Below are 72089 nucleotides of genomic sequence, written 5' to 3'. Positions count from 1 at the left end.
TACCAAAATGTACGGATGCAACATGTCGTAAATGAACATATATATATATATATCTATATATATATCTATATATATATATATATATATATATATAAGGTAATGCAATTATGGGCAAAAAGTGCTGCATTTTATTCGAGAAGAGCTGCTATGAGTGCGGAATGATACAAATAGTGCGGAAAGCAAGGGATTGGACGAATTAAAGGCGTCTCCCTCCAGGGGTAGGCCGCGGAATGGTGTATTTAACAAATTTAATGCTCATAATGGAGACCACCTGAGTGTTCGTCGCGGCCTTTGTCCCTCCTTGGCTGTTGCATCATGAGTTCGGCAGGTTCGCCGCCGGACAGAGTTCTGTATGAAAAAGAGAGAAATAAAAGATAAAAAGAGCGACACACTTGGGAGCCCCTGGTGTGGTTGAACCGCACTCTGGGTCTGTTGTGGTTGTGCCTCTCCCCCTATGCCCATGGTATCTCCAGGGCATAATTATGTACGCGGAGAGTTTGTCTTACAATTGTGCGAGGGCTGGGGTTGAGGCCGCATTGCTACGCGTGCTCGGAACGTGCCAGGTGGTCTTGGTTGATGTTGCTCCGGGCGCGTTTGGCCGTGTCCGGTCGTTTAACGGCCGGACTCGAAAATTGCCTTAAAAGGCTGCTCTGTACTTCTGCCACGAGAGCCGCTGTATGTTCCTCCGTTCGGAGGGAGAGTTCCGTGTTTCCATTGACCGTGATGACTCCACGAGGGCCTGGCATCTTGAGCTTAAGGTATGCATAATGTGGCACCGCGTTGAATTTTGCGAACGCGGTTCGTCCGAGCAGAGCGTGATAGCCACTGCGGAACGGGACTATGTCGAAGATTAACTCCTCGCTTTGGAAATTATCCGGGGATCCGAAGACCACTTCCAGTGTGACTGAGCCTGTACAACTGGCCTCGACACCTGGTATGACGCCTTTGAAGGTTGTCTTTGTAGATTTAATCCTTGAAGGGTCTATGCCCATCTTGCGCACTGTATCCTGATAAAGCAGGTTCAGGCTACTGCCGCCGTCCATCAAGACTCTCGTGAGGTGAAATCCATCGACGATTGGGTCTAAAACCAATGCGGCGAATCCGCCATGGCGGATACTGGTCGGATGGTCTCTTCGATCGAAAGTGATCGGGCAAGAGGACCATGGGTTGAATTTTGGGGCGACTGGCTCCATCGCGTATACGTCCCTTAGTGCACGCTTCCGCTCCCTCTTGGGGATATGCGTTGCGTATATCATGTTTACCGTCCGAACTTGAGGGGGGAATCCCTTTTGTCCTCTGTTGTTCGATGGCCGGGTCTCTTCCTCGTCATCGCTGTGTAGCCCCTTGTCATTGTTTTTGGCGATTAATTTGCCTGCCTGCTTGAATACCCAACAATCGCTGTTGGTGTGGTTAGCTCGCTTTTTGGGGGTTCCATGTATTTGACAGGAGCGGTCGAGTATTCGGTCCAAATGGGACGGGCCCGGAGTGGTTCTTTTGAATGGCTTCTTCCGTTGCCTGGGCTTGGAGCCTCGGAATCCGGTGTTGACTGCCGTATCCTCATTGCTGTCGCCGTTAATGCGGCGTTTGTTTTTGTTTTGACGCGACCTGCCATTGCGGTCCTTGGTATCCGGACTGCCAGCATTTTTGCTGAGGTTGTTGCTGCGAGCTAGCCAGCTATCCTCTCCCGCACAGAAGCGGGTCATGAGTGATGTGAGGGCTGCCATGGATTTTGGCTTTTCCTGTCCTAGGTGCCGGGCCAGCCACTCGTCACGGATGTTATGTTTGAAGGCAGCGAGGGCCTCTGCATCCGGACAGTCGATGATTTGATTTTTCTTTGTCAAGAACCGTGTCCAGAATTGCCTGGCCGATTCGTCTGGCTGCTGGATTATGTGGCTTAGGTCATCTGCGTCCGGTGGTCACACATACGTGCCCTGGAAGTTGTCGAGGAATGCGGCTTCCAGGTCTTCCCAGCATCCAATTGACTCTGTGGGCAGGCTGTTAAGCCAATGCCGAGCTGGTCCTTTAAGCTTGAGCGGGAGATATTTGATGGCGTGAAGATCGTCGCCGCGGGCCATATGTATATGGAGGAGATAATCCTCAATCCAAACCGCGGGGTCTGTTGTGCCATCGTAGGATTCGATATTAACGGGTTTAAACCCTTCAGGGATTTGATGATCCATTACTTCGTCAGTGAAGCATAGTGGGTGTGCGGCGCCTCTGTATTGAGCAATATCGCGACGTAGCTCGAGAGAGCATTGTCTGCTGTGTTCGGCCCGGCCGGAGTAGTTGTATCCGGCGCGACGGTATTCGTCGTGGGTCTTGGGGCGCCCACGTGATCCATAGATAGATCTGGATTGTCTTGCCTTGTCCTCCAATATATCCCGCAAGTCCGGCGCGTTCCCCCGTGGCTTCATGCTTTTTGAGCGATGCCGGGGTACGGTTTTGGTGGAGGGCTTGCATGCCTCTCTGTCGCGGCCATGAGGTGGTCGGTCTGCCGTATTGTGCGCTGGTGATGCCGGTTTGTACGCTTCCTCCTCTAGTCGGGGGAGCAACTTGCGTTTTGGGTAACTTTTGGAGGGGCGTTCGAGTTGATACTCTTCGGCCGTGAGGACCTTGGTCCATCTGTCGGCCAGTAGGTCTTGATCAGCTTGAAGCTGTTGCTGCTTTTTCGTTAGGCTGTTTGCCGTGGCCATTAGCCTACGTCTGAAACGCTCTTGTTCGACGGGATCCTCAGGAACGACGAATTCGTCGTCGTCGAGGCTTGCCTCGTCTCCGGAGGGAGGTAAGTAATTATCATCCTCGACCTCTTCGTCTGCCGCCCTCTCGTGAGGGATTGCTTCTGCTTCCTCCTACGCTGGATCGTGCTGTAGGGGGTTGTCTTCGGCACTTTCTGGGGTGTTATTATCTCCTGTGCCGGAATCTCTATTCTTGCCGTGGTGGGATTTAAAGCGGCGCCGCTGATGCCGGCGCTTGGGCTGTTTCTTTAAGGAATCGGCCTCCGTTGCTTCTTCGCCGTCCCCATCTTTTGGGGTGTCCACCATATATATATCGTATGACGAGGTGGTCTTCCAGTGTCCTATAGGCACTGGTTCTTGATAGTCTCCGGCATCGTCGTCCATACCGTCGATGTCTTCAGAGTCGTAGTCGAGTACGTCGGTTAGATCGTCGACGGTGGCTACGAAGTGGGTGGTGGGTGGGCCCTGAATTTCTTCGTCGTCCGCATCCCAACCATCCTGGCCGTAGTTCGGCCAGGGCTCTCCGGATAGCGAGAGATGCTTCAGCGAATTTAAGATATCGCCAAAGGGTGAGTGCTGAAAGATGTCCGCAGCGGTGAATTCCATGATCGGCGCCCAGTCGAATTCGACCGGCAGGGGCGCAGGAGGTTCGGAGTCCGGCAGAGAGTCCGGCACCTCGGAGTCATGAGCTTTATGCGGGACAAGGTAAGTGTTTGGCTCCATCGCCGTAGAAGTTGCAGCTCCCGAGGCGGTGTCCAGCCATCCGTCCTCGATCTGAGCGATCGGCTCCGGACTATGGGTCGGAGCGGATTCATGTGCGGCCTCCAAGGTGCTGTCCGGCGGCAGAGTTAGGTCGTGCCCATCGTGACAGCGCGGCACGCTCGGCTGTGGCTCAGATCCATCGAAGATTAAGTCCCCCCGGATATCGGCCGTGAAGTTTAGGCTTCCAAACCTGACCTGACGGCCAGGGGCGTAGCTTTCGATCTGCTCCAGATGGCCAAGTGAGTTGGCCCGCAGTGCGAAGCCGCCGAATACGAAGATCTGTCCGGGGAGAAAAGTCTCACCCAGGACTGCGTCGTTGTCGATTGAAGAGGCCATCAAGCCTATCGGTGACGACACAGAGGAACTCTCAATGAAAGCACCAATGTCGGTGTCAAAACCGGCGGATCTCGGGTAGGGGGTCCCGAACTGTGCGTCTAGGCGGATGGTAACAGGAGACAAGGGACACGATGTTTTACCCAGGTTCGGGCCCTCTTGATGGAGGTAAAACCCTACGTCCTGCTTGATTGATATTGATATTGTGGATGTTTACAAGAGTGGATCTACCACGAGATCAAGGAGGCTAAACCCTAGAAGCTAGCCTATGGTATGATTGTAATGGTTGTCGTTGTGTCCTGCGGACTAGAGCCATCCGGTTTATATAGACACCGGAGAGGGCTAGGGTTACATAGAGTTGGTTACAATGGTAGGAGATCTACGTATCCGTATCGCCAAGCTTGCCTTCCACGCCAAGGAAAGTCCCATCCGGACACGGGACGAAGTCTTCAATCTTGTATCTTCATAGTCTTGGAGCCCGGTCGATGATGATAGTCCGGCCGATGATTGTTCGGCTGATGATGATAGTCCGGCTATCCGGACACCCCCTAATCCAGGACTCCCTCAACTAGTTATGTCCGAATTCCCGATCCCTCCAAGCCCGATACCCGCGGAGGGGAGGACGTCACTCAAGCCCTGAACCTAAAGTCAAGCAATGGGCCAGATTCATTGGACAACATCCAAGAACCTAAGCTTCCGAGGTCGGAAACTCCTCGGCCCCTGAGCCTCAGATCGGGCGAGGTTCCGGATTTAACTCCACCCGCCCACCCAAATATAAGGGATCTATCCCAAATCTGGCAAGAGCCCACGGAAACAGTACACCATTACTGGGCCAGATTCCTACTGGTTATGAATAGGGTAGAGGACTGCCGCGAGGAGGATGCAATTTCATTCTTCTGCAATAATTGCATGGACATCGGAATCCTCAACAGCATAAGTCGCCGTGAGATTACACACTTCGCTGACTTGGCATCCATAGTACGAAAATACTGTGCGATGGAAAGTGTCCGGAAAACCAAAATAAAATTCTGGGACGATCCGGCCCTGAATACAACCCCAGTCCGAAATAAACCGATGCATTATCGCCAGGCACCGGGGTCAAACACCAAAAAACAAAAACCCTCTATAGGGCATGGAACCGTACTGGAGGGATGGCTCAATGGACCCTGTAAAATTCATAGTATAGAGGACGCCGCACCAACTCACAGCCTTAGAGCATGTTGGATACTCCGGCAGGTGGCCAAAAGTGGCGAGGAGCTTTTAAATCCAGAATTCACAGAGCACCACCCCAGGGATACCAGTACGGTATTAACAGTCTTCGAGACTTTCGCATCAAATAATATGCAGAAACAAACACTCCGCAGCCTTGCCGAAGTCTACCAAGTAGCAACAATAAACCCATGGAGTGACACGGCTATTACCTTTAATGCCAGTGATGAACCTAAATTCCGAACAGCCCAAGCACCAGCCGCATTGGTCCTCAGTTCGATAGTGGACGGCTTTCGACTTACCAAGGTACTCATGGACGGTGGCAGCGGATTGAACCTCATCTATGAGGAAACCCTTCGAAAAATGGAAATAGACTGGAGCCGCATTGAGAGAAGCAACACAACCTTCAGAGGAATAATCCCCAGTCGGGAAGCGTGCTGTACAGGAAAAATCACACTGGATGTGGTGTTCGGCACGCTGGATAATTACAGATCTGAGGAGGTCACGTTCCAAGTGGCCTCGTTCAGCAGCGGATACCACGCTCTATTAGGGCGAGAGGCATTCACAATTTTTCAAGCTATACCCCATTACGGGTACATGAAGCTCAAAATGCCCGGACCCAACAGGATCATCACTCTTGCTAGTGACCCGGACATAGCACTCCGCGCCGAAAATAAGACAGCCGCACTGGCCCTTGAGGCACTATCCGAAGCCCTAGCGGCCGAAGAACTGACTGCACTGCGCTCTTCGGTGAACAGGGACGACGTAATACTCGATAAAAGCTCCAAGTCCACCTCCTTTAAACCGGCGGACGAAATAGTCAAATTCCAAGTCCATCCAACGGACCCTACAAAAACGGCCTCCATCGGGGCTCAATTAAACCCTGATGTAGACGCTGCACTACAAGAATTCCTACGCGAAAATTGGGACATTTTCGCCTGGCACCCTTCAAACATGCCAGGAATCCCACGCAGGCTGGTCGAGCACAGCCTAAACATCCTAAAAGGATTCAAGCCTGTCAAGCAGGCTCTTTGGCATTTCTCTGAACCTAAGAGACAAGCCATGGGAGAGGAGCTAGCCAAACTACTGGAGGCCGGATTCATCAGAGATATAAAACATCTGGATTGGCTAGCAAACCTAGTGATGGTACCAAAGAAGGACAAATCCTCGCGCCTATGCGTCGATTTCAAGGACCTCAACAAGGCTTGCCCAAAGGATCCAATCCCCCTCCCCCGCATCGATCAAATTATCGACGCCACTGCAGGACATGATTCATTGTGTTTCCTCGACGCATACTCCGGCTACCATCAAATCAAGATGGCAGAGCCAGACCAAGCCGCAACGGCATTCATCACCCCATACGGCCCATTCTGTTTCAACACAATGCCCTTCGGGCTCAAAAACACCGGCGCAACATATCAGCGCATGATACAGACATGTCTGGCAAACCAGATCGGTGAAATAGTGGAGGCATACGTAGATGACGTGGTTGTCAAGACCAAGCATGTCGAAACTCTAGTGGACGACTTGAGGCTCACATTCGATAACCTCCGGACAAATGACATCAAGCTTAATCCAGAAAAATGCGTTTTCGGCATACGAGCCGGAAAGCTCTTGGGCTTCATTGTATCCGGTAGAGGAATTGAAACAAACCCATCCAAGATCCGAGCTCTGTCACAATTGGACATTCCAAAAGACCTCAAACAGATACAAAAATTGACTGGATGCATGGCGGCTCTAAGCCGCTTTATCTCCCGCTTGGGAGAAAAGGCATTACCCCTTTATCGCCTCCTCCGGTGCACCGAACACTTTGAGTGGATGGATGCCACCACGGCTGGACTCGAAGAAATAAAAGCCATATTGGCAACAAACCCGGTCCTGGCCGCACCTAATATCAGCGAACCAATGCTATTATACATTGCAGCAACTCATCAAGTTGTAAGCGCAGTACTCGTCATTGAACGAGAAACAGACAGACACAAATTCCCCCTTCAAAAGCCAGTCTACTACGTGTCCACTGTCCTCACTCCATGCAAGTCACAGTACCCACATTATCAAAAGATAGCGTACACAGTGTTTATGGCATCCCGTAAGCTGCAACACTACTTTCAAGAGTCTTCAATAACAGTAGCCTCCGAAGTACCTCTTAACAACATTATAAACAACCGCGACACGACGGGCCGGATTGCCAAATGGGACATTGAGCTCCTCCCGTTCGACATAACCTACAAGCCACGACGAGCTATCAAGTTGCAAGTTTTGGCCGACTTCGTCGCCGAATGGACTGAAGCCGAACTCCCTAAAGAGTACGACACATATTCCAATTGGATCATGCACTTCGACGGCTTGAAAATGCTAGCTGGTCTGGGGGCTGGCGTCATTTTGACGTCCCCAACAGGAGATACAGTTCAATACATACTCCAAATAATGTATACAGACTCCAATAACGCAGCCGAATACGAGGCCCTTCTACACGGTCTCCGGATGGCAGTCTCTATGGGCATTCAACGCCTAGAGGTGCGTGGGGACTCGAACCTCGCCATATCCCAAATAAATGGAGACTTTGATGCCAATGATCCAAAAATGGCAGCTTATCGCAACGCCGTCCTAATAATGTCAGCTCGGTTCGAAGGGCTTGAATTTCACCATATAGCCCGGGAAAACAATCAGGCAGCAGACGTGTTGGCACGCATTGGCGCAAAGCGTGATGCAGTCCCCCCCAACATTTTCTTGGAGAGGCTATTCAAGCCATCCGTATCATGGGAAGGGGAATCCGGAAATAACAGCCCGGACCCAACCACACCGCCTGACACCGAACATTCTGACATAACGGGAGGCTCTGCCAATGAAGTAACATCTTTAGCCCACGTAATAATGGCAGTCATTGCCCCGTGGACAGAACCATTCCTAGCCTACTTAACCAGGCAGGAACTTCCAGAGGACCAAAACGAGGCATGCTGCATAGTGCGACGATCTAAATCCTATAAAGTCCATGAGGGAGAGCTTTATAAGAAAAGCACCACCGGAGTCCTTCAAAGGTGTATCTCCGAAGAGGAAGGGCGAAATCTCCTGGCTGAGATTCATGCCGGACTCGGCAGGCACCATGCCACAGCCCGAGCCCTTGTAAGCAAGGCCTTCCGTACTGGATTCTATTGGTCGACGGCCCGGGCAGATGCTCAGGACTTAGTCCAACGATGCGTCGGTTGCCAATTATTTGCTAACCAAAGCCATATGCCACCCACCGCCCTCCAAACTATACCCATCACCTGGCCCTTTGTGGTCTGGGGGCTTGACATGGTTGGACCCCTTAAAGGGGGAACCCACAAGCAAAGATACTTACTGGTCATGGTGGACAAATTCACCAAATGGATAGAGGCCAAGCCTGTTAAGACGGCCGAATCCGAACCAGTGATAGACTTCATATCAGGGGTCGTACACCGTTATGGCGTCCCCCACAGCATCATCACTGATAACGGCACGAACTTTACGGCCGATGAGGTAAAAATCTGGTGCAAAAACATGGGCATCAAGCTCGACTACGCTTCAGTCTATCACCCACAAACTAACGGTCAAGTCGAGCGAGCAAATGGTCTAATCATGAGCGGCATCAAACCCAGACTAGTGCGGTCCCTCAAGGAATCTAACATGCACTGGGTAGAGGAGCTCGACTCCATACTCTGGGGGCTGTGGACCACGCCGAATCGCACTACCGGATTCACACCATTCTTTATGGTATACGGCGCAGAGGCAGTTCTGCCCTGTGACATAATTCATGACTCACCTCGCGTGCGCATGTACGAAGAAAGAGAAGCCGAACTCGATCGGCAGGACAGTTTGGACGCCTTGGAGGAGGAGCGCGACGTGGCAAAAGCCCATTCCGCATTCCATCAACAGCAGGCTCGAAGATATCAAAGCAGAGAAGTACGGGCCAAAACTTACAATGTTGGCGAATTAGTTCTATGATTGCCGGACAAGAAAAAGGACAAACTCAAGCCCAAATGGGAAGGCCCCTTCATAATCGACCAAGTCCTGATTGGCGGAGCGTATCGTCTGCGAAATTCATTGGATAACCGACTCGAGCCGAACCCATGGAACACAGCCCGTCTAAGAAGATTCTACGCATAAGCGCCGGACTCTGTGTTCGTCTCCTTCCTCTATCCATTTTTTACATATTAGTTGTCTTATATTTCTCTCCTTCTCCCTCCTTTTCTCTTACAGCCTTTGAGGGCTCGTTTGTGCCTTGTTTGCAAACAATCGACGCGCTATCCGCGCTCATTATACCTGGGGGCTTCTTTAATAGAAGCTTGATTCTACGGGCCTCATGCCCAACACATGTGTCACACTTCCGCATGTACATTTTATTCACCATTATATGCATCGATATGACTTAAGTTTTGGCCAAGCTGGGTTGCCTGGCTCCTGTGCTTACCCCTATGTTCCTGATTGTTCGGCTAGGTGGTAAAGGGAGCACCTCTGCGATTGTTACTGCCGGGTCAGCCGGATGTGTACCTCAGACTGGGTGAAGCCGAAAGCTAGCGTTCTTAAGTGAATATTCGGTGGGTGAACTAAAAGATGATTTTTACCTCGTTTATTTATCCGCCCCCAGATGCTTTTCTGCTTTTTTCGCAGTCCGGACATGCACTTTAGGGCATGCCTCCCAGGGAAAGGAACCCCTAACGGAACTATTCTTCCTGGAAGATGTTTCTTACTAGCCATGTAATATAACATAACTAGTTGGGCACTTGTCTGATAAAGCACTAATGACCCCTACGCCTGGTCTCCACGCATGCCCCGGTTCTTACATAACCGAGAGGGTATTAGGACACACTCCGGACTATCGAGTCCCGAGGTCGAAGCGAAAAGGTCCGCCATGACAAACAATCTACAATCCGGGTAGAAGGCATTTTACATGTCATTTTAAATTACACAGTCAATGTGACTGGGTATATTCCTCTTCAATACCATCCAATAGGCTGTCTAGTTTACAGTCCTGTTGGGAATATTTGGCGGCCAACTCTACCTGGCCGTACACTAAACTGACAGGGATCTCCTTCCCATCGGGCCCCACAGGTCCGACCTCGGCCATGTGGTTTGGGTCAGCCTTCGTGTACCGCGTCTTCACCATGGCCCAGGCCTCCCTGGTGCCTTGACGGCAGGCCGATATCTTCCATAATCGAAAGTGACGCCGCGCTCCCTTCAGCTTCTCTGCAAGCTCTCCAAGGCCTTCGGGCATGGAGACGGACGGCCACAAGGCCTAGGCGAGGCCTTGCATCACCTGCCGAACTCGTTCGTGCAGTTGTGAGAGCTCGGGAAGAAGGTCACCCATAGAACCGGGCATTTCCTTTGCAGGTCGACCTGTCATCATACCTACAGACATAACTCTGTCAATCGACTTCCTCGTCGAACTCTTCTTTTCGTACTTCGTTCAAGCACTTACTAAAAATGCCGCGTCGAAGCCGCTGATTCTCCTTCATGGAGTCCGACAGCTGAGCACAAACGTCCTTTAGCTCCTCGCCCAGCTGGGTGTTGGCATCTTGGAGCTTATTCTTCTCTTGCCTCACCCTCGTAAGGACGCTCTCACCGGCCTTTAACCGACATAAGAGTTGTTGTTTGTCCGGATCCACTCCGGCGCCATCTGCAATGTTATTGTCAGACTTGTACACGTGCCGCACTTTGCAACATACTTATCTTTTGAAGCATATATTACCAGAGGGGGTCTCCTTGGCCTCCCCCGCCGCGGCTAGTGCGGCCTCAAGTTGGGCTTTGCACTCTTCCAGTTCCTGGGACAGTTGGGTATTCTTTTCTGTAAGATCCTGCATAACAAATGATCCTTAAATTAGTTATTCTAACTGTTTCAAGTCTCGGGGGCTACTGATATATATATAACCATCAAATTTTATCACCCATATGTCTTTTACATACTGCTCTGTGGCTCTGGCTAGACCATTTTGAGCGGCACGGAGCTACGCATCTCCCGTATTGAAGGCATCTAACGCCTCTTGGGAGAAACAAGCGTCACGAGGAACTGTCCGGCGACGCCTGTGGTTCATGGCACTCTCCACCTCTGAATTGGTGGCAGACAGCCCGTCCGCATCCTTTGTCGGAGGAACGTCCGGTGCGCGCCTCGTGCTCGCCTCCGCTTCCGGACCCGGCCTTGGAGCCTGGTCGGTGGAGGCGCGATCGGCAACCTCTCCGGATATAGTCCGGCGAGCGCTCTTTTTCCTGAAAAGAGCATGAGCATTGGTACGCCTCGAGGGAATAAAACCCGAGGGACAAAATGGCACGACTTACCGTTGCGCCGGCGTCTCAATCCGGACCGCACTTCTTTTGAGCCCGCCGGACCTTGATGCCCCGTGTTGGCTAGCCACCGCAGGCTCGGCCCTCCGCCTCAAAGACTTCCCCTGCGAAGACGCCATCGGTATACGATGATCAAAAATAAGCACGGATGAATCATTTTAAGAGTGCTGGGACTTCGGTCTTGGTTACTTGTGGGGCGGGAAGTAGTCCGGGATAATTGGCCATAATGGCCACTAAGGTGTTGTCCTTGCTCAATTCATGAAACACCCCATCAATCAGCTCCACACATAAGTCCGGGTCCTCTTGGGAGTCCGGATCGAGGGACTGTTCTGGGTCCTCGGGTTGTGGAGGAGGGCTGTTTATCTCCTTTACAGTCTGGCGTAGCTCCTATGTTAAAATTGCTAGGCTAAGTACTTAACTATGGGAATATGAAAACGGATGGGCAAGTGAAAGTGTTCGCTTACCCAGCTTGGAGGGTTGTACATAGAAAATCCGCCCCGTGGGTTGACTCGGAGGAATTCCTCCTCTTCTCCCTTGTACAAAGAGGACAAGATCTTCATTAGAGTGGCAGCCAAATCTGGCCCCTTGCGGCCGCACCGGGTGGCGTCGTCCTCCCCGTTGAAATCCCACATGGGGTGGCCTCTGTACTGAAGCGGCTGCACCCCCCGCATAATGCATGTGGCCATGACCTCGATCATGGTTAGTCTGGAATGGGCTAACAACCTTATCCGGTTCATCAGGTAAAGGACGTCCTTGTCACTTTCCCTCTGAGGGCTCCATGGACGCCAGCTTAGGCGCTTCTTCAGAGGAGCATTGTCGAACTCGGGGAGGCCGATCCGAACAGGGTCCGGCAAGGGGATGTCTTCTATATAAAACCATTCTGAAGGCCAGTCTTCAGACGCCTTCTTTGGGGTTCCGAATAGGTATCCGGTCCCGGCGATGCGCCATAGTTTGGCTCCGCCCACTTGATATATCGACCCCTCATGAGAACGGGGCACGAGGCAGAACATCTTCTTCCACAGCGTGAAATGAGCCTCGACACCCAAAAACAGCTCGCAAAGGGCTACGGAGCCCGCAATATGCAATACGGAGGCAGGCATAAGGCTGTGCAACTGGAGGCCGTAGAACTCCAGGAGCCCCCGGAGAAACGGATGAAGTGAAAATCCGAGCACTCTTATCAAATAAGGGACAAGGCATACCCGCTCTCCTTTGGAGGGATTGGGGACGCTCTTCGCTTGCTCTCCACCATTATAGGTGGCGAGCCCGGCTCGAACCGGGACCATGTAGGCCGGGGGGAGTAACCCCTTGGCTTGGAGCGCCACTAGCTCCTGTGCGGGACGGAGCATCTCTCCCAATATCCAGGCTGAGGACTGGGAGGGCAAGAGGAGGAGCTGCGTCGATCGGCCATGATGGAATGGATCTCTGTCGAATGCGCTCCGATGAAAGCTCGCGAAGGAAGGATGGTGTGATTCGAATCTAAATCCCTGTCTCTTTTATAGGCAGCTCATTTGCACAGCTAGGGAGGTAAATGAAAAAACACCCTGGCTTTTCGCATTGGTTTGACATGTGGAAGACGGCCATTATTGGGCGCAGAAGCCAAGGAGCACAACATTCACCAGAAGCCGGACAGTATTCAACAGGTATATGGGATTTGGAGAAGAACCCGCCTTGCAATGCCGAAGACAAATTTGCGCGCCAGACTCGTCGTCTTTGAAGCCTGGTTCGGGGGCTACTGAGGGAGTCCCTGATTAGGGGGTGTCTGGATGGCCGGACTATAACCTTTGGCCAGACTCCCGGACTATGAAGATACAAGATTGAAGACTTCGTCCCGTGTCCGGATGGGACATTCCTTGGCGTGGAAGGCAAGCTTGGCGATACAGATATGAAGATCTCCTCCCATTGTAACTGACTCTGTGTAACCCTAGCCCTTTCCGGTGTCTATATAAACCGGGGGGTTTTAGTCCGTAGGACGAACAACAATCATACCATAGGCTAGCTTCTAGGGTTTAGCCTCTCTGATCTCGTGGTAGATCTACTCTTGTACTACCCATATCATCAATATTAATCAAGCAGGAGTAGGGTTTTACCTCCATCGAGAGTGCCCGAACCTGGGTAAAAATATCGTGTCCCCTGTCTCCTATTACCATCCGCCTAGACGCACAGTTCGGGACCCCCTACCCGAGATCCGCCGGTTTTGACACCGACAACCATGGTTGAAGATGGAGAGGACCAAAGCTCTTCTGACAAGATCAAGGTAACTCCACGATCAAACCCTCCTTTCTTCACTCCTTCTACTCCTAGTGATGAGTATCTTGATGCAGAGGATAGTTATGAGGATGATGATCTAGATGATCCTATAATTGCTAAACTTAATAAGTTCATGTGCTCGCTCAAAGTAAAGAAGCTCACTATGTTTCGTATGCTTATGGAGATGGTGAGTAAGCACACCATCACCATTAATGAACTCGAAACCCTCGTCATTGAGGAAAAGGAATGAAATCCTTGAGCGGAAAGTCCAATATGAAGAAGCACAAAATGATGAATTATGCTTAAAAATTGGTGCAAATATTGATGTTCACACTAATGATCTTGCCTCCTTGAAAAAGGCTATTGACTCTTGTGAAGAGTTAATGAATGATAAAAGTAAGCTTGTAAAGTCTCATGCTTCTATCTAAGGATTGTGTGCTTCTATCCGTGTCTCTCAAGACTAAGGAAGAAGAGCTCTCCGTTCTTACAAAGAGTTTTGAGACACTCAAACGTACTTAGCTTCAAACACTAGCCAAGGCTTACTCTTCTCCTATTATCAATGATGATGCTTGTACTACTAATTCTAGTAGTGATCTAGCATCTATTCTTGAGGAAAATCGTTTTCTAAAGGCTCAAATCGAGAAAGGTCTCATGACATGTGCTCAAGGGCAAAAGAATCTTGATGAGATATTGAGTCAACACAATGAGGTGTTTGCCAAACAGGGACTTGGGTTTGACCCAAGCACAAGCAAGAAGAAGACGTCCTCTCAAAAGTGCATAACTCCTCTAAAAGAAACATTTGTAAGAGAAGGGCAAAAGGATAAAGGTAAGGTTGCGAGTGGGAAGGCCACAAGGGGCATGCCCACTCTCAACAAGCCTAAAGAGTTCATGCCTCCATCCTATGTACTTCGTAAGACTAAGGATGGAGAAGTCTTTGCAAAATTTGTTGGTCCTCGAAACGCATTCCGGTTCTATGCTATTTGGGTCCCTAAGACCGTTTTGACTAACTTGAGAGGTCCCATTGCAAAATGGGTGCCTATAAACAAGTCCTAATTGTGTGTAGGTAAACTTCTCCGGTGGAGTGAAATGGGTGATTGATAGTGGATGTACAAATCATATGACCGGAGATAGAAAATTGCTCTACGATATCATGGAAGCTATTCAACCATTCATGAGCATTATGTTTGGTGGAGGTTCAAAAGGATAGGTACTCGGGTTGGGCAAGGTGGCTATCACAAATGACATGTCTCTTGCAAATGTCATGCTTGTCCAATCCCTTAAATACCACTTGCTTTCTGTTCGCCAATTGGCTTCTGTTGGTTATGATACACTCTTTGGACTAACGGATGTGAAAGTCTTTAAGAGAGATACTCTCGAAGTAGCCTTTGTTGGAGAGTTGGATGGCAACCTTTACACGGTTGATTTCTCGAAAGAGAGCACATTCCATGCAACTTGTCTAATGGCCAAGGCTGACAAGGGGTGGCTATGGCATCGCCGGCTAGCCCATGTCGGCATGAGAAATCTTCAAGATCTCTTAAAGGGGAATCACATCCTTGGACTAACCAATGTCACTTTTGAGAAAGATCGTGTGTGTAGTGCATGCATAGCCGAGAAGCAACATCAATCAAATCACCCACCCAAGAACATAGTATCCACTTCAAGGCCCCTGGAGCTCCTTCATGTGGATCTTTTTGGGCCTCCTTCATGGGATAGTCTTGGTGGGAAAAAGTATGGGATTGTCATTGTTGATGATTACTCAAGATATACATGGGTGTTCTTACTCAAGTCCAAGGACGAAACGAAGATCACCTTCATTGATTTTGCCAAGCAAGCCCAACGCAAGTTTCACAAAGAAATCCGGGCAACAAGAAGTGACAATGGCTCTGAGTTCAAGAACTATACCTTGGAAGAATTTCTTAGTGATGAAGGGATTGAGCATCAATATTCAGCTCCATACACTCCTCAGCAAAATGGTGTAGCCGAAAGGAAGAACCGTACACTTGTAGAGATGGCAAGGTCCATGTTGGATGAATACAAGTCACCACATAGTTTTTGGGCCGAAGCTGTCAACACCGCATGCCATGCATCAAACCAGCTCTTCCTCCGCACTAAATTGGAAAAGACTCCATATGAGCTTCTAACTGGAAACAAGCCAAATGTCAAGTACTTTCGTGTATTTGGGTGCAAATGTTTCATCCTCAACAAAAGAGAACGGTTAGGAAGATTTCAATCCAAACAATTGAGGGTATATTTGTTGGCTATGGATCAAACTCTCAAGCCTATAGAGTCTACAACAAATCCAATGGATGTGTTGTAGAAACTTGTGACGTGGTGTTTGATGAATTTAATGGCTCCCATGGGGAGCAAGTTCATCTAAGTGATGTAGGTGAAGAAGATTTTTCTCAAGACATTTTGACCATGGGTGTTGGTGCACTTCTTCCTATGGAACAAGAACCTCATGATGATGAATAAGAAGATGGAAGTCTCACACATCATCAAACTACTTCAACATCCATACCACCACAAGCTCCTATTGTTCAACCGATACCCTCAGCCCAAGTTGAAGAGGATGATCAAGTTCCTCTTCATGATAATCTTCAAGAACAAGAACAAGAAAGTCCAATCATTGATGATGAACCTCAACAAATGTAATATGAACAAGAAGATCTTCCTCCACACATTAATGATCCATATGTTGAGGATGTGGATGATGGACATGAAGTTGAACCTCGTGAAACCCTTACCTCCATTATGCCTCGAGTGGCCGGTCGTGTTGATGTTGACAAAGTTCTCACCGGCATATCGGAAGGTAGAGTCACTCGTGAACATTTGACAAACTTTTGTGCTCACTTCTCGTTTGCGTCTAGTATTGAGCCCCTCAAGGTACAAGATGCATTGATGGACAATGATTGGCTAGTTGATATGCAAGAAGAGTTGAACAGTTTTGAACGCAACCAAGTGTGGTCATTAGTCAAGAGGCCATCTACCGAGCACAATGTCATTGGAACAAAATGGATTTTCAAGAACAAGCAAGATGAAAATGGTGTAATCATCCGCAACAAGGCAAGGTTAGTGGCACAAGGGTACTCACAAGTTGAAGGTTTGGACTTTGGTGAGACCTTTGCCCCCGTTGCCCGTCTTGACTCCATTCGCATCTTACTTGCTTATGCCGCTTTCAATGGTTTTACATTACATCAAATGGATGTGAAGAGTGCTTTCCTTAACGGTCCTCTACAAGAAGAAGTATATGTGTCACAACCACACGGGTTCATTGATCCCTTTCACAAAGACTATGTGTATAAACTTCATAAGGCTTTGTATGGCCTCAAACAAGCACCTCGTGCTTGGTATGATCATTTGAAGAAGTTTTTACTCGATGATGGTTTTGTGAGAGGGGTGCTCGATCCCACTCTTTTTACTAAGAGGGACAAGGGTGATTTGATCCTATGGCAAATCTATGTAGATGACATCATTTTTGTTCTCCTCACATTCATTTGTGCAAGAAGTTTGCGGCTTCAATGACCAAGAATTTTGAAATGTCACTCAATACGGATTTGAAGTTCTTTCTCGGATTTCAAATTCAACAATTTCAAGAAGGAATTTTATTATCTCAAGCAAAGTACCTCAAGGATATCCTAGAGAAGTTTGGCATGTCTGATGCTAGTCCAGGCAAGACACCCATGCCAACCAAAATTGCTCTCACTAAAGACACAAACGGTACTCCTTTCGACCCATCTACTTACCGCTCTATGATTGGTTCATTGCTTTATCTTTGTGCATCTAGACCAGACATCATGTTCAGTGTATGCATGTGTGCTAGATTTCAAGCTTTCCCTATGGAAAGTCATCATAAGGCGGTTAAGCATATTCTTAGATTTGTTCACACCCCAAAGTTGGGCCTCTGGTACCCCAAGGATGCTAAGTTTGATCTCATTGGGTACACGGATGCGGATCGGGCTGGAGACAAAGTGGATCGTAAGTCCACATCCGGTGCATGTCAATTTCTTGGACGCTCCTTGGTAAGTTGGTCCTCGAAGAAACAAAATTGTATTGCCCTCTCTACCGCAGAAGCTGAATACATTGCTGCCGCCAGTTGTGCAACTCAGTTATTATGGATGAGGCAAACTTTGAAGGATTACACTATCACCTATAGACATGTGCCTCTTCTATGTGATAATGAAAGTGCCATCAACATTGCTGAGAACCCCAAGGATCATCTCCGCACCAAGCACATTGATATTAGGTATCACTTCTTGAGAGATCATGTTGAGAAGGGTGATACTCACATTGATCACATTGGTACAGATTTGCAACTGGCGGATATTTTCACCAAACCCTTTGATGAAGCAAGGTTTTGTCGACTTAGGCGTGAACTTGGTATCTTGGAGCTTGACAATATTATGTGAAATCTAGTACCCATTCATGCATGAACTCGATGTCTTATCTTGATGTAGGCATAATACTCAACTCATGAGTACTCTCACTCTATGAAATGCATAAAAAGAACAAACACTCTCAAAGCTACCATAACATCTAAATATGGCGCTTTCCATGATGGAGTAGTGATTATGCACTCAAAGTTCCAATCTTTCCGTGTCATGTCACGTCTACTCATACATGGTGGCAGTAGCCACCACTTGTATCATTAGAACAATATTGGAGTGGTATATGGCTATTATTGATTGAGATAATTACTTAATAAGAAATTCTTACTATGGATGGTACTCGTCTTCTCCTCACCAAGATCAGCAGCACATACACTTGCACCCTGCCTCTTGTCCATTTTCTGGCGTCGGACATCCGTGGTTACCGGACGTCCGTAAAATACTCTCTGGTCTCCTTAGCTAGCCATTTGGCGCCGGAACACCGGACGTCCGTAGAACTTCGGACGTCCGTAATTTCTTCTCTGTTACACTCTGCACGGTCGTCCGGCCTATCCGGACGTCCGTAATATACTTTCTAGTGCCTTCGTGCCGGACGTCCGAGGCTTTCGGTCGTCCGTAAAATCATCTCTGTCTTCTTCCTATTTTTTTCCTGGCCCCGGCTCCGGTCGTCCGTCCCTCCCCGGTCGTCCGGTCTCCTATTCGACTCCGGTCGTCCGGCCATTTTCATCGGCCCCTATATATAGTGCGCGGTAGGGTTTCAGAACTGCTTCCTCATCTCCTCTTCACTATTCCCCACCGCCACCGCTCCTACCTACTGGACTCTCGCCGCGGCTGCATGACACCGTGCCCCTCGCTGAGGCTCCTCTCTGCCCCGGATCCGCTCTGTGGCCTCGGTCCTCGCCGCGGCTCTGCTGTCCTGCTTGGCTTTGCTCAAGCCCCGGCGGTCTCTCTCTATGCCGGTTGCGTGAATTTGTTCCGGTCGCCGGTCTCCTCCGTGTTCCTCACTTCAAGCTAGGCCATATCTTTTTCCCCTCATGAATCGACTCCTTGATCTATGGTGGGGTATTGATTTGTGTCCTTCTTCTCCCCTAGGGTCATGATGCCTAAGACCAAGCACTCCGCTCGCAAGCAAGTCGTCGGCGGGCCTGCTCGTCCGTCTTGTCGTGGTGGCTCCGATGACTCCCAGGAGAAGGCTCATCCTTGGAAGCGTGCCACCCGTCCTCCCAGCTCGTCCAGCGCCTCCTCCTCGGAGGGGTCAGACTTTGAAGATGAACTTGAGGAGGTGGAACTGGCCCCGTTGGTGGGTGTTCGCGTCTCTGCACCCAAGTCGGGCACTCGTCGTCCAACCTTCATGCCTCCTCCTCCTCCGGTGCAACCCCACGGTGATGCTCGTCACATCTCACTTGAGCCTCCATTACCTCTCGGCCGCCATGTTAAGTGTTTCAACGAGGTTCCCAAAGCCTCGTATCTTAAATTGCGTCGCGATGTTGATCAATTTACTGTTGCTAGGGATTCTCAGGATAGTCGCTTTCGCACTAATGTCCAAGCCGACATCTTTACCACTATTGTCATCCCTAAAGGCTTGTCACTCCATGTCTGCATTGATCTGGAGCATATCCACACTCATCCGGATAAATATCCGGGAGCTATTGAGCTCATTGAGTCATCCAATCTAGCTGCTCCATTTGCATTTCAACATGATTTTAACCAAGCTACCATTCATCCATTCTATGCCACATGTTATTTTGGTCCTGATAACACTGTCACATGGATGACCTCAGACACCGCACTCACAACCTCTTATGCTCAATTTGTCACTGCCCTTCGATTTCCTGACACCGGCTTCAAAATTCACAACGATGATCCCAACCATAGGCCCAAGGGCATTGAGGTTTGTGCGGATCTTCTTAAACCTATACCAACTTTGTCTAACATTGAAAAACAAAAGGGTCTAAACCAAGTCTCCATTTGGCGCTTTCCTTTTAACATCATTTATCAATGTGTCATCCGCACCATCTATCCCAAGATGGGTGACAAAGGCTCCTGTAGCAGCTATTGCATTGATCTCATGCATCGCCTCTTTGCACCTCCCAAAGGGAAGATCAATGTTCCACACTTTCCATGGCATGAGATCCGCCTTGCTAGCTTCCAGCACAAGAGGGCTTTTCCTCATGCCCCCTTTATTCAGGATTTTATCGAGAGCGTAGCTCCTTTTCCCATTGTCCGCACTCATGTGCATGAGCGATGGGTCATTCCAGCTCACATGGCAGCTGATCATGTTCCTCCTCCTACCTCTACTGCTCGTCGCACCGCCGCTAGTGTTCCTTCTCATGTTGCCCATTCTCCTTCCAGTTCTGCACCTTTTGGGCGTATTGCTTGTTTTCTTGGGAAGGCTCACTCTGCTATGATGAAGATGTTCACCTTCCATTGCTCCCAAAATCACGATGTTGTCACTCGCATGGTCACTTCCAAGAATGCTCTGAAGGCTCGTCTGAGAGACTCCAGAGTGTATGATGTGAGTGACGATGAGCGTCTTCCTGCAGAGCCCCATACTAACTTTGGTTTCCCCTCGGGTCCTGAGTGGGCTGATTTCTTCGATGAGGCTGGTGGCAGTGGTGCTCATGATGATGATGAGGATGATCTCTGATGCTGTTATGTCCCCCCCTTTCTATATTTTTGGATACTTGATGCCAAGGGGGAGTAGACCTTATATGCATGCTTGTCTAGCTCATTATGTAATCGAACTTATTGCTATGATTGTGTTTTAGCCTGTATTGAACCTATGTTATGATGTATTGAACTTGAACCTATGTTATGAGTTTGTCAAGACTGAGATTTGATGAATCTATATGAAGTTTAATTCTTGATTATCTTGTGTATGAGATTTGGGTATATTGGTATCACCTTGAGGGGGAGCCCTCTTCATGTTTAGTATCTATGGTATCACTTTGAGGGGGAGCTCACTCTTTACTCATTCTTGATTATTATTATTTAGCTCCACAACAAATACTTTCGATTACTATTATGAGTGTGCATATGAGTTGTCATCAACTACCAAAAAGGGGGAGATTGAAAGTGCAATCATGCCCTTAATCATATTTTGATGTTGATGACAACACATATGCTAGGGACTAATCATGTTTATCAAGTATATCTCAGGATTATGTCTCAAAGACCGTGTGCATGGATCATGACTAGGGACAAAAAGCATATAACTCAAGAATGGAGATACAAGTCATTGAATTTGTTTATGGTTTGTTCTTGAGTATAGGGATCCCACACTATTAAGAGGAGATCGTTGGATCTAGTGAAAAACTTGCTCAAAATCCACTGTTCCTATACTTTGCCTCCGGATGTCCGGGCTCTACGGACGTCCGTCCCTCTCAGCTGCCTAGACGTCCGGCTCCCTCCAGTCGTCCGGTGTTCCTTTACAGAGTGGCTTTTACGAATGTCCGGAACTCTCTGGACGTCCGGTACTTTCACTACAGAACCATCTCGATCCTTTCAACGGGCTCCCGAGAGGTTTTTGGTGGCTACAGAGGCTTGCGGCGGCAGAACTCCCGATCTATCTTTGTTGTCGATGTTTTTAGGGTACGTGGACTTATATAGGCAAAAGAAGTCGGTCGGGGGGTGCTCGAGGGGGCCAGGAGACAGGGGGCGCGCCTAGTAGTGGGGGGCGCCCTCCTATCTCCTGGCCTCCTCGAGGCTCTTCTGACGTGAACTCTAAGTCTCCCGGATCATATTCTTCCTAAAAATCACGCTCCCGAAGGTTTCATTCCGTTTGGACTCCGTTTGATATTCCTTTTCTTCGAAATACTGAAACAGGCAATAAAACAACAATATGGGTTGGGCCTCCGGTTAATAGGTTAGTCCCAAAAGTAATATAAAAGTGTATAATAAAGCCCGTAATAATTCAAAATAGATAATAATATAGCATGAATGCTTCATAAATTATAGATATGTTGGAGACGTATCAAGTACCAGCCGGGGGCTGGCCACCCACCGAGGCCCTGTCCCTCTTCACTCTTTGGGCCGGTGTCTCCACGTCCCTGCAAAGACAAAGACAAGTCAAGCCAAGTGGCACAGAGTGAGGAAATAGAGATGGCGAAAAGAAGCAGAATGCTTACGCGTCATCCACTTCCTCCTCTGTTGCTTTCCTCTTCCTCCTGGGGCTGAGTGACCCGAAGTTGAAGGCGACCCCCGCATCGACGTCTTCCGGAGGAGGGGAGGGTCAGAGTCTGGACGCGTTTGGACGAAGAGGAGTCATATGCTTTCTTCTTCGCAGCCGCGTCCTTCACCACCTTCTTCGCCGCCACGGCCCTCGTCTGGCGCGCGGACTCCTCCGGAGATTTCGGTTGCCGCGCGTCCTTGACGGGCCATGCCAGCTCACCGGGAGTGGCTCAGTGCAGGACTCGCATTCTCCCTTAGGCCGGAGGGTCAACAGCCCCGGCCTCCTCCTCTGATGATGACTCGTCGGCTGCGTCATCAACAAGAGGAGCCCTGGTGTCGGCGCTGCTGGCCTCCCCGGCGACCTCCGCCCACCTGGCGAGCTCCTCCTCCTCAGCGGTCGTCGCGTCCTTGTCCTCCACGCCGCCGGCGCTGCCAGCCTCCTTGGCAAGCTGCGCCTCCCTCGCACTGGTCGTGATGTAGTCGAGCTCCACCTGGGTGGTGTCTTGGACGAGCAGCCGCTCGGCGTCAGCGTTAATGTATCCCTCGTGCAGAGTGTCGAAGAACTGTTGCACCACGATATCCTCCGGCTCGACCCAGCTCGGGTCAGGGCCATGCGCGTTGCAGTCCGGCATCATGCCGATGATCTCGTTCCGGCATGAACTATTGCACAGCGGGACCACTCCTGCTCGCAACTTGAACAAGGACCCCTTGAAGACCTTGCCCGCAGGAGAAATAATTGACAAAGAAAGGGTACCGATTCGGGGCAGCCTCGTCGCAGTTGGCGGGGATGACGCGCGTGGATGGGCGCCCCAACTCCTCTCCCCCCGTCTTCACCCCCCACAGGGGCTTGAAGGCCTCCCGGAGCTCGAACACATCGACTATCGAGGAGAAGAAGGCGGACTGCATCCACTGCACCGCCAGCGCACTCTCTGGTGGCTCCGCCGCTCCGGCATCCTTGGCCACTCCCTTGCCCTTGGTGGACTTTGGCGCCATGGTGGCTGGGGGAAGGGGGCAAGAAACAGAGGACGACGGGAATGCAACGGCGGTGAGCAAGAGCGAAGCTTGGGGTAGAAGAGAAGGGCGAACAGAGGCTTCCGAGATTGGGAATGCACGGAGGGTAATAGGAACAGTACGCTTGCACTTATCCTTTCTTATGGGGAAGGTGCGGGTCGCGCTTCCCATTTACTGCGATGTGACGCATGCATGTAGGGACTGCCCCACGCATGCCGCCCACGTCATGCACACCCTTCCATGTCGCGCGTTCAACATGGGTCATGGGAAGCGCAGCACACGAGAAGTTTTACCGCGGTAAAAACCGCCCCGCCTGCCCGTGCACCGTTCTGGGCGTGGCCCAACAACGCGGTGCGCTTATGTGTGGACCATGCCCGGGGGCTCCTGTCGGTGTACTAAAATAGGGACGCTCTTTTGTACTCCTTATTTTGTGCACGGGCAGTCAGAGTCGCGCCCATGGCCACACTTAGGCAGGGCGGAGACAGGAAATCAGAGCCACAACTCGGTATCAAGACAACACCATAGAACGAGACCACAGAGAGCAGATGGACGATGTAGGTTCCCCGAGCAAGACCCTTGCCGGGGGAGCCTCAACAGTCCCAGTAAGACCCTTGCCGGGGCGACTCGCCCACACCAGCAGAGTGAGCTACCCTCGAACCCACGGTTTCCAACACCATCAGCCATGTTGGGCCAGGGCTCGGGAGGCACCCCCTTGGTGACATGCAGATCTTTGTGAAGACAAAGAATATTCAAGATCAAATGAGGATTGGAAGGAAACGATCCTCGACAAGATTCCTGCCGAGGAAACCCACGAGACCCCCGGCAAGATCCTTGCCGGGGACGAAAGCGCGCCAGGCGTCAGTGGGGCCACTGCCAGGCCCGCACCAGCCAAGTCCCCGCCACCGTTCACATGCAACTGCCAGCTTAACCAGCTGGGCAGGCACCTGTGTGGCAACATGCAGCTTCCAGGCCAACTCAGCACATGCATGCGTGGCGGCATGCAGATCTTCGTGAAGGCTCCACCACCGCGCCACCTCAACTGCTTGCCTGCCTACATGGCGCCGCATGCATCACTGGCCAGGGCGCATGTCGAAGCAAGGAGGAGCGGCGACGGACGGGACGGGCCTCGCTCCCGTCCCCGATAAAGCAAGAGGACACCTAAGCTACGCATTAAATGCGTCTTGTCATGTAATACAAGCGATAAGCTCATAGCACTATAGGCCTTTCCACCTCCTGTGTGCCACTGTGGCAGCCCCTTTCGACTATAAAAGGAGGCCCATGGCGTACTGGAGAGGGATTCATCTCTTTTGAACCACGCAGCCCCGTAGCTAGTTCAAGAGCTCAAGAACACTCAATACATACACCAAAGTAGGACTAGGGTTTTACGCATCCTTGTGGCCCGAACCTGGGTAAACGAGCCTCGTGCTGATTACTAATCCTGCTCTTCTCACAACCCTGCGCCCCGGCAACTGTAGCAGGGATTCTTGTGATCCCATAGGTGTCGTTTCCCACTGACACCTAAGTTTCAAAACATACTCTGAGTGAAGAGCAATCCTCTCACTTGGGTTCTTAGCTGTGATCTCGTACTCGCCTAAGTTTCAAAACATACTCCGAGTGAAGAGCAATCCTCTCACTCGGAGGCTTAGCTGAGATTCCGTACTGGCCTAAGTTTCAAAGACATACTCTGAGTGAAGAGCAATCCTCTCACTCGGGGGGCTTAGCCGCGATCCCGTACTTGCCTAAGTTTCAAAGACATACTCCGAGTGAAGAGTAATCCTTTCACTCAGTGGCTTAGCTACGATCCCATACTCGCCTAAGTCTCAAAACATACTCCGAGTAAAGAGCAATCCTCTCACTCAGGGTCTTAGCTGTGATCCCATACTCGCCTAAGTTTCAAAACATACTCTGAGGTGCACCCTGAACTGCATCACAAGTACAACGTTTAGACGCACTCTGAGATGCGCCACAAGTACAACATCTCGACGCGCTCTGAGATGCGCCACAAGTACAACATCGACTCCAAGTGAAGAGCAGCCCTCTCACTCGGAAACTTAGTTGTGATCCCAGAGTCTCCGAAGTCAAGAAAAATCAAGAATGGTGGAAACAAAGCAACCACATTCAGATAAAACGACCAAGCTCGGATAAATCCAGCAGAGTTTGACATCACAAGAAAAAGTATTCGAGCACCAGGCTCCAAGGAGTTTTAACGATTACAGAATCACTCGGCATACCGAGGCAAATAGTTGGGTTATCAAGTTTTTCACTCGGTAGGAGGAGGACTTGTTGGCTCGACAAATGCGTCCAGGTCAATACCATCTGTGATGTGAGTGGACGCGTCGATGAAGGTCTCCATGAAAGATTGAAACTGATGCTTCTTGGTGTTAGCCACCTGGAGAGCCTTCAACTTCTCTTGACGTCCATGTAGTGAACACGAATGAGTGAAAGAGCCACATCAGCACCACAACACGCAGCTGACTTCTTCCATGCCTGCACTCGGTCAGGGATGCTATTGAGTCGAGTCATCAATGACTCGAGGTCATTCAGTAGCACATCCTCTGGCCAGAGTTCCTTGTCGACCCGATACATTGCCACTTTCAGTCGGGTGACGTAGTCTAAGATGCTGGCAAGTCGAGCTTCCAGTTGCAGCATGTTCATGGCAGCTTCATCATTGATGGGGGAGTTGATGGGGTCCAGTCCAGTCTCGATCTGCCTGGTTTCCTCCTCAAACTTCTGAGTGAATTCTTCACGCATGGAAAGATAGTGTGAATTGGCAGCAACATGGCGGGAAAGCCTTTACAATCAGTCGGATTAAAGGGAGTACCTTCAAGCATAAGGAACATCTTCTTGGTAGGACCACCCAGATAAGCTTCCAGCTCGTCCCTCTTCCGAGTCAAAGCCACCTTATCCTCCTTCAGTTGCACGACCTCTTTTTTACGCCTCATCAACAACAGTTTTCAGCTTGGCATTCTCATCTTCCAACTTTCTGACTAAAACTAGCTTCCGGTCGGCAAGTTTAGTCTTCTCACGAGCTGTCTTCTGCGCTGCAGCAAGATCAAGATCCTTCTGCTCTAGGTCCTGCTTCATTTTGTCTAAAGAAATAACACTCCTTAGATGAGCTTGGAGTTGGCGATTTTTATTACGCACATCTGTTCGGGTGGAATCACTCGGTTCAAAGGATAGAAAGGGAAAATGACAAGGCATACAGTCAACGAGTCGTTACCTCCCATGATTGCCACTTCATCTTGAGCCTTGTTCAAGTTTTTCTTGGCCATTTCCAGATCAAGCTTGAGTTGGACTTTCTCATGTTCTAAAGCAGCATATTGGGTCCCAAGCTCACAAGATTTCTGCAAATAACAACAAGACAAGTCAATCGACAGTTGCTTCCGAATGGAAAAGTGCAAGAGCAAAGTGTATATAAAAATAGTTCTAAGACTGCCGCCGAATCAAACATCCAACAACAGTCTCGGGAACTACACCCAGTGGGTGCACTTAGCGTGCCCCCACTGGTTATATTTCCCACTTAGCATGGTCAGCCCAGCTCGAGTGGAAGGAGTAAAAAAAGAAAAAAAAAGAGTGGTTCTCAGACCACCGCCGACTCACCGCAGTCGACCGCGGTCTGGGAACTACACCCAGTGGGCGCACTTATCGTGCCCCCACTGGTTCAGTTCCCACTCGGCACGATGTGTCTAGACCGAGTGGAAGTTCTACATGCAGATTTTCACAAAGACCCCCGCCGAGTCAAACATTCGACGGCAGTCTCGGGGACTACACCCAGTGGGTGCACTTAGCGTGCCCCCACTGCACCAAGATCTCACTCGACATGACCTAGTCGACTCAAGTGAAAGAGAAACACCCAGTGGGTGTACAGATGCAAGATGCAAACTCGTACTTGATGTATGGACATCTTATGAATAATAAAGCAGCAGTTTGCAGGGAGTATATCCTAACGGAACAAAGGCCAAGATAGAAAAACCAATCAGAAATCAACTTACAATCCCACTTAATTGGACATTCGCTTAAAGAGCGGAGTTGGCGTCATATGCGGCCTTGCTGGTGTCATACACCACCTTCAGTCGGTCCATCATCAGACCTTCCTAAATCATGGCCTCCTTGGGAGCTCCTACTTGGTCCTCTGGGACGGGATGCGTAGCAAACATGAGAGATGATGGAACAGGTGACGGGGCCGGTGGACTAGAAGCCTGAACTTGTGCAATCGGTTCTGAAGCCTGAGCAGTCGACGCTGAAGGTCGGTCAGTCAACAAAGGATTGGCAAAGGAGACTGAAGCCCATACTGGATCGTTGAGTTGTTGGACCACATGTTCAGATGACGAGCGAGGTGTTTTGGCTCTAGGCACCCTCTTGCTCAAAGTTCTGCCTCTCCTCCTAGCATTCTTCGGAGGCACATCCTCATCATCATCATCAAGGAGTTGAATAATATTTGTTGGTGCTGCAAACATTCGACAGTGAAATTTCAGTCGACCCAAAAGTTCATTAACAGAGCATACACGTAGTTGTGAAACCATACCTGCCTGAGAGGTGGCCGGATCCGCAGTTTCCGCGTCACCACGCTCCTCGTCGATTGATAACCCACAAGTGTAGGGGATAGTTGTATCCTCTTTCGATAAGTAAGAATGTCGAACCCAACGAGGAGCTAAAGGTAGAACAAAAATTCTCTCAAGTCCTATCTGCCACTGATACGACTCTACGGATGCTTAGTGTTCGCTTTACCTAGAACAAGTATGAAACTAGAAGTACTTTGTAGGTGTTGTTGGATAGGTTTGCAAGATAATAAAGAGCACGTAAATAAAAAGTAAGGGCTGTTTAGATAAAGAATCAATAAAGTAAATATAGCGAGTGTGGAAAAGTGGTGGTAGGAGTTGTGTAATTGTCCCTAAGCAATTGACTATGTTACTAGACTGGTAATCACTATTGCAATTCTATTTGAGGGAAAGGCATAAGCTAACATACTTTCTCTTCTTGGATCATATGCACTTATGATTAGAACTCTAGCAAGCATCCGCAACTACTAAAGATCATTAAGGTAAAACCCAACCATAGCATTAAAGTATCAAGTCCCCTTTATCCCATACGCAAACAACCTACTTACTCGGGTCTGTGCTTCTGTCACTCACGGCACCCACCATAAGCAAATCATGAACATATTGCAAACCCTATAGCGGGGATCCCACACGCTTGTGCGACATGGAGAGAACCATAGGACACCACCAATAATAAAACATGCAACTCAAACCAATCATAGCAATTCACCAATCACCGATAGGACAACGAAAATCTACTCAGACATCATAGGATGGCAACACATCATTGGATAATAATATGAAGCATAAAGCACCATGTTCAAGTAGAGGGTACAGCGGGTTGCGGGAGAGTGGACCGCTGGATATAGATGGGGGAAGGTGATGGAGATGTTGGTGAAGATGGTGGAGGTGTTGGTGAAGATCGCAGTGATGATGATGGCCCCGGCAGCACTCCGGCGCCACCGGAATTAAAGGGGAGAGAGGCCCCTCTCTACTTCTTCTTCCTTGACCTCCTCCCTAGATGGGAGAAGGGTTTCCCCTCTGGTCCTTGGCTCCCATGGCTTGGGAGAGGCGAGAGCCCCTCCGAGATTGAACCTATCTCTCTGTCTCTCTCTGTTTCTGCGTTTCCTGATCCTTCCCCTTCACTGTTTCTTTTATATCCGAAGATCCGTAACTCCGATTGGGGTGAATCTTTCGCCCAGATTTTTCTCATAAAATTAGCTTTCTTGCGGCAAAAGAAGAGCGTTAACTGCCTTACGGGGTGCCCACGAGAGTCCAGGGCGCGCCTGCCCCCCTGTCTCGTGGGCCCCTGTGGAGTTCAACCAATACTGGGACCAGAATAGCTTCTCTGTTGAGCTCCCATCCTCAGCACAATAGAACTCCGCGGCGCCTAGTATGCTGCGTGGCAGATCTGCGAATGCCTCTGGAGAGCTTCGAATTCGGATAAGTAAAAGAAACGCCTCCTTCACATGCTTGCTTTGCATAAAGAATGTCTTACCCGCCGCTATCTTCTTGGCCGCCTGGATTTCCTGCTGGGCCTTTTCGGCTTCGGCCTTGGCGTCTTTCATGCTCAAAAGGGCCTTCACAAGCTCAGACTCCTTCGTCTTGAAGTCACACTCCAAGGACTCGAACTTCTTGCTGAGCTCCTGGAGCTCTTGTTGTACCTCGCCTACCCTAGCATTTTGCTTTTCACACTCAATGCGCTCCGCGGCCGCCTTGTTTTCGGCCTCGGATAGCACTTTCTTCAGGGACGCCACTTCGGTCGTGGCCCCTATTGCAAAATCATGACGTTTTTTTAGCGTCATCAATTTTTATTCTTTGTGATACATGAACGGGGTATCACTCACCTTTGTTCTCTTCGAGCTGCCTCTTCGTGAGGCTGAGCTCTCCCTGGGTCTGCTCCAGGTCCCGCTTGAGTCCAGAGACTTCCGCCGTGCGGGCAGCAGCGGCAACCAGTGCCACCTGTTTATTCACATGAACACCTACTATTAAACTCCTGCGGATTATAATTGACCCTCTGTTTGGCTTTTCGTTCCGAACACCAAACAGAGTATCAGGGGCTACTACCTATCGGGTGATAATTTCACACACTTTTTGATTACTCACCTCAAAGCATGTTAGAAGGCTGGTGCAGGCTTCGGTTAGTCCGCTCTTGGCGGACAGGACCTTCTGAATCACTGCACTCATAAGAGTACGGTGCTCTTCATCCATGGAAGTGCCGTGAAGTGCTTCCAGCAGACTATCCGACGCCTCTGGCGTAGCGGAAGTCATTGGCATGGACGGCCCGCCCTCCTTAGCGAGCGGCTGCCAGCCCGAATCCGGAGCCTTTGGAGGTTCCGGTACAGTGTCCGGCTGGGAGCCCAACTTGATGTGGCTCCCGTCGGCACAATCCGCGAGGATCTGGCGCCCCGAGTGCCCGGCGTCTGGAATCTCGCCTTGGGGCGTCTCCAGAGTCACCTTCCCTTGCTCAGGGAGCCTTTGGGACAACACCTTCGTGTCATTCGCAGGCCGAGGGGAAGTGGCCGCTGGGAGCAAATTCATCATCGAATCGCTCAAAGACCCATCCGAAGAAGATACCTCGGGATGGGCCCTGGCCGGACTGCATATGCATGTTCGGCGTTATAATAGACTATGAAGCAAAGTCGCACTAAAGTACAATGGAAGTACGGATACTCATGATCTTACTAGGGGCTTCCCCCTGGGCAGCCACTCCTCGTTGTAGGCGGTCGTGATGGAGTAATCCGGAAGGGACACCTTTCCCTTCTTGGGTGTCCTAGCCTCCCCCTCCGGGGCGGCTTTCCTTTTCTTCTCCTCCCCAGTGCGGGGTGGTGGCATTTCTTCATGATCCTCCCCGCCTCCGCGGGAAGAATCTACCTCGTCGTCCTCGGACGACGAGCCTATGACGGCCTTGCGCTAGGGAGCCTTCCTGGTCCCCTGGGTCGCCCTCTTAGACCCTTCGGCCTCCCCGGATGAGGCGGCCCTTTCTTTATCCTCCTCTCCTTAATGCGAGGAGTGTGCCTCATCGTCTTCGGACGAGGCATCTTGTACAACCTTGCACCGGAGACCCTTCCTGGTCCCCGGGGCCTTCTTTTCAGCCTTCTTCTCCGGCACCTTATAGGGCGCTGGGACTAGCATCTCCGTCAGGAGAGCGGTCGCCGGACCTTCTGGCAGTGGAGCCGGACAGCCGATCCGCTCCGCCGTCTCCACGTACTCCTGATTAAGTACACACGATGACTTAATATCCTCCCATGAGAATGCTAGGAAAACTACATCTGGTGATGGTTAGAAAACTCACCAGACGAGGGGGCCGCGCGGCGTGCAGTACGTGGTCCTCGGACGTGGGCGGAGGTGTTTCGGAGCCCTTGAACAACACCTTCCATGCGTCCTTGAGTGTCGTGCCGTAGAGCTCTCGGAGTGTCCGGTGTTTGGCTGGGACGAACTCCCACAGATTAAAAGCCCGTCTTTGGCACGGAAGAATTCGGCGGACGAGCATGACCTGGACTATGTTGACAAGCTTGATGTTCTTGTCAATCATATTCTTGATACAGTTCTGAAGTCCGGTCAGCTTCGTAGGCTCACCCCAGGCCAGACCCTTCTTTTCCCAGGAGGTGAGCTGCATGGGAATTCCGGATCGGAATCCGGGGGCCGCCGCCCAGTTGGTGTCGCGCGGCTCGGTGATGTAGAACCACCCCGATTGCCACCCTTTCACGGTCTCCGCGAAGGAGCCGTCAAGCCAGGTGATGTGGGGCATCTTGCCCACCATGGCGCCTCTGCACTCTGCTTGCTGGCCGCTCATGATCTTCAGTTTCGCGCAGAAGGTTCGTAGCCACAAGCCGAAGCGAGGCTTGATGCAGAGGAAGGCATCGCACACGACGATAAACGCCGAGATGTTGAGGACGAAATTTGGGGCTAGATCATGGAAATCTAGCCCGTAGTAGGACATGAGCCCGCGGATGAAGGAATGAAGTGGAAATCCCAGTCCACGGACGAAGTGGGCGAGAAACGCGACCCTCTCGTGGGGTTCTGGAGTTGGAATGATCTGCCCTGCGTCCGGTAGCCGGTGCGCAATGTCTGCGGCCAAGTATCCGGCCGCCCAGAGCTTCACAATATGCTCCTCCTTCACGGTGGAAGCCACCCACTTGCCTCCTGCTCCGGACATGTTTGGTTGTGTGGAGAAGGTGTGGACTAGGGCGCTGGAGCTCGAGGAGGCAAGAATGGATAAGCAAAGGAGGAAGAAGGCGTGGGTGAAAATGGGGAATTCTTATCCCTTTATAGAGGTGACGAAAGCGGTGTGCCTCCCTACTTGCCCATTGAGGGTCGCTTATTTCCCAAGCGCCATGATTGATGGCATGGTTGAGTTACCCATACCCGTATTGATGCGAATCCTGTTACAAGGGGGCATGATCTCTGCTTTGACAAGACGTGCCGAAGAAACCGCCTCGCAATATGCGCTATGGCTGGTTGTGGGAAAACAGTTCGAATAATGGCCCGACCGTAGTGTCGTGTCACGTTGCCTAAAGTTGTCAGCAGATTACATTTGTGAAATATCATTCTCTCTATGGTGGTATGTGAGGATCATCTTGCGGATTCGGACACGGTTTAAGTGTTCGATAATTACTTTGGAGTATTCGGAGATGGAACCCGCCTTGCAATGCCAAAGACAAACTGCGCGTCGGACTCATCGTCACTGAAACCTGGTTCAGGGGCTACTGAGGGAGTCCTGGATTAGGGGGTGTCCGAACAGCCGGACTATATACTTTGGTCGGACTGTTGGACCGTGAAGATACAAGACTCAAGACTTCATCCCGTGTCCGGATGGGACTCTCCTTTGCGTGGAAGACAAGCTTGGTGATCCAGATATTATATTTCCTTCTTTGTAACGGACTCCATGTAAATGCTAGCCCTCTCCAATGTCTATATAAACTTGAGAGTTTAGTCCTTAGAGACAAAATCATAATCATCATAGGCTAGCTTCTAGGGTTTAGCCTCTATGATCTCGTGGTAGATCAACTCTTGTAACACTCCTATCATCAATATCAATCAAGCAGGAAGTAGGGTTTTACCTCCATTGAGAGGGCCCGAACCTGGGTAAACATTATGTCCCTTGCCTCCTGTTACCATTAGCCTTAGACGCACAGATCGGGACCCCCTACCCGAGATCCGCCGGTTTTGACACCGACACCCCACACATCTGGATCACGTGCGTGTTTTCGTCGTCTGGGTTAGCTTTCTTCACTGTTTGAGAACGACAAGTGAATATGTGCTTGAAGAGACCCCAGTGCGACAAGGTACAAGATTGTGTTGGGAGGAAAGTGGTGAATCTGGGTGCCGAAGAAGTTCAAGAATCCTCGAAAAAATGGTGCGGGGCCAAAGAAAAACCTTGCTTGATATGGGTGGTGAGGAGAACGCACTCACCTCAAATGGCTGGGGCTTGGATTCATCCCCCGGCAGCCTCCAGGACACGTGAGCAATCAAGCCATCATGGGCGAGATTATCATGGGAGGATCCAGTCTCCCTAGATCCAACCAGGTGGCAGACTGGACAACGACAACGAAGCCCTCGCCGTCTTCTTGCCCTTCGTCATCGCCCACGCCTTCTTTGCACGCTCCAAGGCCGCGGTCTTCTCCTTCACCATTGCGGTGGATCTTGGGAGGGCCGAGCACAGGCGTGGAGGACAGGGAGAAGAGAGGCAGAGAAGAAGAGATAAAGGGGGTCGAATGGAAGGCACAATACCTCGCATTGGCCTTGACGACTTTTATGAGATTGGTTCCGAGTGACTGATCGGTGGGCCTAGGCAATCCAATCACATCCATCGCAGGTGCGGGCTTGATATGTGGTGAAAAGGCAGCGGGAAAATCGAGGAGTCCCTATCCGATTCATTCTGTTTACTGCGCCACGCCCCGTCCGTCGCGCTTCTCCAAAATTTCAAATCACGCGAGATCCATAAACCGCAGGGCAGTCAATCACGTCAAAGATTTCGCATTCTAATCCACTCAAAGACTTATCACATTAACTCAATTGGTGACCTCAAGTTACCAGAATCGACCGAGGCGATTGAAGTAGGGTTAAAATACCAATATGATTTCCGGACTTCTATGAAATGCCTCTGAAGCATTGAATCGAATCGGAACCAACTTCAACCCTTCTTCACTCGGACGTCAATCCATTTGGGGGCTAATGACGAAGACATGTACCTAGGGTAGGGTCTTAGGCCTGACCCAGGTACCCTACCCAAGGACACTACCCTATAACCAAAGACATTCAAAGACAAACAGAGAGTACCGACTGGAATCACCTTGAAGTGCAATCCACTCGACAGAAGAATCCACTCGGATACCCCAATTCCACTCGACCAGAGCAGTCACTCGACCATACGAAGAACCACTTAGAGTATAGAAGATCTAAAGCCATCCCAAGATGGCAACGGTCAAGCGTTCACTCTGTAGTCTTAAAGATCATTAATGGCTGGCGTTACCAGTAACACCCCTATCTTAACTCACATTGAACCATGTGTAACTGAGGGTTGCGAGGGTCCTGGCGCACTCTATATAAGCCACCCCCTCCTCAGGCACAAGGGTTCGCACCCCTTGTAATGTCCATGCATAATATAGTCTACAAAGCCTCAGGGCACCGAGACGTAGGTGAAAGGACATGCGGTGCCCCCATGTGTGGTTTTGGTAATTGATGACACTCTCTATGGACTAATGGTTGCATTGAGTTATATTTGAAGAATTTGTCCATAGGCTCTTCTTGAAGTCCATGTGTTGGTTTCAAGGAGTTTATGTGTTGATCAAGGTGCTATTAAGGAATTATCCAAAGATTGGTTATGTGAGTGTTATGCCTATTGCAATCATGTCTTTAAGAAGAAGATTGTGTGATCATTCATGCTTACCTTCAATACATCATCCAAATGAAAAGAGTTGGAAAGATTCAAGGTTGATCAAGACTAAGTCAAGAGTGAATCAAGTTGATCAACTCACAAAGCATAGAAGATGTATCGAGAGGGATCAAGTGATCCCATGGTATGGTAAGCATTGTCCATTGTGCTTTGTGTACTAACCCATGGCCTATGTGAGAGTTCTATGTGGGGTTAGGTACGTGTTCATGGGCTTGCGTCAAGAGGAAGATATCACTCAACCCATGGAGAGGAAACAACAAGTGGTGATCGTCATCAAGATTGGCGTGTGCAAGCTTAAGTGGAGCATCATGAAGAGATCAAATTCTTGAAGCTTGTCGTCCATTTTGGTGTCAATGGACTTGTGAAGATGTGCCGAAGAGTGGCTCGCCCATAGTGGAGTATGGGGGAGCAATCATCTAGTCTTCATCGATCCTACGCAATCAAGAAACGTGGTCCATCTTGAGGAGGACAAGTTCGTCATCATCTAGCTCAAGTGGACCATGTGCAAAGCAAAGGTTTGCCCCTTGATAGGTTTTCTATTTTACCGGCCTCATGGTGGTAGTTGGGAGACCGGGTTTTAGGATCGATTGTCGTACTATCAAGGGGGGCTCTCGATGAGTACCTTTATCGTATCATGTGTAGAGAGCTCAAACCATTTAATGCTTGCATCATATTTCTTGGTACTTGTTTGGTTCTCTTTGTGAGTTTTGGAGCTTATGGTCATCTTGATGACAATCTCGAGCTCATCGAAAATGGAGTTCACATGCATCTTCTATGAAGTTTTCTATGTTGGAGGTTCTGCCAGTTCTTTTCTGTTGGAGGTTTCTCTCTTCTTTTTGTTAGGCATACCTCCCCTGCCTCTTCTTACTATATCCAACAAGCTTGAGTTTGCTCAATTTGGAGCTCATTTGCAGAAGTTATGGCAGTTCTAGTTTTCCTTGGAGTGTACTTGTTTTCGTGGAATTGGCATAAGGATGGCGCCAGCGGCAGTACCGCTGGGCCGGAGCGGCAGTGCCGCGTATCGCCACAAGAAGCAGTACCTCTGTCTCATAGAGGTAGTACCGCCCATGGCCATAAGCGGTAGTACGGCTCCGGTTCCACGCCGGTACCGCCTCGACTCGAGACGTAGTTTTCTCGTGTCAGGTTCAGCTGTAGTACCGCTCGTGTGCGGTAGTACCGCGGCTACCACCGCCCCTAGTGCCGCTCAATGGCCATCCTCCATATCCCTTCCCCCTGTGCTCGTGGTAGGCGCTGTGCGCGGTCCCAGCGGTAGTACCGCTGGGCCAAGCGGCGGTACCGCTCGGCCAACGGTAGTACCGCTGGCTCCCGCGATAGTACCACTCATACGGCTCTGCCTCGCCCTATGTTTTGCTCCACTCTCTGTGTTCTACCACCCGGGCGGTAGTACCGCTCCCCTAAGCGGTAGTACCGCTCGTGCGCGGACTAAGCACATAACAGTTGGATTCGGGAGCTCCTATATAAGGGGTCTTCTTCCCCACTCAATCTTATCCTTTGAGCTCATGTTCTTCCCCCATTGTTGACCTTCTCCGATCTTGCTATCTCTCGATCCTCCATGGATTCTTGCTGTTTTGGGGGGGAAAGAGAGAGGAGATCTAGATCCACATTTCCACCAATCACTTTCTCCTCTATGTGAGGGGAACCCCTTGGATCTTGATCTTGGAGTTCTTGGTGTTCTCCTTCTTGTTCTTCCTCTCATTTTCCTCCCTAGCATTAGTTGCTTCGGTGGGAGTTGGGAGAGAAGGACTTGGGCACTTCGTGTGCCCTTACCATTGCATTTGGTGCATCGGTTTGAGTTCTTCACGGTGATACGTGGAAGTTACAAGTTGAGAAGCTTATTACTCTTGGGTGCTTGGTACCCTTGAGCTTGTTCCTCTTGGGTGCTTGGGCATCCTAGACGGTTGGTGGTGTTCGGAGCTCAATCATTGTGGTGTAAAGCTCCGAGCAAGCGTCGGGGTCTCCAATTAGGTTTTGGAGATCGCCCCGAGCAATTTGACCAGTATCAGTGACCGCCCCCAAGGGTTTCCAAAGTGTACGGGTTCGGTGACCGCCCTCAAGGGTCCCTTAGTGGAATCACGACATCTTGCATTATGCAAGGGCGTGAGGATATTACGGTGGCCCTAGTTGCTTCTTGGGGAGCATTGTGCCTCCACACCGCTCCAAATGGAGATTAGCATCCGCAAGGGTGTGAACTTTGGGATACATCGTCGTCTTCGCGTGCCTCGGTTATCTCTTACCTGAGCCCTTTACTTATGCACTTTACTTTGTGATAGCCATGTTGTTTCTTGTCATATATCTTGCTATCACTTAGTTGTTTATCTTGCTTAGCTTAAGTTGTTGGTGCACATAGGTGAGCCTAGTTGTTGTAGGTTTTGTGCTTGACAAATTAATCGCTAGGTTTATTCCGCATTTGTTCAAGCCTAAACCGTAATTATTTTAAAGCGCATATTCACCCCCCCTCTAGGCGACATCCATGATCTTTCATAGGGCTATTACCTCCTCCGAGAGGGGCCTGAACTCGTAAATTTGCGTGTACAACCTCACCGTAGCTAGGGCCTTGCCTCCTCCTACGTACCCCCTACTCTTACTGTCAGACTTACTCCCACGACAGGTGGCCAGATCGAGTCGTGTCACACCAATGCGCAAGGTATATCATCTATGCCCGTATTAGTTTAAGATAGTAGCTTCTATTATGATGATCACTAAAAGGCTAATTTCCATTATCCAGGATGTAGGCAGTATAGTAATCAATATATTGTATTTATTTGCACATGGAAATATGATTGTTCATTGCAGAGGAACTGATAAAAGAGAACAAGCGGCATGATGCTGCATTGTAGAGGTTTGCCCATCGAGTAATACTGAATGAGGCAGTCACACAATGGTAGCCGGAGGGACATAGTTCTTACGTACTCACAAGAGTGAAACACTATGAGTTGAACTCTAATAACCACAATCACGATTACTTTTTGTGCACTTTAATTAGTTTCTTAAGAAAAAAATACTTCCTTACTGCTAGATAATAGTTGATATATTATAATCACTTAAAGAAAATGGTGCTATAGAAAATAAATAGTTGCAGAACTTTTGTGGGGAAATTTTGCTGCTAGATAATACATGATTTTTAACTAACTCTTGCATTCTGATAACTTTACATTTGTTATTTATTTAGTTTGTGTCGATATGGGTAATCATGCATCATACAATTCAAATTTTAATTGCAGTCACTCTCCTCATCGACGCTCATGAAATAATGGCCTCTTGCTGAAGCAGCCGCATAGCCATATCCCTCGTGTGGATTCTACTGGTCGTCATCCTGTGAGAAGCCTCCCCCGTCACGTTGGCCGCCCAATAATGTGAAGGACCAGACGATCGTTGATAAGTACACATAGCTTCTGCTCAGAACTATTGATTTTTTGCATTGCGGTGTTAACTTTTCGATACATCCGTGTTAGCTCTTTCTGCCACTATCCAGATTTAGTGGGAGTTAAATCTGCAACAATTAGTTCTGGTAAAATTGCAAATGATTATGTGGTTTCAAAGGAACATGTCGCGGCAGGTTTGTTAGTTACTCGTAACAGGCAATAGTAATTTCAGTTTACTCTGCCTTGCCGCTTTTGGGTTCATGTTGTCAAGTTGATCCCTCCTGATCAACTCCTGCTTGCTATTTATCATCCTTACGTGAAAACGTAAAGCTGATGTTGATCTAGATAGGTTTTTTGATATTGATGATGTGGAGGTACATTTATCCATCTATCGTTGAACGTGTTTGAGCCAGAAATATGACCACATAGGTCATTCGTTATCTCATTCTCTATTAATTTTGTAGGTTCAAGGGTATCTTCACAATAAGGAAAAGACACCGTACAAAAAGATAATTCGGTAGGAAATGAACAAAGAATACTGAGGTAGGTATTGTAACTCTAGCAACATGAGGCGGTTCTTATTGTGACAAGAGGGTGTAAGTGTTACTGTCTGCTTCTTTATTTGATAGGAAAAAGCTACTGAAGTCGATGTCGCGATACTTGAAAGTCTACAAGTGGTCAAGTACTCTCACTGAAATTCTACAAGTAGTCAAGTAGTCTGACGAGTACTCAAGCAGTCTGGCGAGAGGGCGCTTTGAAAGATGTTTGCTTGTTGTAGCTATACCGGTTTTACCTCTGTTTTTGCCAGTAGGTAGCACTGTATTTTAATTATCTGTGACTTTTATTTTCTGCCTGGTCTTTTTTTGCACCAAATTAACTGGAACTGTCAGTGCTTCTATGTTTCCCTCATTTGGCCCTGTTGTGATTAAGTTTTATTATATAATAATCGTTGAGCAGCATTTTAAAATAATAATAATATGTTGAGTAGGCTGGCATTGCTTGCATGGAGTTGAGCTATAAAAATCGCAAACAACAAAGCCAAAAGGGTAGTGTACACACCTAACACTGCCCATCCACCACTCAGGCGGCGCGCCAATGGCGCGCCTCAACTGCTAGTAAGGTGCAAAGGCGCACAAATGCAACAAATGACATGGTATTCATTAATTTCACATTATCCGTAATTCCTATTTATTTCATGCAATTTTGTTAGTTCTAACTTTCTTTAAAAAAACCTTAGGCTGTGGGTTTTTAGAGCAAGAATGATATAAGAGGAGAATAGTTAAAAAGAGTATGGAGGGATGGGGATTACTGATGTACAAGACCTAATTATATATTTGATAGGTTCTTGGGTCAAGAGATATATTCTAGGAGAAGGGGCCCTTTGAAGAAAAGTGACTGGGTTTAATTACAACACTATAAATCCCAATATTTTGTGTTGTCATGATCCACATCCATCTCACTACTAGAAAGGTCTGATGTGAGCCACGAGAGCTGTTAAATTTGGTTTGAAATGGTAGTAGGTAATGGTAGATCTATGTTATTCTAGAAGGATTTTTGGTTTGGAAAATCCCCCTTCTACCCATTTTGGGATTTTTAGAGCATAGTTAATGAAAAAGCAGAACTATCCATGATCTCTAGGATGGCGAATCATTAAGGTGTACCTTTTATAGGAACTTTCCAGAGGATATCATGATACAATGGTTTGAACTCGGGACTGTTGCCAGATCGATTAGATTTTCTGAACAGGAGGATACACTGATTTGGCAGTAAGCTAAAGGGGTGTGTTCTTCTAGTTCACTATAGGCTATTATAAATGTTAGGGGTGTGCGACCCATTTATCTCTTGATGTTTGACAGTTGAAAGTCCCCCCCCCCTAAGATACAAGGGTTTTGCGGTTATTCTCTCAGAATAAGGTCATGACATGTGATAATCTTAAGAAAAGAGGCATGCCCAAACCATTAGAATGTGTTCATTTTATTGAGATTGAATCAATACACCATCTCTTTTTGAATGCATTGTAGCTAGAATGGTTTGGAAAAGAGAATTTAAACAAATCTTTAGTGTTGACATTGTTGATTGTGAATGTCTTGTCAAGCATTTGTTGTATAATAAGAAGCAATTTCATTTAAATATTATTTCCTCTACAATCTTGTGGGATTTTGGAACTATATAAACTCCTTAGTGTTTAATAAACATTCTTGGATTTCCATGAAATGAGTGCGGAGTCTGATAGTGAAGTATCTAGGCAACTAGATGAAACTCTCCAAGGAATCTTTGGCAACTCTCTTTAGAGCCCTATTGCTCCAAAAACCCAGCCCCTCCTAGACTTGAAATTATACTGTTATGCTCGTAGATGAAGATCGGCTAACTTGGAAAGCGGTTGGTGGTGCTACTCGAGGTGGCACCCATCCTTTGGAGTTCTTTATGAAGAATCTCAGTTTGAATGATATCATCCATATCATTAGGACCTAGATGGGAGATCTGATGTTTCATCTGTAATCGTTGATATGTTTAGAGTTTCCTACTTCTCCTTGTAAGGCTACTTAAGTTAGTTGTGTGATTTCCCTCTGTGTCATGAGTCAATTGCCTTTGAACATTTAGCTTTAGCTTTGTTTTGTTTTGAACAACTAGACATGATGATATATGGTTTGCGTTTCAGTTTTGTTAGAAGTGGAACCATGGGTTTTCCCCTGTTAACTGAAAATTAGGAGGATATTTGAGGTGATAACAAGCAACACTCCATCATACTGCCGAGGGAGATAGAGAGAGATAGAGGTGGATGCAAAGTATTGCCATGTTTGAATCGTAAATATACACAAGGAAGTTATGAGGAGACCTAAGACCCCCTCCCCCCCCCCCATTTAATATACTTTTACGGCAGCGCAATTATAAAAAATCGAGAAAATCATGTTCCTACAACACTATAAACTCTCACATGAAAAAATATATCAGAAAAACAAATAGGATGAGACACATACAAAGAGAACAAGTGGTAACAAATAGATATGAATATAAAAATCATGGAGTTCCCCACTTGTTTTATTCCACAAACAATAAAACATATGTACATGAAACTTTATACGTTAACATAACTTGAGTATAAAAGTGTGCCATTTAAAATAAATTGTACAATAGAAATATCTGAAATATGTGGGATGTTGGTACATGGAAATATCTGAAATGATAAGGGAGACTACTAGGTTATACCTCCCGCCTCACTTTGTATATATGTAATTTTGAGTACTAATCTAAATATTTTCCAAATGAGTTGTGGGAAAAGTAAATATGGCATACAAATAACACTTTGTCGCATATATACCATTAAAAATACGCAAGAAGGCATATTGTAAGTGATATGGCTATCGTGACCATATGGTCTCTTATTTTTAATGTTCTCAATCAGCTTTCCTCTTCTTCCTTCTCACTGGGCTATTCTGTTGACCCCAATTATGGTATGAGCCTTTCCAAGCGCCACTATTATTTTCCATCATCTTGCCATCATTACTAATATTTTGGCAGTGGCGTAGCTATTTCCCTCGGACGCACTTGATCCAAATTGTTAGAAGGGAGAGAGAGGTTTGGTGGAATAGTTGTTGTATTGCTTGAGCCTCATGGGCATATATATAGGAGTACAATGATCTACTTGGAGTACAAGACAAGCCAGAACAAATCCTAGTCTATCTTGTCTTACCTAATAATCAATATACTCAACATCCCCCCACAGTCACAACATAGCGACGCAGACGGTGAGACTGGAGAATAATCCAAAGGCAACCAGATGGACAACCCCCCACAGTCGTAATGGTCGATGCATCGCGGAGTCATGGCTGGAATGGAAACCGACGAGGTTGCTCAAGAAAAGCGGTAGCCCTTTGTGCCGTTTGTCGAGGTAGCCGAGAGCGTGGGTGGTGGAGCCGTGGTCGAGGTAGCCGTGTGAAGAATGCCGTGGTCGATGTCGAGTCGGGGTAGCCGGTGTCGAGGATGTCGTCGTGGAGCTACGGGCGCAAGGAGGCGCCGAGTTTGCATGGGCGCAGTGATGTCGAAGTAGGGGTGCACCGGAGAGAAGATGGTGTTGACGAGGCATCGTGGCGGGTTTGCCAAGCCCGGGGACACATCATGGACAAAGACACGCACCGGTGTTGCCAGCATCGGGCAGGCATAGACGGACGAAGACGAAGTTGATGAAGCGTCGCGCCAAGCTTGCCAGGCCCGGGGACACTTCGTGGACAAAGGCACACATCGGTGTTGCCAGCATCGGGCATGTGTACACGACAGACCTGCACGAGCTGTACACCATGTCGAAGAAGTCAGAGGGGCTAGCAAAGAAGAACTCAACGACGGTTGCGGCGCCAATCGGCACGGGGCGATTGATGAAGCTATGTACCTAGGGTAGGGTCACGGACCTGTCCAAACTACCCTACCCAAGGACATCTCTAGAAGAAACCACCTGTCAGTCGACGTAAAGGTGTTCCACTCGACAGACTCGAGGACACTCGACCATGAAGATAACCACTCGACCATGAAGCTAACCACTCGACAACCCGAAGATCTAAAGTCACTCTGTATGCAACGGTCTGTCATTAAGTAGCCTTTATGGTCTTCATAGCACTTTATGTGGGCGTTACCAGTAACCCCCTATCTTAATGTACTTTAAACCCTGCATAACTGAGGGCCGGAGGGGTCTGGCGAACTCTATATAAGCCACCCCCCTCCTCAGTGTAAAGGGTTTGCACCCCTGTAACTCACACGCATATAATCCAATCGACCGCCTTCGGGCACCGAGACTAGGGTTGTTACTTCCTCCGAGGAGGGCCTGAACTCGTAAAACTCTTGCGTGTACAACTACTCCATTGCTAGGATCTTGCCTCTCCCTTAGTACCCCCCTACACTACTGTTAGACTTAGAACCACGACAGTTGGCGCCCACCGTGGGGCAGGTGTCTTAGCGACTTATTGGAGAAGTTGCAATTTTTTCCGATTTCCTTCATCATGGTTTCAGGCGGAGTTTTGGTTGAGGGCCGCGAGATCCGTCTCGGTGCGCTCACGTATGTCACCGACGACTCTGCCTGGCTTCAAGAGGCTCCGCTCGACGTCGACGAGCTCCCAGTCCGCAGAGCGACGCACTTTCATGCGTGAGTCCGCGGTGTCCTCCTGCGGCAACCGTCGACCCAGTATCAACCAGTTTTTGTGTCATCCTCCCTCCCTGCTTCCCGCCGGCGCAAGCGCTCCGGTCGGTCGAGGCTTCAGCGTTGGGTGAGGCACGCGGTGGCTCGCCAGTCGACCACCACCCAAGTCGTGGCAATCGAGCCCGATGAATCTCTCTATGGCCTATTTGACCTATCGTCTGGCTCCGCAGAGACTGCATCCGAGTGCGACAGCAGTGATCCAGCGGCAGAGGTCTTGATGGTCAATGGACCACACGGTCCCCCCGGTTTTCGCGGCGCCGGAGGAGGCGACAGTGGAGGCGATCCGTCGCACGACCACGAAGAGTACCTTCCGAGCCCCTCAATTCGCTGCAGAGGGAAGAACTTCACCGCCAGAACATGGATGCACTTCACACTCCTATTGTTGGAGAAACCCCTGAGGCTCGCGCCTTAGAGGACGCGCTCTTAGCCAACCTGGCTGAGCGCACTCGACTGGAGAACCTTCAGCAAGCACTCGACGAGCGTGCGCGGCAACGAGTTCCAGACTCCAGTCGACGTGAGCTCTTTCCACCATCGACTCAGGTATATTGAACTCCGATTCAGAATCTAGCAGCTGCAGCCCGTATAGCAGAGTCAATTCAGCCTTCCTAGTCAGAGGCTGGCAGAGGCTTGATGCAGATCAGAGATTTGCTCCATGCAACAGGAGATCAGAATTCAGCTGTATCATAGTCGAGGAACAGGATTCACAGCAGATCTGTGGCTGCGAATACAGTCCAGTCGGCTCATAGCCCCAGATCGCCCCCGGGGCGTGAGGGGCATGGAGACCGGCACGATCAGTACAAGAACCGTGAGTAGTATGATCACTGATTCGATCGCGATGATCGACGTCGAGTGCCCACCCCTCCCCCAAGGGGTGGATCCTACACACCTCAATAGCAGGATGATAGACACCAGCACAGTGGTGGGCGAAGGATTCTAGTCGACCCCAGGGAACCAGGCTTTGATGCGAGGTCCATCATCATTCAAGGTCTGGTCGACCGGAACAGAGCTCACGGAGAGGGTCACGACAGGGACGTACTCACCAGTAGCCGAGTGCATGTCTCAGGACCAGAGTGTTTCAGCAGAGCCATCAGGGCCGCAGTGATTCCCCCCAACTTCAGGTTGGCGACTGGAGTCAGTAAGTTCAATGCTGAGTCTAAGCCTGATACTTAGCTTGAAGACTATCGAGCGGCTGTCTAGATCGGTGGCGGAAATGACGAGGTGGCCATGAAACATCTGCCTCTTATGTTGGAGGGATCGGCCAGAGCATGGTTGAATAAGTTGACACCCAGCAGCATTTACACATGGGAAGATCTTTCCCGAGTGTTTGTCAGAACGTTTGAAGGAACATGCAAGCGACCAGCAGGACTGACAGAGCTGCAATCTTGTGTGCAGAAGTCGAATGAGACTTTGAGAGATTACATCTAGAGATGGATCACATTACATCACACGGTAGAGAATGTATATGATCACCAGGCAATCTGCGCCTTCAAGGAAGGCGTTAAGTACAGAGAGCTAAGCCTGAAATTCGGTCGAACCGGAGACATGTCTCTGAGTCGAATGATGGAGATAGCCACAAAATATGCCAATGGTGAGGAAGAGGACTGGCTCTAGAGTGGCAAGCACAAGTCAGTCGCCCAGGAAACCGGAGGAGGGAACTCCAGTCGGAAGCAAAAGCGGAAAGCCGAGCCAGCTGCTCCTGGAGAAGCCTTGGCCGTGACTCAAGGAAAGTTCAAAGGAAAGCCCAAAGGGCCTTGGAACCCCAAGAAAGTGAAGGATAAAGAGGGAAATGACGTGATGAATTTACCATGTCACATCCACATGAAGAAAGATGAAGAGGGTAATTTCATTTACTCGAAGCATACCACTCGACAGTGTCGACTCCTGATACAGCAGTTCCAGGGGAAACAGTCCAAGGGTAAGGAAAAGGAGTCGGACAAAGTTGAGGACAAGGGGGATAGTGACAAGAAATATCCTCAAGTCAATTCCACTCTGGTGATTTTTGCTGACTTTGAGAGCAAAAGTCAACTGGAAGTTATAAACTGAGAGGTGAATATGGTTGCTCCGGCAACACCCAATTATCTGAAGTGGTCTCAGACTGCCATCACATTCGACCAGTCTGATCACCCGACGCACATAGCCACCCCTGGGAGGCAAGCTCTGGTGGTCGACCCAGTCGTCGAATGCACTCGACTGACTAAAGTGTTGATGGATGGCGGCAGTAGTTTGAATATACTGTACGCAGAGACGCTGAAAGGGATGGGCATTCCGATGTCCAGACTCAGCACGAGCAACATGAGTTTCTATGGAGTCATTCCTGGCAAGAAGGCCGCGTCACTCGGCCAGATTGCTCTCGATGTGTTTTTTGGTGATTCCAAAAATTTCCGCAAAGAAAAGTTGACATTTGAGGTTGTGGATTTCCAAAGTGCCTATCACGCCATTTTGGGCAGGCCAGCTTATGCACGTTTTATGGCTCGACCATGTTACGTGTACCTCAAATTGAAGATGCCTGGCCCTACAAGCGTGATCACTGTTACTGGTAATCGCAAGAAAGCGGAAGAGTGCTTTCAGAAAGGCTCAAAGATCGCCGATGCTCAGATGGTAGCGGAAGAGTGGCAGGAACACCAGAGAAATGCAGACCCGAGTGATTTGTTGCGAGCCAAGAAACCCGCTACGGAATCAGCGTTTCAATCGTCCGGTGAGACAAAACCAGTTCACATGCACCCGACCGACCCCAACACTGCTCCGACTAATATCTCCACAACACTCGACCCCAAATAGGAAGAAGCGCTCATCTAGTTCCTCCATGAGAACTGGGACATCTTTGCATGGAAACCTTCTGACATGCCAGGTGTACCCAGGGGGCTGGCTGAGCACCGTCTGTGAGTCGATTCAAAGGCAAAACCTCTCAAGGAACATCTGCGACGGTCCGCCGTCTAGAAAAGGAAGGCTATTGGCGAAGAAGTGGCTCGGCTCTTAGCAGCAGAGTTTATCCGAGAGATTTACCACTCCGAGTGGCTTGCCAATGTTGTCATGGTCCCCAAGAAGGACAAGTCACTTCGCATGTGCATTGACTTTAAACATATCAACCGGGCCTGCCCGAAAGATCATTTTCCTCTTCCCCGCATCGACCAAATAGTCAACTCGACTGCGGGATGTGAGCGACTATGTTTGTTAGACGCCTATTCCGGGTACCATCAAATCCGTCTGTATGGACCCGATGAGATCGAAACAGCTTTCATCACCCCATTCGGGTGCTTCTGTTATGTCACCATGCCATTCGGCCTCAAGAATGCCGGAGCCACGTTCATGAGGATGATTCAGAAGTGTTTGCTCACTCAAATCAGTCGGAACGTGGAAGCATACATGGATGACACTATGGTCAAGTCACGGAAAGGTTCCGACCTGCTAACTGACCTGGCTGAAACATTTGCCAACCTCAGGAGGTATGATACCAAGCTTAATCCATCCAAGTGCACATTCGGAGTTCCTGGTGGAAAATTACTCGGTTTTCTTGTTTCCAAACGAGGAATCGACGCGAATCCAGAGAAAGTGGGCACTACACTCCGAATGAAAAGACATGTGCGTGTGCACGACGTTCAGAAGCTTACTGGTTGCTTGGCCGCTTTAAGTCGATTCATCTCTCGCCTCGGTCAAAAGGCATTGCCTCTTTACCGACTGATGAAGAAGTCAGACAAGTTTGAGTGGACTCCTGAAGCTGATGCAACATTTGCAGAGTTAAAAACCCTGCTTTCCACCCAGCCGGTGCTTGCTGCCCCGATCAGCAAAGAGCCTTTGCTGCTTTACACTGCAGCCACAGGACAAGTTGTCAGTACAATACTTACTGTCGAGTGGGAATAAGAAGGGAAAGCCTTCAGAGTTTAGCGCGCAGTATATTATATTTCCGAAGTCCTGACCCCATCAAAGGAAAGATACCCTCATTATCAGAAGCTTGTATATGGGATTTATTTGACCACAAAGAAAGTTGCTCACTATTTCTCTGACCATACCATTACAATCGTCAGCGATGCCCCATTATCAGAGATTCTGCACAACAGAGATGCAACTGGTCGAGTGGCAAAATGGGCGATTGAACTCCTTCCCTTGGATATCAGATTTGAGGCAAAGAAGGCTATCAAGTCCCAAGCAATAGAAGATTTCCTTGCCGAGTGGACTAAACAGCAATTGCCGACTCAAGTTCACTCGGAGCACTGGACCATGTTCTTTGATGGCTCTAAAATGCTGAATGGTTCTAGTGCTGGGGTAGTGTTGGTTTCCCCCGAGGAGATAAGCTCAGATATGTACTCTAGATTCACTTTGATTCCTCCAACAACGAAGCAGAATACGAAGCACTTTTGTATGGGTTGCGTATGGCCATTTCACTCGGCGTCCATCGCCTCATGGTCTACGGCAACTCGGATTTGGTGGTTAACCAAGTGATGAAGGAGTGGGACGTTAGAAGCCCAGCTATGACTGGTTACTGCAACGTAGTAAGAAAGCTGGAGAAGAAATTCGAGGGCTTAGAGCTTCATCACATACCTCTTCCACGAGCAAAACATGATCAGCACCAAGACTCCATGGGTGTTAGAATCATTACTGTATAATCTAGATTATTGACTCTACTGCAAGTGGGGGACTGAAGGAAATATGCCCTAGAGGCAATAATAAAGTTATTATTTATTTCCTCATATCATGATAAATGTTCATTATTCATGCTAGAATTGTATTAACCGGAAACATGATACATGTGTGAATACATAGACAAACTTAATGTCACTAGTATGCCTCTACTTGACTAGCTCATTAATCAAAGATGGTTATGTTTCCTAACCATAGACATGTGTTGTCATTTGATTAAAGAGATCACATCATTAGGAGAATGATGTGATTGACTTGACCCATTCCGTTAGCCTAGCACTTGATCGTTTAGTATGTTGCCATTGCTTTCTTCATGACTTATACAAAGTTCCTACAACTATGAGATTATGCAACTCCCGTTTACCGGAGGACCACTTTGTGTGCTACCAAACGTCACAACGTAACTGGGTGATTATAAAGGAGCTCTACAAGTGTCTCCAAAGATAGATGTTGAGTTGGCGTATTTCGAGATTAGGTTTTGTCACTCCGATTGTCAGAGAGGTATCTCTGGGCCCTCTCAGTAATGCACATCACTATAAGCCTTGCAAGCAATGTGGACAATGAGTTGGTTACGGAATGATGCATTACGTAACGAGTAAAGAGACTTGCCAGTAACGAGATTGAACTAGGTATTGGATACCGACGATCGAATCTCGGGCAAGTAACATACGATGACAAAGGGAACAACGTATGTTGTTATGCGGTTTGACCGATAAAGATCTTCATAGAATATGTAGGAGCCAATATGAGCATCCAGGTTCCGCTATTGGTTATTGACCGGAAACAGTTCTAGGTCATGTCTACATAGTTCTCGAACCCGTAGGGTCCGCACGCTTAAAGTTACGATGACAGTTTCATTATGAGTTTGTATGTTTTGATGTACCGAAGGTTGTTCGGAGTCCCGGATGTGATCACGGACATGACGAGGAGTCTCGAAATGTTCGAGACATAAATATTGATATATTGGAAGCCTATATTTGGATATCGGAATTGTTCCGGGAGAAATCGGGATTTTTTCGGAGTACCGGGGGGTTACCTGACCCCCCCGGGGGGGTTAATGGGCCTACATGGTCCCTAAGGGAGAAGAGGAGGGCCGGCCAGAGCAGGCCGCGCGCCCCCTCCCCCTCTAGTCCGAATAGGACAAGGAGGGGGGCGGCGCCCCCCTTTCCTCTTTCCCCTTCCCCCTTTCCTTCTCCTACAAGGCAAGAGGGGGGAGTCCTACTCCCGGTGGGAGTAGGACTCCTCCAGGCGCACCCCTAGGGGCCGGCCGCACCTCCCCCCTCCCTCCTTTATATACGGGGGCAGGGGGCACCCCATAACGCACAAGTTGATCTTCGTGATCGTTCCTTAGCCGTGTGTGGTGCCCCCCTCCACCATATTCCACCTCGGTCGTATCGTTGCGGTGCTTAGGCGAAGCCCTGCATAGGTAGAACATCATCATCGTCACCACGCCATCATGCTGACGGAACTCATCCCCGACACCCTGCTGGATCGGAGTCCGGGGATCGTCATCGAGCTGAACGTGTGCTGAACTCGGAGGCGCCGTACGTTCGGTGCTTGGATCGGTCGGATCGTGAAGACGTACGACTACATCAACCGCGTTGTCATAATGCTTCCGCTTTTGGTCTACGAGGGTACGTGGACACACTCTCCCCTCTCGTTGCTATGCATCACCATGATCTTGCGTGTGCGTAGGAATTTTTTTGAAATTACTACGTTCCCCAACAGTGGCATCCGAGCCTAGGTTTTATGCGTTGATGTTATTTGCACGAGTAGAACACAAGTGAGTTGTGGGCGATACAAGTCATACTGCTTACCAGCATGTCATACTTTGGTTCAGCGATATTGTTGGATGAAACGGCCCGGACCGACATTACGCGTACGCTTACGCGAGACTGGTTTTATCGCCGTGCTTTGCACACAGGTGACTAGCGGGTGTCTGTTTCTCCAACTTTAGTTGAACCGAGTGTGGCTACGCCCGGTCCTTGCGAAAGATAAAACAACACTAACTTGACGAACTATCATTGTGGTTTTGATGCGTAGGTAAGAACGGTTCTTGCTCAGCCCGTAGCAGTCACGTAAAAATTTGCAACAACAAAGTAGAGGACGCTTAACTTGTTTTTGCAGGGCATGTTGTGATGTGATATGGTCAAGACGTGATGCTATATTTTATTGTATGAGATGATCATGTTTTGTAACCGAAGTTATCGGCAACTGGCAGGAGCCATATGGTTGTCGCTTTATTGTATGAAATGCAAACGCCCTGTAATTGCTTTACTTTATCACTAAGCGGTAGCGATAGTTGTAGAAGCAATAGATGGCGTAACGACAACGATGCTACGATGGAGATCAGGGTGTCGCGCCAGTGACGATGGTGATCACGACGGTGCTTCGGAGATGGAGATCACAAGCACAAGATGATGATGGCCATATCATATCACTTATATTGATTGCATGTGATGTTTATCATTTATGCATCTTATCTTGCTTTGATTGATGGTAGCATTTTAAGATGATCTCTCACTAAATTATCAAGAAGTGTTCTCCCTGAGTATGCACCATTGTGAAAGTTCTTCGTGCTGAGACACCACGTGATGATCGGGTGTGATAGGCTCTACGTTCAAATACAACGGGTGCAAAACAGTTACACACGCGAAATACTCAGGTATGGCCTCGGAACACAGAGACCGAAAGGTCGAGCGTGAATCATATAGTAGATATGATCAACATAGTGATGTTCACCATTGAAAACTAGTCCATCTCACGTGATGATCGGACATGGTTTAGTTGATTTGGATCACGTGATCACTTAGATGACTAGAGAGATGTCTGTCTAAGTGGGAGTTCTTAAGTAATATGATTAATTGAACTTAAATTTATCATGAACTTAGTACCTGATAGTATTTTGCTTGTCTATGTTTGTTGTAGATAGATGGCTCGTGCTGTTGTCCGTTGAATTTTAATGCGTTCCTTGAGAAAGCTAAGTTGAAAGATGATGGTAGCAATTACACGGACTAGGTCCGTAACCTGAGGATTATCCTCATTGCTGCACAGAAGAATTACGTCTGGGAGCACCGCTGGGTGCCAGGCCTGCTGCAGATGCAACTAACGACGTTAAGAACGTCTGGCAAAGCAAAGCTGATGACTACTCGATAGTTCAGTGTGCCATGCTTTACGGTTTGGAACCGGGTCTTCAACGATGTTTTGAATGTCATGGAGCATATGAGATGTTCCAAGAGTTAAAGTTAATATTTCAAGCAAATGCCCGGATTGAGCGATATGAAGTCTCCAATAAGTTCTATAGCTGTAAGATGGAGGAGAATAGTTCTATCAGTGAACACGTACTCAAAATGTCTGGGTATAATAATCACTTGATTCAACTTGGAGTTAATCTTCCTGATGATAGTGTCATTGACAGAATTCTTCAATCACTGCCACCAAGCTACAAGAGCTTCGTGATGAACCATAATATGCAAGGGATGGACAAGACTATACCCGAGCTCTTTGCAATGCTAAAGGCTGCGGAGGTAGAAATCAAGAAGGAGCATCAAGTGTTGATGGTCAATAAGACCACCAGTTTCAAGAAAAAGGGCAAAGGGAAGAAGAAGGGGAACTTCAAGAAGAACAACAAACAAGTTGCTGCTCAAGAGAACAAACCCAAGTCTGGACCTAAGCCTGAGACTGAGTGCTTCTACTGCAAGCAAACTGGACACTGGAAGCGGAACTACCCCAAGTATTTGGCGGATAAGAAGGATGGCAAAGTGAACAAAGGTATATGTGATATACATGTTATTGATGTGTACCTTACTAATGCTCGCAGTAGCACCTGGGTATTTGATACTGGTTCTGTTGCTTATATTTGCAACTCGAAATAGGGACTACGGAATAGGCGAAGATTGGCTAAGGACGAGGTGACGATGCGCGTGGGAAATGGTTCCAACGTCGATGTGATCGCGGTCGGCACGCTACCTCTACCTCTACCATCGGGATTAGTTTTAGACCTAAATAATTGTTATTTTGTTCCAGCGTTGAGCATGAACATTATATCTGGATCTTGTTTGATGCGAGACGGTTATTCATTTAAATCAGAGAATAATGGTTGTTCTATTTATATGAGCAATATCTTTTATGGTCATGCACACTTACAGAGTGGTCTATTTTTATTAAATCTCAATAGTAGTGATACACATATTCATAATGTTGAAGCCAAAAGATGCAGAGTTAATAATGATAGTGCAACTTATTTGTGGCACTGCCGTTTAGGTCATATCGGTGTAAAGCGCATGAAGAAACTCCATACTGATGGACTTTTGGAATCACTTGATTATGAATCACTTGGTACTTGAGAACCGTGCCTCATGGGCAAGATGACTAAAACACCGTTCTCCAGAACTATGGAGCGAGCAACTAATTTGTTAGAAATCATACATACCGATGTATGTGGTCCAATGAATGTCGAAGCTCGCGGCGGGTATCGTTATTTTCTCACCTTCACAGATGATTTGAGCAGATATGGGTATATCTACTTGATGAAACACAAGTCTGAAACATTTGAAAAGTTCCAATTTCAGAGTGAAGTAGAAAATCATCGTAACAAGAAAATAAAATTTCTACGATCTGATCGTGGAGGAGAATATTTGAGTTACGAGTTTGGATTATATTTGAAACAATGCGGAATAGTTTCGCAACTCACGCCACCCGGAACACCACAACGAAATGGTGTGTCCGAACGTCGTAATCGTACTTTACTGGATATGATACGACCTATGATGTCTCTTACTGATTTACCGCTATCGTTTTGGGGTTATGATTTAGAGACGGACGCATTCACGTTAAATAGGGCAGCATCAAAATCCGTTGAGACGACGCCTTATGAACTGTGGTTTGGCAAGAAACCAAAGTTGTCGTTTCTTAAAGTTTGGGGTTGTGATGCTTATGTGAAGAAACTTCAACCAGATAAGCTCAAACCCAAATCAGAGAAATGTGTCTTCATAGGATACCCAAAAGAGACAATTGGGTACACCTTCTATCATAGATCTGACGGCAAGATTTTCGTTGCTAAATTCGGATCCTTTCTAGAGAAGGAGTTTCTCTCGAAAGAAGTGAATGGGAGGAAAGTAGAACTTGATGAGGTAACTATACCTGCTCCCTTATTCGAAAGTAGTTCATCGCAAGAACTGGTTCCTGTGACAACTACACCAATTAGTGATGAAGCTAATGATATTGACATGAATCTTCAGATCAAGTTTCTACTGAACCTCGTAGGTCTACCAGAGTAAGATCCGCACCAGAGTGGTACGGTAATCCTGTTCTGAAAGTCATGTTACTTGACCATGGCGAACCTGCGAACTATGAGGAAGCGATGATGAGCCCAGATTCCGCAAAATGGCTTGAAGCCATGAAATCTGAGAAAGGATCCATGTATGAGAACAAAGTATGGACTTTGGTTGACTTGCCCGATGATCGGGAAGCCATTGAGAATAAATGGATCTTCAAGAAGAAGACTGACGCTGATGGTAATATAACTGTCTACAAAGCTCGACTTGTTGCAAAAGGTTTTCGACAAGTTCAAGGGGTTGACTACGATGAGACTTTCTCACCCGTAGCGATACTTAAGTCTGTCCGAATCATGTTAGCAATTGCCGCATTTTATGATTATGAAATTTGGCAAATGGATGTAAAAACTGCATTCCTGAATGGATTTCTGGAAGAAGAGTTGTATATGATGCAACCGGAAGGTTTTTTCGATCCAAAAAGTGCTAACAAAGTGTGCAAGCTCCAGCGGTCCATTTATGGACTGGTGCAAGCATCTCGGAGTTGGAATAAACGCTTTCGTAGTGTGATCAAAGCATACGGTTTTATACAGACTTTTGGAGAAGCATGTATTTACAAGAAAGTGAGTGGGAGCTCTGTAGCATTTCTGATATTATATGTAGATGACATATTGTTAATTGGAAATAATACAGAATTTCTGGATAGCATAAAGGTATACTTGAATAAAAGGTTTTCAATGAAAGACCTTGGTGAAGCTGCTTACATATTGGGCATCAAGATCTATAGAGATAGATCAAGACGTTTAATTGGACTTTCACAAAGCACATACCTTGATAAAGTTTTGAAAAAGTTCAAAATGGATGAGGCAAAGAAAGGGTTCTTGCCTGTATTGCAAGGTGTGAAGTTGAGTCAGACTCAATGCCCGACCACAGCAGAAGATAGAGAGAAAATGAAAGATGTTCCCTATGCTTCAGCCATAGGCTCTATCATGTATGCAATGCTGTGTACCAGACCTGATGTATGCTTAGCAATAAGTTTAGCAGGGGAGTGGATCACTGGACAGCGGTCAAGAACATCCTGAAATACCTGAAAAGGACTAAGGATATGTTTCTCGTTTATGGAGGTGACAAAGAGCTAGTCGTAAATGGTTACGTTGATGCAAGCTTTGACACTGATCCGGATGATTCTAAATCGCAAACCGGATACGTGTTTTTATTAAACGGTGGAGCTGTAAGTTGGTGCAGTTCTAAACAAAGCGTCGTGGCGGGATCTACATGCGAAGCGGAATACATAGCTGCTTCGGAAGCAGCAAATGAAGGAGTCTGGATGAAGGAGTTCATTTCCAATCTAGGTGTCATACCTAGTGCATCGGGACCAATGAAGATCTTTCGTGACAATACTGGTGCTATTGCCTTGGCAAAGGAATCCAGATTTCACAAGAGGACCAAGCACATCAAGAGACGCTTCAATTCCATCCGGGACCAAGTCCAGGTGGGAGACATAGAGATTTGCAAGATACATACGGATCTGAATGTAGCAGACCCGTTGACTAAGCCTCTTCCACGAGCAAAACATGATCAGCACCAAGACTCCATGGGTGTTAGAATCATTACTGTATAATCTAGATTATTGACTCTACTGCAAGTGGGGGACTGAAGGAAATATGCCCTAGAGGCAATAATAAAGTTATTATTTATTTCCTCATATCATGATAAATGTTCATTATTCATGCTAGAATTGTATTAACCGGAAACATGATACATGTGTGAATACATAGACAAACTTAATGTCACTCGTATGCCTCTACTTGACTAGCTCATTAATCAAAGATGGTTATGTTTCCTAACCATAGACATGTGTTGTCATTTGATCAAAGATATCACATCATTAGGAGAATTATGTGATTGACTTGATCCATTCCGTTAGCCTAGCACTTGATCGTTTAGTATGTTGCCATTGCTTTCTTCATGACTTATACAAAGTTCCTACAACTATGAGATTATGCAACTCCAAGTTTACCGGAGGAACACTTTGTGTGGTAGCAAACGTCACAACGTAACTGGGTGATTATAAAGGAACTCTACAGGTGTCTCCAAAGAAAGATGTTGAGTTGGCATATTTCGAAATTAGGTTTTGTCACTCCGATTGTCGGAGAGGTATCTCTGGGCCCTCTCGGTAATGCACATCACTATAAGCCTTGCAAGCAATGTGGCCAATGAGTTGGTTACGGAATGATGCATTACGTAACGAGTAAAGAGACTTGCCGGTAACGAGATTGAACTAGGCATTGGATACCGACGATCGAATCTTGGGCAAGTAACATACCGATGACAAAGGGAACAACGTATGTTGTTATGCGGTTTGACCTATAAAGATCTTCGTAGAATATGTAGGAGCCAATATGAGCATCCAGGTTCCGCTATTGGTTATTGACCGGAAACAGTTCTAGGTCATGTCTACATAGTTCTCGAACCCGTAGGGTCCGCACGCTTAAAGTTACGATGACAGTTTCATTATGAGTTTGTATGTTTTGATGTACCGAAGGTTGTTCGGAGTCTCGGATGTGATCACGGACATGACGAGGAGTCTCGAAATGGTCGAGACATAAAGATTGATATATTGGAAGCCTATATTTGGATATTGGAATTGTTCTGGGAGAAATCGGGATTTTTCCGAAGTACCGGGGGGTTACCGGAACCCCCCCGGGGGTTAATGGGCCTACATGGGCCCTAAGGGAGAAGAGGAGGGCCGGCCAGAGCAGGCCGCGCCCCCCTCCCCCTTTAGTCCGAATAGGACAAGGAGGGGGGCGGCGCCCCCCTTTCCTCTTTCACCTTCCCCCTTTCCTTCTCCTACAAGGCAAGAGGTGGGAGTCCTACTCCCGGTGGGAGTAGGACTCCTCCATGCGTACCCCTAGGGGTCGGCCGCACCTCCCCCCTCCCTCCTTTATATACGGGGGCAGGGGGCACCCCATAACACACAAGTTGATCTTCGTGATTGTTCCTTAGCCGTGTGCAGGGCCCCCCTCCACCATATTCCACCTCGGTCGTATCGTTGCGGTGCGTAGGCGAAGCCCTGCGTCGTTAGAACATCATCATCGTCACCACGCCGTCGTGCTGACGGAACTCATCCCCGACACCCTGCTGGATCGGAGTCCGGGGATCATCGTCGAGCTGAACGTGTGCTGAACTCGGAGGCGCCGTACGTTCGGTGCTTGGATCGGTCGGATCGTGAAGACGTACGACTACATCAACCGCGTTGTCATAACGCTTCTGCTTTCGGTCTACGAGGGTACATGGACGCACTCTCCCCTCTCGTTGCTATGCATCACCATGATCTTGCGTGTGCGTAGGAATTTTTTTGAAATTACTACGTTCCCCAACACATGATCCGATCGACCATCTATCAGCAAGACTTGCATTGATTCGATGCCAGAAATGTGAAGAGCCGAGCCTTCCAAGAAGGAGACTTGGTCCTCTGAGTGGACCAACAAAAGTCACACAAACTCGCCCCTACTTGGGAAGGCCCCTTCATCGTTACCAAAGTTCTCCACAACGGAGCATACCGTCTTTACAACGTCGATCGCCAGATTGACGAGCCACGAGCTTGGAATGCGGATCTGCTCCGCCCCTTTTACACTTAAGTACTCACTCGGATGAGATGTAATAAAAGTATTCCTTTAGTTTATCTATCAAAGACAAAAGTGTTATAATTTTCCCATTAATTGTTGCTGCTTTTGCTCATGTAAGAAATCCCCCGGTGGGTGGCTTAGCTCCGAATCCATTTCGCCTAAGTTTGTAAAAAAAACTGCCGAGTGACGAGCAAGCCTCTCACTCGGAGACTTAGCTGCAAATCCGTTTCGCCTAAGTGTTTGAAAACCTGCCGAGTGAAGAGCAAACCTCCCACTCGGGGGCTTAGCCGCGAATCCGTTTCGCCTAAGTGTTTAAAAATCCTACCGAGTGGAGAGCAAACCTCCCACTCGGGGGCTTAGCTGCAGTCCAGTACTCGCCTAAGTGTTTAAAAATCCTACCGAGTGGAGAGCAAACCTCCCACTCGGGGGCTTAGCTACAGTCCAGTACTCGCCTAAGTGTTTAAAAATCCTACCGAGTGGAGAGCAAACCTCCCACTCGGGGGCTTAGCTGCAGTCCAGTACTCTCCTAAGTGTTTAAAAATCCTACCGAGTGGAGAGCAAACCTCCCACTCGGGAGCTTAGCTGCAGTCCAGTACTCGCCAAAGTGTTTAAAAATCCTACCGAGTGGAGAGCAAACCTCCCACTCGGGGGCTTAGCTGCAGTCCAGTACTCGCCTAAGTGTTTAAAAATCCTACCGAGTGGAGAGCAAACCTCCCACTCGGGGGCTTAGCTGCAGTTCAGTACTCGCCTAAGTGTGAAATTCATTCCGATCCGCAAGGATGACAAGGTGCAGGTTGACTGCTACCTTCTCCTTCGAGTTACGACACAAACACAATGAGAAGCAATAAAAATCCTACCGAGTGGTGAACCTGTCTCTCACTCGAGGGCTTAGCTGCGGTCCAGTACTCGCCTAAGTATTTGAAATCCTACCGAGTGGTGAGTCTGTCTCTCACTCGGGGGCTTAGCTGCAGCCCAGTGCTCGCCTAAGTGTTAAAATCCTACCGAGTGGTGAGTCTGCCTCACACTCGGAGGCTTAGCTGCAGGCCAGCACTCGCCTAAGTGTCTAAAATCCTACCGGGTGGTGAGTCTGCCTCTCACTCGGAGGCTTAGCTGCAGCCTAGTGCTCGCCTAAGTGTTTAAAATACTACCGAGTGGTGAGTCTTCCTCACACTCGGAGGCTTAGCTGCAGTCCAGCACTCGCCTAAGTACGAAAATCATTCCGACCCGCAAGGACGATGAGGTGCAGGTCGACTGTTACCTTCTCCTCCCGCTTCGGCACAAATACAACATGCGCTCTGCAAGGACGGCGATATGCAGGTCGACTGCTACCTTCTCCTTCGAGCTTCGGCACAAATACAATGTGCGCTTCATCCTGGGCCGCAAGGACGCAAGTCGACTGAAATTTGTGCTCCAACCTGCAAGAGCATGTCCCAAGCACAAAAATATATTCCGAGCGAAGAACAATGTTTGTTCGAAGACAAATGCAAGCATATTCAACGGTAAAGTCAAGTTCAGATAGCATCCTACGGATCCAGAAGTGCTCAGCCATTAAGCCAGTTAAAGTTTATCGGTTACAAAAACCACTCGGCATTCCAAGGCAAATTTAAAGCATCAAGCATAGAAGTTTTTTACTCCTCCGGTGGAGGACTGGAAGGCGCGACGAACTCGTCCAGGTCGATTCCATCAGCGATCCGAGTGGCAGCAGCAATGAATGTCTCCATGAAGGATCGGAAGTCATACTTCTTAGTATTGGCCACCTTGAGGGACGCCACCTTTTCCTCTCGTGCATCTTTGCAGTGAACACGGACTAAAGACAGAGCTACATCAGCACCGCACCTGGCAGAAGACTTCTTCCACTCTTGCACTCGGCCTGGGACTTCATTCAGTCGAGTCATCAAAGACTCGAGGTCGTTCTGAAGCGTCTCCCCTGGCCAGTGTCGCGTCGATTCACGACGCCGCAACCTTCAGTCGGGCAAGATAGTCAACCACACCAGCAACTCGTGACTCCAGTCGGAGCACGTTCATGCCAGCGTCATCCTTCACAGGAGAGTTGATGGGATCCAGGCCTGTCTCCACTCGACTGGTCTCCTCCTCAAAATTTTGGCAGAATTCTGTACACACAAGTCAAACATAAACCAGCAGTTCCGCGACGAACCAACGGTGACAAGTCAGTCGAGTGAGAAAGGTTACCTTCAAGCATGAGGAACAACTTCTTGGCGAGCCCTCCCAGATAAGCTTCCAGATCATTCTTCTTCCCCACCAGTTCACTAGCCTTGTCACTCAGAGCAGCTTTCAAGTTGGCGTTCTCTTCTTCAAGCTTGCCGACTGAAGTCAGCTTCACTTCCGCAAGCTTCGTTTTGTCCAGAGCCACCTTCTGCGCTTCAGCAAGTTCTTGGTCCTTCTTCTTCAGAGCCTCCTTCGTTTTTTCTGCAAAACGACAAGGAGGTCAGAATCAATAATGTGCAGAAGGAAGGAAACAGTCGTCGAGTTCTCACCAATCGTACCTTTTGCCTCGTCCTTCGCCTTCTGAAAGTTCTCCTGAACAAGTTTCAAGTCAAGGTCGAGCTGGATATGTTTCTTTTCCAACTCAGTGTAACGGGCCACGAGCTCGCAAGATTTCTGCAAAGAGTCAGTCGACAGACATCAAAGAGAGGTTACTTCCGAGTGACTAAGAGAAAAACAGTAACGTTTCTAATACTACAGTCGAATCAAAATATTCAACAATAGTCTCGGGGACTACACCCAGTGGGTGCACTCAGCGTGCCCCCACTAGTTCTATCGACTTGACCCGATCAGTCGACCGAAAGGAACAAAGAGATCATGGTCTCATCATAATCTACAAAAAAAGAGGAAAGAGAGAGTTCTTCAGACTATACAGTCGACTGCCAGCAGTCCACCATAGTCTCGGGGACTACACCCAGTGGGTGCACTCAGCGTGCCCCCACAGGTCCTAATGTTCCACTCGACATGGTCCGACCAGACCGAGTGAAGAAATTTCAACTACAAAGACTACAGTCGACTGCCAGTAGTCCACCATAGTCTCGAGGACTACACCCAGTGGGTGCACTCAGCGTGCCCCCACCAGTCTACAAACCCAATCGACACACCCAGTGGGTGTACAAACACAAATATTTTTGGAAACAAAATCTTTAGATAACATATCCTAACAGAACAGGTGGTTACCAACTAACCTGAACATTGCTCTGAAGGGCTGAGCTTGCATCATAAGCCCCTTGACTGGCTTCCCGGATCGCCTTCACCTGCTCCATCATAATCCCCGCCTGGCGTATAGCCTCCTTAGCAGCGCCTGCCTGGTCCTCTGGGATGTGGTGTGTGGCGAAAAGGAAGGGCGGTTTAGCAGTCGACGACGAAGGCCGGGCACTCGTCAGCGGCATAGCGAAGGTCACAGAATGCCGAGCGATGTTGCCACCTTCTTGAACCAGTACCTCAGGTGTTGACGCAGTCCGAGTGGCCTTACCAGCCGCGGCCTGTCTATTCTTCCTCGCCCTCAGGGGCACCTCGTCCTCGTCATCAGGGAGATCAATGACGTGACGAGGAGCTACAAGATAACCAAAGTTGGAAACGAAGATCCAATCGACCAAAAGAGAAAACTACAAGAGAACGTACCAAGGTTGGAGGTGACAGTGTCTTCCATTTCTTGGTCGCCGTCCTTTGAGGAGGTCTCGGAGGTAGCAGCACTGCAGATTTCAGAAACCAGTCGGTTAGTCGATGAGTCGAACGGAAGTTCGCTCGAGCTGAACAAGGAAACACAAATCCTGCTGTTACCCGGAGATGGTGGGAATGACCATTTTCATCTTGGGCAAGGCCTTCGGCGGCTTTGATGACTCCGCCCGCGGATGCTTCGGCGCTTTTTCAGTCAGCGCCGGAGAGGTCGTCCGAGGGCGCTTTGTCAATGGCACAATGGGCGCAACCGCTTTGTCGCGCTCCCTCGCGGGGTCGTGGGCGAGCTTGGATCGCCTTTCCGTGTGAGGAGGATCGACTTCCATTTCCTCCTCCTCCTCGCTGGAGCCGTCTTCAACTTCTTCCCCCTCGCCGTCAGATTGCCACTCCTCCTCCTCACTTTCACCTCCACTCACCTCTCCCTCCTCGGCTTGTTCCTGCGCCCTGTTGGGCATCGAGTACATTTCAGTCGTGGCCTAGAAGACAGCAAACAAGACAAAAGTCAGTCGGTTGATTTCAAGCAGACAGAATGGAAAAAACAGAATCACAGTCGGAAATGCAGAACTGGACCTTGTCAACTTCATATGATTGGTCGAGTGGAATGACCCTCCTGGCTCCTCGGGGGTTGTACTTGTTCCCCGTAATGCTTCCCATCCACCGCTCCAGCGTGGTGTCGTCGATCTCCTCCAGGTGGATCCGGCTAGTGTCCTCAGTTCCAGAATACATCTACATAGGATGATCTTGAAATTGGAGCGGCTGGATGCGCCGCCGGAGGAAGACCTCCAGGAGGTCCATACTAGTCACCCCGTCGCGGATGAGCTGCACGACACGCTCGACCAGCACTCTCACCCGCGCCTTCTCCTCCGGGATCACCTTCAAAGAGGAGGGCTTCCTCACTCGTTCCATGGAAAAGGGAGGGAGCCCGGTCGACTGCCCTGGCGTCGGCTGGTCCTTGCAGTAAAACCAAGTTGACTGCCACCCACGGACGGAGTCGGGCAAAACCATGGTCGGAAAAGAACTTTTCCCTCTCAACTGGATCCCAAGGCCCCCACACATCTGAATCACATGTGTTCTCTCGTCACTCGGATTTGCCTTCTTCACCGTCTGGGAGCGACAGGTGAAGATGTGCTTAAAGAGACCCCAGTGAGGCCGGCAACCCAAGAAGCACTCGCACAAAGACACATAGGCGGCGAGGTACACTATGGTGTTGGGTGTGAAGTGGTGGAGTTGTACCCCAAAGAAATTCAAAAACCCCCGGAAGAAAGGGTGGGGCGGCAAAGAAAACCCACGGTCGATGTGGGTGGCCAGAAGAACGCACTCACCCTCCTGAGGCTGCGGCTCTGACTCTCCCCCTCCCCCGGGGAGCCGCGCCAATCCAGGGGGGATCAGCCCTCCGTCAGCCAGGTCGTCGAGATCCGCCTGACTAATTGTCGAGCGGATCCAGTCGCCCTGGATCCAGCCCGGCGGCAGGCCGGTCCTCGATGAAGAGCCACTCCGACTGGTTCCCCTCCCCTTCGCCTTTGCCGTCGCTTTCTTCGCCCGCTCCAGGGCCACCGTATTCTCCTTCACCATCATCGCCGGCGCAGCACGCATGGAGCAGCGGCACTGAGGCAGAAGCGAACGCGGCGGAGAAATGTGGAGAAGAGAGGGGAATGAGGACACACTATTGAAAAAACCCCGTCCGGCGCTTTATATAAGGCTGCTTCCGAGTGGCTGACATGTAGGCCCGGACGATCCTGTCAAATCCCGCAACAGTCGCGCGCGCGATACGTGGCGAAAAAGGTGGCACAGAGATTGAGGCGTCCCTGCCTTATCCCGTCTGATTGCTGCGGCTACGCCCTGTCCCGTGCGCTTCCCAAAATTCGAATCCCACAAAATCCGCGGCTTGCAGAATAGCTCGTCAGGCGAAAGATCTCCTCCACTCTGTCACTCGGAGCTCTCCAGGTGAAAACTTCAATCGACAGACACAAAGAATGGATCAAGGCGACTGAAAAAGAAGTTGATGTTGTCACCTAAAGTTCATTGATCCTAGACAAGACATACTCATAGCACGAGAAATGGGTCGGAAGAATTTTCGACTCCTTCCCCACTCAAACCTCGATCCATTCGGGGGCTAATGATGAAGCTATGTACCTAGGATAGGGTCATGGACCTGTCCAAACTAACCTACCCAAGGACATCTCTAGAAGAAACCACCTGTCAGTCGACCTAAAGGTGTTCCACTCGACAGACTCAAGGACACTCGACCATGAAGATAACCACTCGACCATGAAGCTAACCACTCGACAGCCCGGAGATCTAAAGTCACTCTGTATGCAACGGTCTGTCATTAAGTAGCCTTTATGGTCTTCATAGCACTTTATGTGGGCGGTACCAGTAACCCCCTGTCTTAATGTACTTTAAACCCTGCATAACTAAGGGCCGGAGGGGTCTGGCGAACTCTATATAAGCCACCCCCTCCTCAGTGTAAAGGGTTCGCACCCCTGTAACTCACACGCATATAATCCAGTCGACCGCCTCCGGGCACCAAGACGTAGGGCTGTTACTTCCTCCGAGAAGGGTGTGAACTCGTAAAACTCTTGCGTGTACAACTACTCCATAGCTCGGATCTTGCCTCTCCCTTAGTACCCCCCCTACACTACTGTCAGACATAGAACCACGACACCGATGTCGCCCGCGGTTGTCGGAGTAGATGAAGTAGTCGGGGTAGATGACGATGATGCTAGGGATGGACTGGTGCTGGACGAACATGAACGGGGTGGACAAGCGGCTGCGGCGGCTACAGGGGTAGCGGCAGCGGCGGCTGGGTTAGGAGCGTGACGGCGATGCTCGAAGGAGGCGAAGAGCCCGACAGCATGACGAAGACCGGTGCAGACGGTGGCGTTCCCGTGTTAAGGAAGACGGTGTGGTGCATACCACAGGAGGTTGACGCGTGGTGACGACGGAGTGGACCGCGGGCCGTGGCGCTACGGCTCGAAGGGGCAACGCAGTGGCGGCAGGCAGGTCAGGGCAACGGCGGGAAGACCTCAGGGCGGCGACGGGGACCGCGGGGCGTAGTGGCGGATCCCGGGTCGATGCAACCATGGGAACGGTCTCGGGACGGTGGCGTGGACCGCGTGCCACGCTCGCTACGGCCCGACGAGGTGACACAGAGACGGCACGAGGGTCGGTGCAGCCACGGGGATGACCTGGAGCGGACGGTCTCGGGGTGGCGAAGGACCGCGGGCCGCGGCATTACGGCCCGAAGAGGCGAGGCAGCGGTGACGCGAGTTGGTGCAGCCAGGAGAAGAACCACGAGGCGGCGGCGTGGCGGCCCGATGTGGCGACGCAGTGGCAGCTCGTTGCTCGATCGGTAGAGGGAAGCGCTGAACTCGAGGACGGTCTTCAGGGACCTGCGTAGGCGCGCATAACTGACAGGCTATGTCAGTCGCACGATGTAGATGAGGCGAATCACGGGCGGTCGGGTGATCAGTCCAATAGCTTGCGAGGTTGAAGAGGCGCAGATGACAGCAGATGGCCGCAGCCCCAAGCAGCACGAGCAGCCCATCGTGCGCGCGCAGGAACACACAGGCGAACAGGGGGCCACGTGGCACCGGTGGCTTCGGTTTGAGCCGCAGTAAAACAGCACAGAGCTTCACAGCAGCCGCATGCGCCCATGACGTACAGTCATGCAGGAAGCTCAAACAAATCTGCATGCCCACACAAAGTCCAAACAAATTTGCATGGTTTACTCTCGTATGCGGGTGGCTGAGTTTGATTTGCACCGTGGGGACTTGTGGGTAGCTTGGCTCGGTGATGATGAAGTCTGCAGGGAACGGATGCAACACATCCGGACGGAGGTGGGTTGGTGTAGGATCCCAATCAGATGAAGACGACGACAAGCAGTGCAGAACGATCGGCGGATGGATGCGCAGACGACGGTTGACAGGTACATGTCACACAAGGCTGCCTTGTCGGTGAAGAGACCGGTAGTCGCGGCGGTGTCGGGGTAGAGGCAGACGGATGTCGACGACGGCGGCGGGCGACGCAAATCGATCGTAGATTGAAAAACCAAAAAAGAAGACGCCAATCAAAACGACCGGCGAGTGAGCGAAAAAACCCGGAGCAAGGGCTCAGGAAAAAGACTCTGTAGGGCAGTCGGTCAACATGACCGGCGGACGAACCCTAGGTACGGGCGGCGCGCGGGTGCGGAAGCTGCGGCGGCTAGGGTTTAGGATCGATTAGGCTAATACCATGTTAGAAGGGAGAGATAGGTTTGGTGGAATAGTTGTTGTATTGCTTGAGCCTCATGGGCATATATATATATAGGAGTACAATGATCTACTTGGAGTACAAGACAAGCCAGAACAAATCCTAGTCTATCTCGTCTTTCCTAATAATCAATATACTCAACACAAATCTTTCAGGTATGAGCCCGGTGCAAATCCATATGCATTTACTCATGTCAACTTGTTTAACACATAAATTTCGTCGTTGGAAGTTTATGTGCACCAACTAAATTTTATCTTTTTTTTGATCTGGAATCTTTTTTTTCATGAGTTGAAGTTATGTAATACTATATTAGAACTTTGATTTTTGGGATTGAAATGTTGAAAGCCTTGGAGTTGTAAGTCGGGGAATATGGAATTAGGTTTGACTTTACTTTCATCTAGTGGCATAATTAGTTGTCCTCTAGATACAAATTACAAAGGTCATAGGTGGATGTGGATCCATACTTTGTTTATTCCACAAAGTATGTGTAGTTATTAATTCTTGTTTCTCCAATTTGTAAAGAGATTTACTTGAGTTGAAGCTATGGAGTGGTTGAAAGTTGACTTTCTTTGGGTTAGAATATATGCTTAAAGTTACCTCGATCAAGTTGTTACCTACAATAGATTTAGTTGGGAGGTTTTTTTAATAAATATTTGATGGTTTTCCAAATTATTTTTTATGAATGGAAATTTGCAAGACATCATTAGTACAAAAACGAGCATTCAAAGCGGGCCCCGGAAGCAATTCTGACCAAGTAGAAGGAAGCCGCCTGTAATACCCGCACGGAAGGCAGTTATTTTTGTCATAGGAAGCTTCAGAGATGGTTGAAAATCTGAAATGCATGTACAAAAGATTGGAGGCCGTTGGTGCCATGAAACCACCTCTAGTTTCTCAAGTAGCGTAGGAGGTTTCTCCATCGAAAACGCCTATGGTTAGTGAGTACCTCAGGTTGCAGCCTTTCGCTTATCCTATTTGTCTAAGGGTTATCAAACATCACCCCTTCATTTCCTATCCCCCTTCCACTGTCCATGGACAAACCCTAGCACCACCGATGCACACTCAACTTGCCGAGCATGCAAATCTTCTATGCTTCTTCGCTGGTGACCCCCATCAAGATATTACTCCACCAAATGAGGCCTATCCTTGGTGGCTCAATGGCATATCGGTCCATCCGTGGTGGCAGGTCCAGTTGTCGGTGTCAAAACCGGCGGATCTCGGGTAGGGGGTCCCGAGCTGTAGATCTTGGATCAATGGATAATAAGGAACGCAGAGATAGTATTTGCCCAGGTTCGGGCCCTCTTGAAGAGGTAAAACCCCGCGTCCTACATGATTGTATTGATGTATATGTATGATGGTTACCTAGTTGATCTACCCGAGATCGGATGAGCCAAACCCTAGATGAGTAGGATGATAGTTCTAGCATCTACAAACTAAATCCTCTTGTTTATATAGACACCGAAGATACCTACAGTTGCACATGGTCGGTTACCATTAGGGGATAAACATGCATATTCCAATATCTTATCTTGGAGGATACGCCAAGTCTTCGAAGGTTTCCTTCTGGAGCACGGGATCGTCTGAAGTCTGGTCTTCTCTTGGCGGATAAAAAGCAGCCCACTAGCCTGACCCATGAGAGATATGCCGACAGCCCGAGGACCCTTAGTCTAGGACACCCTCACTAGTCCTGATGCACCATTTCCCATGCGTGTTTGGGGGGGGGGGGGCGTGGCTCCTAGAAAGGCAATGCCGCCACCACCAACCTCCGCTGAGGCCTTCCCAGGCATACTCCATCTCTGAAACAATGAAGTCCCAAGTGCTATGGCCTTCACGATGATGAATTTTTATAGGGATAGTTGATGTATGCTTATGATTTTATTCGTAGAGTTGGCTGATGTATCCTTATGGATTTTGTATGTGGTGTTAGTTGTTGTATGCTTATAGAGTTTTGTAGTTGGTGTTGCACGAGCCTATAGACGGAAGATGAAACTTGTAACCTTTACACATACCTAAGGCGTGGTTAGTATGCCGAAGGACTAATCACTTGTTCTTTCTAATGTAGGTTGTAGCCGTTAAGATTCATGCAAGATCACAAAAGATTCATGTAACTGTAATAATTCATATGAAGGTACACTGGACGGGACTCAATTGAGCACATAGTACTAAGTAGTATGTTAGCGTTACAGTATTTTTGTGTTTTGTTTTGTGTGATAGTAATACTTTTGTTACCTTTGGATATGGATTTTGTCTAACTGCTTGCCCACGCATCCCATATCATGTCCATCCATCAAGCATGCATGCAGGTCAAATCAATAGATCCATCAAGCATGCATGCAGGTAAATCGCTAGGCCCTATGGTTTGGTACAAAGAATCTCACTGACCTTTTTAGTTGTATATGTACTAAATAGGCACTGCACCATATTTGCTAGGAAAACATCTAAATAAATTGTGCAACTTTAAATCCGTTTATATATTTGAGTTTTTCACGGCCAGCTCTACGAAACAAGTCAAATATCGATATATTTCTAACAAAGTTCCATACACTTTTCATAAAAGTTCAGACCCACTGTTCATAAATTCTTCGATTTCAAATACATTTTCTACCAAAGTTCTTTATTATTTCTTACAAAGTGCAGACCCGCTATTTAGAAAGTTCTTCACTCCTGATTCTATTTATTTAGAACTTTACAATAAAAATGAAAAGTTCTTCACTGTTTCCAGCAAAGTTCCTCACTAAAAACACTGATAAGCTACTATAATATCATATTTCAATTTTAGTTAACAAAAATGTGTTGAAAATTTATGCAAGACTGATCTTGTTCTAAAGATCTTAGCGCCGGGAGTTCAAATATATAAAAAGTTTCAAAAGAAAAAATATTATTTTTAAGATATGAACCATCTTAATTATTAAAAAGTAATGAGGTTCGAGAAGAGAGGAAAGATGTTGTACGCATGCATGTGTTCATGTAGGCAGGCATATGTGAGTGAGCAGAAAAGAAGACATGGAGAGGGGCCATATGCATGCAAAGGGTTTGGATCCATATAGAGCATCAACGACGAGATACTAGTTACGCGCACAACAAGCTAGACAACGCCTTATTTGTTCTAGTTTCCCTTGCACAGTCATACAAAACAAATAAATCAAAGTTCTAGAATCCTAATTTTGCATTTGATACTACGAAAAACACCAACATACTAAGATATGGCCAGAAATATCTTATCCTTGATCCTTTATCCCCTAGGAGAACCAAGCGACTCCGTAATGACATATTAACCCCATAGTAATCAATGATATACTTGTACTTTCCAACTGAAACTGACACGGAATTAGTGACAAAATTGTGCATCCATTTAAATGGTATCAATATATATAATGCATCTTTGATACTGTGCTGGTGTAGATACGTCGTTAAGTAAGAAACCATATATAGGAATCAACAAATCTTAAGAAAAAGTATTAGAATCTTATCTTGATTCTTTAATTATCTGCTCTGCCAGAATAAAATCCTTCGAAACAACAAATAGATCTTAGATATTCATCATACAACTTTGTCGTTTCCTAAAATACCATATGCATGATTAATCATATAATCTACACGTTATCAACTTGTAGACAATTACCTCGTATGCAGGCCTTCAGTTCTACGGGCAACCAGACCTGAGAAAAAATTGTTGCCTCAAGCACTGGCGACGGTGCTGATGCTTTCTCGGACTCAACCACGAGGAGTGTGTGCGCCCCAGCTTGTCTATGGAACCGCACCGGCTCATTTTTCTTTGAAAGGAAGTAATGCAACCCATAGTGACGACCAAGAGCCAGTGTGGAGTCGGGAAGGTGTGCTCCACCAGCCCATCCATTCTCCACGAGGCCCAAGGAGATCTGCATGAACATCGGAGAGAAGTGTGGTGTTGAGGAGCTTGTTAAGGCACAACCCTAGCGGGCCTGGGGACGCCCCGCTACCGGGGATAGGTGGATTTGGGCGGCAACATCAAGGAGAGGAGGTCCAGCCAGAGTCATTGTGGTCTTGCTGATACTTGAGCTCTCCCACGTTCATGCATGAGCAATCCCTGCAGGCTGAACAACCATGGCGAGAGGCACATGTCCTGGTTTAGATTGGTGCGGCGTTAGGAGACGCAAAAATATTTGCTTGCGGCCTTAAAGCATTGAAGGAAGGGAATTTGAAGGAGAAAGTGGAGAAGTTGATATGCGTAGAGGTCATTATTTGGGTCTTCAATTGGTGCTTAGCTGAGCGGACCAAGATTTTTTAGCGGGCAGCACCCGTGGGAGACGAAGAGGATGTTGCCTACGATTAAAGATGCACCAAATTACTCGGTGGGCTATGCGGGGAATGGAGGGGATGATGGAGTCATGTACCTAGGGTAGGGTCACAGACCTGATCTAAGTACCCTGCCCAGGGACATCCTTAGAAGAGATCACCTTTCAGTCGACCTACGAGGGACTCACTCGACTGGCTTGAAGGACTCGACCACGAAGACTCACTCGACCTCCAGAAGGTCAAGAGGCACTCTGCACTGCAACGGTCTGTAATTAAGTAGACTTTATGATAGTAAAGACACTTTATGTGGGGCGTTACCAGTAACGCTCCGGACTTAACGCACCTTAAACCCTCTCCTACGTGGGCTGGCTGGGGTCCTGGCGCACTCTATATAAGCCACCCCCCTCCACAGGTAGAAGGGTTCGGCACCCTGTAACTCATATACACATAATCCACTCGACCGCCTCCGGGCTCCGAGACGTAGGGCTTTTACTTCCTCCGAGAAGGGCCTGAACTCGTACATCTCTTGTGCTTACAACCTCTCCATAGCTAGGACCTTGCCTCTCCATACCTACCCCCCACTCTACTGTCAGACTTAGAACCACAACAGTTGGCGCCCACCGTGGGGCAGGTGTTTTAGCGATTTTGTGGAGAGGTTGCGATTCTTCCGAGTACTTTCATCATGGTGGCTGCTGGAGTTTTGGTCGAGGGCCGAGAGATCCGTCTCGGTGCTCTCACCTTCGTCGCCGACGACTCCGCATGGCTCCAGGAGGCTCCACTCGACGTCGATGCGCTCCCCGTCCGCGGTGCGACGCATTTTCGCGCATGTGTCCGCGGCGTTCTGCTGCGGCAACCGTCGACCCCGTATCGGTCGACTCCCCCATCGGCCACCCTCCCGGTCTCCCGCCAGCGCAAGCGCTCGGGCCGGTCGAGGCTTCAGCGGTGGGTGAGGCACGCGGTGGCTCGCCAGACGGCCACCACCCAAGTTGCGGCAATCGAGCCCGACGAATCTCTTTACGGCCTGTTCGATCTGTCGACTGGCTCCGTAGAGACTGCATCCGAGTGCGATAGCAGTGATCCAGCGGCGGAAATCCTGATGGTCGACGGGCCCCGCAGTCCCCCTGGCTTCGCCCGTGATGGTGGGGCAGGCGACGGAGGCGACCCCGCACGAGACCACGAAGAGTACCAGCCCGAGCCACTCGACTCTCTGCAAAGAGAGGAACTTCGCCGCAGGAACGTGGATGCCCTGCGTACTCCCATCGCAGGAGAAACCCCCGAGGCTCGCGCCTTGGAGGAGGCACGTTTGGCCAACTTGGCCGAACGCACTCGCCTGGAGAATCTTCAGCGAGCACTCGACGAGCGCGCACGGCAACGAGTTCCCGACACCAGTCGACGTCAACTCTTCCCGCCGACTCAGGTATATCGAACCCCAATCCAGAATTTAGCAGCTGCGACCCGTATTGCAGAGTCCATCCAGCCCTCTCAGTCGGAAGCTGGCAGAGGCTTGATGCAGATCAGGGATCTACTCCGGGCAGCAGGTGATCAGAATTCGGTCGTGTCGCAATCGCGCAACAGAATTCACAGTCGATCCGTCGCTGCGAATACGGTTCAGTCGGCTCACAGCCCCAGATCGCCTCCGCGGCGTGAAGGGCGCGAGAATCGGCGAGACCAATATGGAGACCGACACGACCGAGATGATAGGCGTCGAGTGCCCAATTCCCCTCCGAGGGGTGGGTCTTACGCTCCTCAGCAGCAAGATGACAGACGTCAGCTCAGTGCGGGGCGAAGAGTTCCAGTCGACCCCAGAGAACCAGGCTTCGACGCGCGATCCATTATCGTGCAAGGCTTGGTCGACCGGAACAGAGCCCATCGAGGTGGACTCGACAGAGATGCGCCTACAAGCAGTCGAGTGCATGTTTCTGGTCCGGAATGTTTCAGCAGAGCTATCAAAGCCGCAGTGATCCCTCCCAATTTCAGGTTGGCAACAGGAGTCAGCAAGTTCACTGGTGAGTCTAAGCCTGAAACTTGGCTTGAGGACTACCGAGTGGCGGTTCAGATTGGTGGTGGGAATGATGAGGTGGCCATGAAACATCTGCCCCTCATGTTGGAAGGTTCTGCCAGAGCATGGTTGACTCAGTTACCTCCTAGCAGCATTTACACTTGGGAAGATCTGTCCTGAGTGTTCGTCAGAACGTTTGAAGGAACTTGCAAGCGACCGGCTGGATTGACGGAGCTGCAAGTCTGCGTGTAGAAGACCAATGAGACTCTCAGGGAGTATATTCAGAGGTGGATCACTTTGCACCATACTGTGGAGAATGTGTCTGATCATCAGGCAGTCTGCGCCTTCAAGGATGGTGTCAAGAACAGAGAATTGAGTTTGAAATTTGGTCGAACCGGTGACATGACCTTGAGTCGGATGATGGAAATTGCTACCAAGTACGCCAACGACGAAGAAGAAGACCGACTCCGAAGCGGCAAGCACAAGCCGAGTCAGTCGGAGAAGGGAAACACCAGTCGGAAACAGAAGCGGAAGGCTGAACCGGCAGCTCCTGGAGAGGCTCTGGCCGTGACTCAGGGAAAGTTTAAGGGGAAACCAAAAGGATCCTGGAACCCTAAGAAGGTAAAGGATAAAGAAGGGAACGACGTGATGGATATGCCGTGCCACATCCACACGAAGAAAGACGAAGAGGGGAATATCATTTACCCAAAGCATACCACTCGCCAATGTCGACTCCTGATCCAGCAGTTTCAAGGAAAACAGTCTAAGGACAAGGAAAAGGAGTCGGACAAGGCCGAAGGCAAGGAGGACAGTGAGGAAGGATATCCGCATATCAACTCCACTCTGATGATCTTTGCAGATGCGGAAAGCAAGAGTCGATTGAAAGTCATTAACCGTGAGGTGAACATGGTTACCCCAGCAAAAGCAAATTATTTGAAATGGTCCCAAACAGCCATCACATTCGACCAATCTGATCACCCGACTCATATTGCCACCCCTGGGAGGCAAGCTTTGGTGGTCGATCCAGTTGTCGAAGGCACTCGACTGACAAAGGTGCTGATGGACGGTGGTAGCGGGCTGAATTTGTTGTATGCAGACACACTAAAAGGAATGGGCATTCCAATGTCCCGACTGAGCACCAGTAACATGAGCTTTCATGGAGTTATACCAGGGAAGAAAGCCGAGTCACTCGGCCA

This window comes from Triticum aestivum, chromosome 5B (genome assembly GCF_018294505.1).
Source record: "Triticum aestivum cultivar Chinese Spring chromosome 5B, IWGSC CS RefSeq v2.1, whole genome shotgun sequence".
In the NCBI taxonomy this organism is placed as follows: Eukaryota; Viridiplantae; Streptophyta; class Magnoliopsida; order Poales; family Poaceae; genus Triticum; species Triticum aestivum.
The sequence above is the reverse complement of the archived record's forward strand: the minus strand, read 5'-3'. Positions refer to the sequence as shown.